The sequence below is a fragment of the Miscanthus floridulus genome, chromosome 5 (assembly GCF_019320115.1).
Source record: "Miscanthus floridulus cultivar M001 chromosome 5, ASM1932011v1, whole genome shotgun sequence".
NCBI lineage: Eukaryota > Viridiplantae > Streptophyta > Magnoliopsida > Poales > Poaceae > Miscanthus > Miscanthus floridulus.
The window spans coordinates 121,851,033-121,921,254 of NC_089584.1; the positions used below are offsets into that span (position 1 = coordinate 121,851,033).

Genomic DNA, 70,222 nt, shown 5'->3' on the forward strand with positions numbered 1-70,222 from the left:
TCGTTGGTCTTCCTACCAACACAGGTCAACTCCCAGCTCCCTGCATGCCGGGCTAAACCCATACAGCTTTCTGCGGCCGCACAGGTGAGTCCATTGTTTAGTTTTTTTTTTCTTTTGTTTTTTTTAATGCAAATATCTTGAGTTTCTGATACATATCATTATTTCTTTTATAGGGCAAAGCCAGTTTGCCCCCGGCGATCGACACCATCAACGACCTGCTGGAGATTGACTTTGATGACACAACTCCCCTTGTTGGTTTTGGGCGATGATAGCGTAAGCATGCTTCATCAAGCTCCTCACGTACTTCCTTTGACATCATAATAATCTCTTTTTAATAATTTTGTCAAGTCCTTCCCGTGCGAAGACCTGAGCGGTACCCCACCATGGGAGGGTGTCTCGTTTGAAGAGACACTTAGCTTTTTGACGGACTGCGTACAGGATCTTCCTCCCGCTGCCGAGGTTGTAGATGGCGAGCCTGCGAATACAGAACAGCCCCAAGCCGTTACACCGTCCCCTGCGTTAGATCCAGTACAGGGACTATCAGCCGCCAACCCTGCACCGATCTTACAAGACAGCGTTCAACAAGCGCCAGCCCAAGGTGCCACGGTAGCTGAGCCAGAGAATGGCCTCGCTCTTTTGGCCAATGGTGGGGCTACAGAAGGTAATCAAGCTTGCCTCCTTTATATATCGCATAGCACCCAAGTACATGAGATTTATCTACTGATTATTCCTTTCTTTCTTTTTCTTTTTTTTTTTTGCAGCTGACGAAGAGATGGAGGATCAGGTACCTCTCTCTAAGCTGGTGGTTATGAAAAAGGAGGATGCCGCACATCTTCAGCTAGTAGCTCGAGCCAGCGAAATCAATCGCACGCTGGGCATGCTTATTGAAGCCTACGGTTTCCTAGACGACGACGCCTCTTTTGGTCTTGACCTCACTGAAGACCCGCATGATGTACGTGCGACTTTGATGGACCTCCGAAAGCTGTTGGAAGAGGTCCCCTTTGACCGGCGCAAGTCCCTTCGCAACGTCAACCAAGCGCTGGTTTATTGGGCCACCGTATATGAAGAGCCACGACCCGATGACTTGGAGCGGCTCATGACCCATTTGAGGAAGCTAAAAGAGGGTCTTGAGGGCAAGACGCCTTTTCCAACCGACACCAACTCTTCTGCGGAGGCAGGTCGCCGACACCTTGACGAACTAGGCGTTGCTCATTCCAAGAGCACAGCCGCAGTGGAGCGTGGAACCGAGGATGGCAACGGCGCTCGAACCAAAGAGGCGGCTTCCAAGGCAAAGTGGCAAGCCGCACGCGGGAAGGTCAACGACCTCAAAGCAACTTTGCAGGCGGCTCAAGCGCTCGAGAAGGAGTCCCTCAACTCATTGGCCAAAGACAGGAAGTACAGGGAGCAGTGTGAGCTAGACGTCAAGTTACACACGACCAGACTTGAGCAGTTGGAGGAGTGCCAACATACCATGGAGTCTAGGCTGGAGAGCCTCCGCCGACTAGAGGACCCTGTGGCCCTGAGCATCAAGGCTATCATGACGTACTCCCTGCCTGAGATGGATTGAAGCTTCTCCCTAGTTAGGCCGCATCCGTAGCAGCTCCATATAGGAGATTATTATTTCGTATTATCATGGCGTACTCCAATGTTCGAGTCCCCTTTTTTTAATTTAGAATTTTATATTGCATGAACTTTAGTTAAATAGGGCATGGCCTGACGCATGCACCTTCCTTATATCATATATTATATATACAATATATCGAGTGAACAGATTATATTCACCCAGCTAGCACAAGGCTCGTGTTCATTGCTCTTTATTATTCCTGGCCGGTATGCGACGATAGCCCGACTTAGACACGTACGTAGGCCTTCGTTTGTGCTTGTTATGCTCGCCGACGGTATAGTATATACCTAATTTCGCCGTTGTTGACGCTATTGCGGGTAGTAGCGTCGACCCACCGGAGGTAATCTCGTCGTTACCGCCGCCAGTGTTGTTGCAGCAGATGTGTCATGGCCGTCACACGCGCACCCAAGTACATCGGCATCATGCGGCGACATTGAGTTTATTATTATCTCTGTCTTTCTCAACGGTGCTAAGACAAACCATCGAATCGGGAAGGTAGCGCTTAACTTCGGCTCGTATGCTGCCCAATCGATGATGCCTGATCAATCGTACGTGCATACAAGACACGTGCGCATGCGTGTCTTTTCATTCATCAGGTGAGCCAACGTACGTATACTCAGCTGCCCTAAACCAGGCTCAAGATTGCCAGTTTAGACACACGAAGGTATAGCTCGTCCTTCCGCGTGGCGACAACTTAGCATCGATCGCGCGCTGATCCGCACTATGTTCTCACGCTCGCACGCAGACGTCGCGTACTTCGGTAATTTCCACTGCGAGCGAAAGCAACTTTGCCGCGCTCATGGACGCGCAAGGCTTGCCCATCAACTATATGTACATCGCTCGGGCTCAACCACCGACACTCATCGCGTTACTTGATAAAGCACGGACACCTGTATCGTGGTCCATGAAGTTGTTCATGTGTGGACACACATCGCAACACACAGGGCGTTAACTTTCTTCCCCTTGACGATGCCATGGTTAGGCTATCAAGCCAAGCAGGCAGCAGCTTACCACGGTTCACGACTTTAGCGATGCTGGATTATTTGCGTGTGCGTATAAGTTTACACACTTCTCGCACAAGACATGCATCTACATACTGCAATCAACTGGTCAACACAAAAGTGCACAACTGAACACTGGCATCTTGCCAATTTTTTTTTATCACTTCAGAACAGTACACATGATACATCCGAGTACATGTTGTGAGACTCTTTCAACAGAGTCTCATGGAACTCAGCTTATAGTAATTAATAGATAAGCATACAAGAGGTGGCCCGAGCGTAGTCGTGTGCGTGCGCCCCAGCTCCAGTGTGATTTTCACCATAGCTTGGCCGATTGGCAAGTCTTGTTCCGCGGCGCCCCCGGCTCTAGCGTGATTTTCACCGTCGCTTGGCCGATCGGCAAGTCTTGTTCCACGGCGATACGCCCTGGCGCCGTTGTTGTTGGCCATTGGCATGCGCATACAACAATGGACCAAGTCGCTCACATGAGGCCGCCCATGTCTTGGTTGCTTGACATTGTCAACGTCTCTGAGAAACATTGTGTCTATGCTCGGCATGACAACCGCACTACTTATAAAAGGGTACCCCATCGTGGGTGCTCCTCTTATTATATTATATATTATTTTATTTTACACAGGTGAAGTAGCAAATGGGAAGTAACAAGACAAACAAAATAGAACCAAGAGGCAGCAAGAAAGCAAAGCCGAAAAAAAAAAACGAGAAAAAGCAAAGAATAATACAGAAAATAAAATAATATAAATAAATAAATACCTTGGTGACGTTGTGCCGACTCCAAGGGATGATATAGAGACTTATGTTGGCGCCAGATCATGGCGTTGGCCAACAGTAAGTCGTGGGGTTCCCTTGGAGCCATGTTGAGGAGGCGTTGACCAGTCAGGGAGTTGTGGCGTTTTGTCGGGGCCGTGCCGTGGCGCTGACCGACAAGCTTGTCGCCGCATTTCGTCGGGCCGTGCTGTGGCGTCGTCCGACAAGCGTGTTGTCGCATTTCGTCGGGCCGTGTCATGGCGCCTTCCGACGAGCATGTAGGGCTTCAATGGGGCCATGTTGCGGCATTGGCCAATGATGTGTCCATCAGGTCCTTATGGTGGCGTTAGCCCACCGGACGCCCTTGAATTATCTTCGCCTTGAGGTATAAATGCCGTGTAACTTGGCGAAGACGTTTATCAACCTGACAACCACTTTGAAGTTGTATCGTGGTATGAACAAGTCAGGTTGAAGGGTTTCACAGCTTGACACTGGCCGCACTGGCGCATCGCACTGCTCCCGAATTGTGATTTATCAATCCGACCCCCACTTGTAATGGTGTATCGGGGTGTAATCAGCCGGGTTGAAGGGTTTCACCGCTTGATGCTGGCCGCACTGGCGCGTCTTACGGCTCCCTATTGTAGCGAAACGATGGACCTGCAACACTACAAGAGAAACAACTAGTTTGTCTGAAGCTGACTGACATGGCTAGGGTAATGTGAGTATAATATGAAATCCTTGAAGCAGGAGGATTGTTCGTGGTGTATTTTTTTTAAATGTTGGCTCTCCCATTGGCATTAGCTATATGAGCAGTTTGAGATAGGATAGCCGGGGGACATAACCATCAGGCACCGTTGCATAACCATAGCAACACGGCTCTCGTGATTTGCCCCGTTGTGTGCTTGAATGTGTGGACCTCTGCTTCGGTGTCTCCACCAGGGGTGTTGGGAATTCTTGTTCGAGACTCCCTTGCATTGAGTTAAGCCACAGCCTACTCGCACTCTCTAACATGGAGGCGTAGGTACGGCTGCGTGGTGTTGTGTTTTGTTGGGTAATGGCTAAGAAATTCGCCATCCTTTTGCCGAGGACGGTGAATGACTACCTCCGCCTTCCATTTAGTGTTGAGCTTGATGTTTGAGCTATTCGGCCACTTCTTTGGCGACCATTTTTCTTTGCTTCTTTTTTTTTTTTTTTGCTTCAATCCGAGGAACTTGGAGTGTAGCCATTCACCTTTGTGTAACTAGGTGAATCCTCGCTGGCGTTGTGTGTTTTTCTTGTGGTCCCTTGTTGTCACCTTCCAGGGTGGCAAGAGGCTGCACACTTGGCGAAACTTGTGTTGTACCAGGTAGCCCTTTCTTGCTCTTCTCCTATAGTCTTCCCTGGAGGGTGTGTCGCTTCATGTAAGGAAGCATGAGCGGCTGTGGTCGCCTCGCTGCTTAGGAGTGGCCCGAACTATCTTCCCACTGCCCCAGTGAAGACGCGTTCAGCGTCCGTCGTGTGTTGCGTGATGTGGCGGCTTGTCACGAGCTCCATGCGCCTGGTTGTTGCGCCCGGGCTCCCTGGTAAAGCCCCGAGGCCATCGAATCCTCCACTGCAGCTATAGCCGGGTAGGGAGAGCCTTTGTGTGTTTTTTTTTGTTTGCTCTCCATGGAGAAACGACCATCCGTGCAATAGATAGTGCACGCTGACCATCTCAAGGAGAGGAGAAAGAAAGAAAAAAAACGTTTTTTTTGTGTGTTTTTTTTTATGCAAAATATTTTTTTAAGAACCTCCCGTTGATCGGTGGCATTGGTTCGAGCTCCCTGTTGGTCGACTAGCTGGTAAGCGCCTCCGTCGTAGACTTGTTCGATGACGTACGGACCTTCCCACTTGGGCTCGAATTTTCCCTTCGTCTTGTGTGTGACGACAATGGGACGTCGAAGCACGAGCACCAGCTCGCCCTTCCGGAAGACGCGCCGCTTGACGAGCTTGTCGTAGGCCCGCGCCATGTTTTGGCGATAAAGCTCCAGCTCTTGTACAGCGTCAAGACGTCTCTCCTCCAGGGTGTCGAGCTCTTGGAAGCGGAGTCGGACCTGTTCATCTTGAGTTAGTCCATCATGAATAGCCACCCGTAGTGATGGTAGCTGGATTTCCAAAGGCAAAACTGCCTCACACCCATACACAAGAGAGTACGGGGTAGCTTGTGTTGGGGTACGAACCGTGACGCGGTACGCCCATAATGCTTCAAAGAGACGATCATGCCAGTCCCTTCTATACTTGTTCACCGTCTTCTTTAGTATCTTGTCCGAGCGTCTTGTTGAACAGCCTCTATCATCCCGTTTGCCTAGGGATAATAGCCAGTGGAGTAGTTCCACTTTATCTTGTACTTGTCCATGAACCTGTGCATTTTGTCCGACCTGAAAGCTTTAGCATTGTCGGATGTAATACGGTGTGGAATTCCGAAGCGGTATATAATGTGCCGCTCCAGAAAGTTGATGGCGTTAGCGCTTTTCACCTCACGCAGTGGTACTGCCTCTGCCCACTTGGAGAAGTAGTCCAGTTGCAGCTGAGGATGAAACGATGACCTCCAGAAGAAGGAGGGTCAACGGGGCCGATGACGTCTATGCCCCAAGCGTCGAACGGCCACGAAGGGACCTGTTGGTCGTAGAGGGACATGGAGGTAGATGCTTGAAGTCACCATGGATTTGGCAACCATGACATGTCTTCGCCACCTTCAGGCAATCTACCATGATGCCCGACCAGTAGTACCCAGCCAAGCGGATGCTATGGTACATCTTTGGCCCGCTTTGGTGTCCGCCACAGATTCCGTGATGCACCTCCTTCAAAATCTCATCAGCTTCGTGATGGCTGACGCATCGGAGGAGCATTTCTTGCCCATAGGCACGCCTATAGAGCACGCCTCCCTTGTAGATATAGGAAGGGAGTCAGTCGTTGTAGTTGGCGCCTCTTCACAGGCATCGTCGGGGAGAGTGCCATGCTTGAAGTAGTCGATGAAGGGTTTGCGCCAATCGTCGTCTTCGACGGCGCATGCGGTGACGGTGTTAACCTCGTGCTCCTCCGGGATGAGCTCCAGCACCGCGGGAAGCAGCCACCTCTCCTCGACGGTAACTTGCGCGGACTTACCCTCAGGAAGGGCGAGTGCCGCTGCAAGTTTGGCCAACTGCATCAGCTGGAGCGTTCCTGCTTCGCGGGACATGAAGAATTTCAATATGTTTGAATTCATTCATGAGCTTTCCGGGCTGCCTCACAGTACGGCATAAGCTCCGGTTTGCGAACCTCATATACCCCATTGACCTGTCGAACAATCAGTTGAGAGTCCCCATGAACCCATAGGGAACATACCTCCATGGAAAGTGCTAGGAGAAGGCCGAAGATGAGCGCTTCATACTCCGCTTCATTGTTGGAGCACTCCTTGAGAAGGGAGAATGAATGGTACATCACTCCTCCTCGGGGGTTCTTGAACACCAATCCAGCTCCCGCTCTCCGTCTTGGGGCACCGTTTAGGGTGTCTTCTACTCGCGAAGCGCCATCGAAGTAGAGCTCCCATGGAGCTTCGATCTCGGTGGTGAATACCTCTTGATCGGGCAACTCGGCGATGAGCGGAGAGTCATCGGGTACAGGATGTGCCGCAAGGAACTCGGCTAGAGCTTGTCCCTTGATGGCTTTTTGAGGCACGAAGGTGATGTCGAACTCTGTCATGAGTAGCACCCATTTTGCTAGTCGCCCGGTGAGCGTGGGCTGACTAAGCAGGTATTTTATTGGGTCCGCTCTTGCCACCAATTGGATCCCATGCGCCAACATGTAATGCCTTAACTTCTTCAAGGCAAAGATCAGTGCCAAGGCACAACTTCTCAATGGGAGAGTAGTTGCATTCGGCACCCACCATGGTGCGGCTTAGGTAGTAGCACGCCACTTCTTTGCCTTCGTCGTTGTATTGTGCAAGTAAGGCGCCTAGCGAAGAAGGCTGAGCAGCAATATAAAGAATGAGAGGGCGCCCTTTTACAGGAGCTGCCAACACAGGAGGATAAGGAGGTACCTTTTGATGCTGTCGAAGCAATTTTGGCACTCCTCGTCCCATACGAATGGTGCCCCTTTCTTCATTAGCTTGGAGAAGGGTTGTACACGCCCGGATAGGTTGGAGATGAAGCATCGAATGTAGGCTAGATGTCCTTGGAGCGTCCTCAACTCCTTCAACTTTTGGGGCGGCGGCATCTCGAGGATGGCGGTGATCTTCTTTGGCTCGATCTCGATGCCACGATGTCGGACGACGAAGCCGAGGAAGACGCCTGACCGAACAGCGAATGCGCACTTGAGGGGGTTCATCTTGAGCTGGTGTCGACATAAACGCTCGAACACCACCCGCAAGTCATCTTGATGGTCTTTGCGGTCTTTTGTCTTCACCACCATGTCATCGACGTAGCACTCGATGGAGTGGTGGATCAAGTCACCGAGTATGTGCGTCATAGCTCGTTGATAGGTGGCACCAGCGTTCTTCAACCCGAAGGGCATCACCGTGTAATGGAAGTTGCCCTTAGGTGTTCTAAATGCGGTGTCAAGTGCATCGACAGGGTCCATTTTGATTTGGTTGTATCCAGACGACCCATCCATGAAGGACAAGGCATCGAACCCGGTAGTAGCGTCGACCACCATTTCTGTGATCGGAAGAGGGAAGTCATCTTTAGGGCAAGCTCGATTCAAGTCGCGGAAGTCAACGCAGACTCGCACTTTCCCATTCTTCTTCTCCACGGGGACGATGGTGGAGAGCCAGCGTGGGTATTGTATCTCCTTGACGAACCCTGCCGCGATCATGTTGTCCACCTCCGCTATAACCTGGTCTTGGAACTCGGGTCGGAGGCGTCGAGGTGCTTGCTTCACAGGACGAACTTGTGGGTCAATTGCCAGCTTGTGAGTGGCGACACTAGGATCTAATCCTGGCATTTCTTTATAGCTCCATGCGAAGCAATCTTTGTACTCCATTAAGAACCTTCGATAATCTTCTCGCTCCTCCTCCGTGAGTGTACCACTCACAAAGGTCGGACGCGGATCATCTTCAGTTCCGAGATTGATTTGTACAAGCTCATCGATGGTGGGCTGCCCTCCATCTTCGAGCTGTTGGGGTGCCGATGTGATATCCGGCTTTCCATCTTCTTCCACCGCTTCTACCTCCAGGGGGTGTTGTTGGCGTCGAGGCTGGTAGGAGCAGCCAACTTCATCTCCCGTGGTAGTCGACATGGTGAAGCAGTGGGCGATGTTGGCGTTGACCGAATCTTCTCCTTCGTCGGAGGGTGTCGATGTTGTGGTAACCTAACCCGAACTTGGGCTGAGCTTTGTTCTTCCTCTTGATGAGAATGTCTGCCTGGCTCCACCATTGCTCGCATATGGATGGTGGTCGTGGGACCCTATTGTTTGGACCGAGCGTGATCCCGGCCTTCTCTAGCAGGCGAACCATTCTAGGCTCGGCCTTCATGGTCATAAGTGCCTCATCTGCATCATGATCAGGGTTAGGGGATTCAAGTACAAAATCACAATGTTGTACTTGTGGCACTTTATAGAAGATGGTGCTAGGTGTAGAGGAGTGCCCGGGAATTGTCCATACTTCCAACTCGGTGGTTGTCGATATGTACAATGATGGAGGTTGCATGCATTCAGCACTCTCCGCTACTCCTTCTATTTCAGCGACCCTCTTCTTTACGATTCCTTCTGACGTTAGTGAGGGTTGGCTTGTAGACACTTGAGGTGTTGGCGTTGATGACGCATCTTCAATTCTTATTGGTAGTTTGGTGCCACCTCCGAGGGTCAGAGCATGAGGCTTTGTATCCTCCTTAGTTGACAGAACCTCCTTAACTTGGGAGACAACCGTCAATAAGGGTCTCCGTGTAGGCCTTAATGTTAGGGGTGTCGATGTGGACACTCCTACTTTCAACGATAGAGGAGTGGCCGTGGATGTCGAGGGAATGCTACCCGCCCCCTGCCTTGTCCTTCTAGACCTTGGGGACGTCCTCCTCTTGGAGGGGGAGCATGGCATGATGAGAGCCTTCACCTCAGGTGTCGACAAAGCGCCAGGCTTCAGCATGATGTCAGCTGCAGGAGCGACTCGACCAAGCTGATACTTGTACTCCTCCACCGGAAAGTAATACTTGGCGTCTGCGTGGTACGCCTCTTGCACGGTGTACGGGGACATGTTGCCGATGATGCGTTGTTGTGTCTTGCTTCCATCAAGGAACTTTAAGCATTGATGCAGCGTAGACGGCACCACCCGATACTTGTGAATCCACGGCCTCCCTAGAAGCGCGGAGTACGACGTGTTGGCGTCGATGACGTAGAACCGCACTTTGAAACTGAACGTGGACATCTGGATCTTAATGGTAAGAGCTCCTAAAGTCGCCTTCCCGGAGTTGTCGAAGCCACAGATGATGACGTCCGTAGGCTCCAAGTCAGCCACCGTGTAGCCAGCTCGTGTCAAGCTCCGTAGGGGAAGGATGTTCACAGCGGACCCCGGGTCAATGAGGATTCGACGAAGGTGCGCGGCTCCTACGTTCCCTTCAACGTAGAGTGGGCGGTTGTGATCGCCGTCTTCTACCACCTCATCTTCTTCATCGAACGTGATCTCATTTACAAACAACGGGTTGTTGACAAGGCGGTGTTTGGCCATGATGACTTCATAGAGCTCCGGTTCTTGCAGCGCCTTCACTAGGGCTTCTCGGAGCTCGGGCACAAGCATGAGAGCATCATAGACGCTCAGCAATGCGGGGACCCGCTTTAGGTGAGAGACAACATTATAGTCGATGTCGTCAACTCTGTTCTTTTTCTTTGATGTTTCGGGCACTCCCGCTAACGGGGTACCTTCATTTGTAGGCTTGTTCCCTTTTGGTTGCTTAACTTGGGGCAGCTCTTGTAAAGCCTTCCCACTTCGTAGGTTCATGTTGACTTCCAGCGGGGCATCTCCTTGCTCAGCACCATTATGGAGCATTTCCTGCTCTCTAGTCGTGAGCAGCTCATTGGAGTTTGCGCTACCGTCGTTGCTGCTAGCGGAAGTGGCATTACATGTTGCCGCATTTGAGGTTGGCGAAGAGCTTGATTCTTCACTTACCTCTTCAGTCGAAATCTGCCCCCAATCCTTGGGCCAGTATTCTGCCAAGGTAGCTAGAACGCGACCCGTACGAGGGAAGGGTGCATTTCCTTGCTCCCTGGGGACAAACCGAGGTTGCAGGCGCCGCCGGCTTGGGTCTGGCCGCCTTGGTGCTGGTGTCGATGTTGATGTTGCATGTGGAGACATGACCGTGCGAGGATGTCGCGGGGGACGTCCATTTGGTTGTCGTCGACGCTGTACTTCGGTCCACGTCTCCCCTTGAGGGACCCTGGTCGGCTCTGTTGATGTAGTTTGGGGCTGCTTGAGCGTCACAGAGGCAAGTTGCTCCTCGACTTGCGCTAGCGGCACCCATGATCCCTGGTCTCTTTCTCCTTCTTGACTCATCGAAGAACGTGCCCCCATCGTCACCATGTTAACAGCATGGTAATCAGGATTAACAGCATCGGGATCCAGGTTGATTCTCCCCTCGATGACGGCTTTTTGGAGCCACTCCTTGAAGGCGATGCAATCCTCGATCAAGTGACCGACGTACCTGTGGTATGGGCAGTACAAAGGATTGTTAGCCATGCTTACCTGGTGTGGCCGACGTGGTTCAGGAAGGCGGAGCGCTTGATTGTCCATCAGCTGCTCGAACATAGCTTTCACCAACTCCCGCCTGAAGATGTATTGCTTCTTGAGGAGGTCTGAGAGACGCGTCCTCCTTCCTTCTTGATCGTTCCTTGTGCCTAGGAAAGGCGCCTGGGCTGGAGGGACGTTGGAGAAAACCCTCGCCGTATTCGCCTCTGCTTGAGCCTTCATCTTGCCCCCAGCGTTGTTGGGCTTCGCTGTCGAGCTGAAGCGCTTAGCAGGGTCGAAGACACTCGCATTCTTGTAGAGCTCCATGATTTGAGGCGACTTTTCGAACTCGATCTTGGTGGCAGCCACCGCGGAGCTCAGTTCGCTGAACGTCCTAGGCTCACGACGAGAGACTTCGAGCGACCAGTGTTGTAGCATCCCATGAATGCACATTCCGATCGCATCCTCGAGGTGCATGTCTCTAGCCAGACACACGTAGCTATCCCGAAACCGGATAATGTAGTCGTCGATGGCTTCATCGCGTCGTTGCTTAACTTGCGACAGCTCGACGATGGAGATGTCCCTCTTCATAGCAACAAAGTGCTTTTTGAAGGCGTTCTTCATGTCAGTCCAGCTAGTAATTTTTCCTACCGGCAGCCGGCTGTACCAATGGAACGCCGCGCCGGTTAGAGATCCTGAGAATTGGCGCAATAGCAGCGACGAGTTGTTGGCTGTGTCGCCGCATGCTGCCTCAAAGTAGGCCAGATGCTCTCTCGCATCCCCAGTCCCATCGAATTAACGGAATTTAGGTGGGCGCCATCCCGCAGGGAAGGGGACAAGATCGTGCCATGCTTCATATGGCTTCTCCAAGTCACCCTCTAGTGAGTGCGGCGCCTTCTCGTTTGTGATCTGCCTCAACTTCTTGGTCACCATGTCTTCGACTATGTCATGATAGTCTTTTAGCGCTGATGGTTGTGGTCCTGCACTTGCCGACGCAGAGGGATTTCGCAATGGAGGGGGACGAGCACTTGCAATGCCTTCTACCTCCTCAAGCTGCGGATCCTCGGGAGGTTGATGGGCACCACCAGGTTGCACGTTTTGTGTTAGGGTCGTCATTAGTTCAACTAGATTGTCAAACTTTGTTGACAATGCCCTGATCACCTCGCCTTGTGCTTGTACTTGATCTTCTAGGCTTCTTGGGGCGCTGTTCTCTCCCGCCATGCGTGCTGACGCTGTGTTAAGGTCGCCGATATACTCCTCCCCTTCCGAAGGGATGGAGCGAGCGAGGTTGTGGTAGAGTGGCAATGTGGAGTGCACCTCCAATGACGCAGAGGAGTCGGAGTCAGAGTCGGAGTTAGAATCACAGGTGTAAGGGCCCGAAAACTCCTTCTCTTCATCGACCATGGCTTGGTTCACCTTTTGCTCCGCGATGGACTTAAGCCGAGTACTAGCCCCAGCCCGATCAATGAGGTGTTGCAATTCCTGTTGGTCTTGTGGAAGCCGAGATGAGATGTCGGCGTATCGTTTTGGAGATATGTCCGACGTCAATATATTATCACCATCGGACAATGCATTCCTTCTCTCGCTAATGGGGAAGCAAGGAGCTGATGTCCCTGCTTTTGGATTCACCGGGATCTCTTCGTCAGAAGGATAAGTGAAGTCATGGGTCACCGGCAGAGGGACCCATGTCTCTTCGGACATGTGCTCTGGATGCGCCGTCAATGCAACGCACATGGCTACGTCCTTCTTGGGTGCTTCAGTCGTTGGAGAGGCTTCCTCATCCATCGCAACCGTATCGTCAACTTGAGCTTGTGGAAGAACCTCACCATCTTGCATGGATGGCGCTTTCTCGACCCCGTCCATTGGTGAAGCCGAGGTCGAGGTGGACTCTCCTAGGCTGTCCGAAGAGGCTATGCTTGGTGTAGCTTCTCGCGATCCTTTTCTTTTCAAGATAATTGGAGGGCGCTCTTGAGTAGGGGCGACCCCTTTCCCTGCTGCCTCGCCACCTCGCACCTTGCGAGGTTTTGGAGTTAATCTTTTGAGGAGGTACTTGTACCTCTCGTTGCTTTCCAGAGTGGGGGAGATACGGAATATGATTCTCCCATCTTCTTGGCGGATGTCCCCATCAGCACGAACACGCACTTGAGTGTTCGTAAGAACCAACTCCTCAAGCTCACGGTAGAGTGTATGGCGGTTCCTTCGTCGCCTCTCACGCTTGCGCTGGTTCTCCGTTGGCACATGTCGAGCCTGTGACGGCCCTTGTGGTGCAGGAGGAACCACCGGCCCAACTGGTCGGGGAGTTGTGCTTGGGACATTCTCTTCCCACCGCCTTGATCCCGAGGCTCCGCGCCTTGGAGAAGGTGGAGGTGGAGCAAACCTTCCAATGGATGGAAAGGCAGCGCGTCGTTCTTGCGTTTCACGAGGAGGTGCGGCATGGTCAGTACGCCTCGCCCACGTGTTTCGCCGTGGAGGCGGAGCCATGTATCCTCGATGCATGGGTGGTGGAGTTCGGCGACGTGGTGCCAAGGTTTGGCGCTCATGTTGGGGACGGTGGCTCGGCGCACGCCTTTCCGGGCCAGTCCTGAATCGAGCCGAGGAAGATCCCGGCGTAGCCTGAAGCCTTCTCCCAAGCTCGGCCACTTGGTCTCGTAATTGACGGATCTCCTCCTGCACATTCCCATTGCGAGGTGTAGGTTGTTCAGTTTGCAGAGGCGCAAACCTGTTGGCGTTATGAGAGGAGGCGCCGTTAGTCGCCGACGCGTGAAGGCAAGACACCCATCCAGTCGGTTGGATCGGGATGCTATTGTCGACGATGGTGGTTGGTCCGGCGATGTAGGGCTGCCTGTTTGCGCGGCGCATCTTCCAATACTCCCGCATGATCGTGCGCCTCACAAGCTCCTTGATCTTGGCAGGTTCATATGCCCACCCATCAGGGAACAAGTTGTATGGAGGCTCCACCGTGCTGGGGTAGATGAACACCTTGCGACTTAGGTCTCTCACGTCTAGAGACCAGTCCTCCTCTGGAACAGCGCTTCGCGCAATGCGAGCACTGACTTGTTGGTGGAGTTGTTGTACCTTGCGGTACTTCCTCCTGTAGTTGCGTAGCGGGTGTGGGCTCGACGCGTGGCGAGCATGCATCATTTGTCGATGCAGGTCACACGAGACAGCCTCCAAGGCTTCGAGCAACTCCACCTCCGCATATTCCACAGGTGGAACGGGTGCGTCTTTGGCTGGAGTCGATGCGGGAGGTTGGAGAGCCGCACTACTCGCACGCCTGTTGTTTGCCTTGATGCGTAGTTGTTGTGCAGCATGGACGTCTCCTTTGACCTCCTCGATGGTGGACTCCTTCAGGAGGGCGCGAGCTTCCAGCATGAGGTTGCGACGCTCCTTCTTAACCTTAGCAAAGGCTCGCTTCTGCGCCTTTTTGGACTCGACCTTTTGGAACAGGGCCGGGTCTTGTGTTTGGTGGAAGTAGGTCTTCTCGCGATGCTCGAAGACCTCTACCGGGGGGTGCGTGCCGAAGGAGACCAAGAACGGAGTCTCAACGTTGGCGGTGTCGTGGACTCCTCCCGCTCCTTCTTGGATCGCCGTAGGGCGGACCTTCTCGACCTTCATGGGGAATGCCAGCTTGACGTCAGCAGCTTCCAGTTGTGCTCCCATCGGTCCAGAGATCGGCACTAGGAATTGCCCGATCTGAATCATGGCAGACTCCTGGGTGGTTGCAGCGTCGGATGGTCCTCCTGCAAGAAGGGGACCATTCATTAGGACAGCTCCACCTTGGGTACCGTCATGCAGCATGTTGTGCTTGTTGGAGGAGAGGCGAAGACGAATCCGACGGCACACTGCAGCAGAGATGGGAGGAGAACCAGGTCCCACTGGGCGTGCCAATTTGTTTGGACACCAGAAAACCCGCCTACAGCGGCTTCTCGTGTGGGAAGTGTGCGGGCGTGCCAGTGTACAATAGTACACAAAATAAAAGACAGGAACATAGTATCTTATTAATCATCACGAGTAACAAGTACAAATTCCTAAGAAAAGAATGCGTGCCATGGCCTGCTGATGGCTATCTAACTTGGGCGATGTGGTCTCCATGGTTCCTGGGGCCTCGGAAGGCTCCCAGTTAATTACCCCTGTGAGCTGAATCACAGAGTACCTCCGATTCTGCTGCTGTGGTCGTCGTCTTCAATCTTCGCTTCACTTCTCCATGCAGAGTGTTGGTGTAGATGTGGGTGGCGTCGGCGTAAGGGCCTCGTCGGTCCATGAGCCGGTACAACATGGCTGGAACATCAGCCATGCCCGCCCGTGTAGTCCGCCTTGTCAGTGTCGAACAGCACGTGGTGTTATCTTGATCGCACTTGCATGGTTGGTGTAGATCGGATTGGATCGGACTTCCTTGGCCGCGTCGTCGTGGTATGCCGTGGAACTTGTTCACTTGGAGTCGTTGATGTAGTGGAAGGAGACTTGCATCGCAGCGCCGCACTCCTGGAGGCCGGCGTGACGTCCTAGCTTGAGCACATCTGGAGCCTGTACGGTAGATGCATCCATGCATGGTTCTGTACACGCATACATGCACATAGGCTTGCCTTGCTTGCATCTTGGCATTGCTTGTACGTGGGTGCAGGACTTGAATCTTCAAGTTCATGTCGTGGTGGCCTGAGTCCTTGTCTCGGCGGCCTCCAAACGGGCATGTCTGACGGCGACGGGCTGAGGCCAGCCGTCGATGCTCCGTCTTTCCATGACGCGGAGACCTCGCAGTCCGGCGCCGTCTTGATCATTTGGCTACCATGTCGTCCTCCTGCTGGCCTGGATCATGGCATAGGGCCAACGTGCACATGGACATGCAAGATTGAAAGAAATAATACTAGATTAATCCTCACCCATGGAGAAGGACGTGCACGCCATCCCTTCCTGCTTGTGATCTTCGGCTTCAGCAACTCCCTGGACGAGGACGCACGCTTGACCGCCGACTAGCTGCTGGCCTGAGGCTAAGACGTCGGAGTGGTGGATGATGAAGGCTCTTCTCGCAGGAACAGCCTGACGGCGTGGTATGGTGAAGTATGATCTCCTCTTTTCATAGAGTCCTGGGGGCTCTTTATATAGGCAACAGCTAGGGTAATGCCGAGCCCGTTGGGCTGCATGCACGCGCCGCCTTTGTTGGTTGCCACCGAGCGAGATATTTGGAGATTTATATTCCGTATACCAAACAAACGTCTCCTTTCTTGGGGGCCAGCACTTGATATGGATTAGCTTCTCACATGCAGTCACTGAGGCATGGGCCCAGCTGACTATAGAGCCTACTATACGTACGTATATTCGGTCCAGAGAGGCTTGCGGCTGATAAACGTGCATGTACGCTAGCTGGCGATCAGTACACGGATCTGCCGGTTGTATATCCCCGAACGTTCTAGAATATTCTGGACCTCGCACCGAGCAGCGCCGCGTCGCATCGGCCCGGCTGGTGTACAATTATGTGGAAAATACATGGTATAGACCAGCGTATATACGAGCTCTACAGCCGATTCCGGACGTATATATACAAGCGCACATGCGTATCATGACTGCACCTGTTTAGCTCTCTCCCATTGCCTATCGCGAGCATACCTACACTACATGCATGGACCTGTAGCACGCAGGAGCTCACACGGTGGTTATTAGCTTCCCTGCCTGAATGCACGTGACACAAGCATATATATGTATATGTATGTATTTTCCCTTTTTTTTATATGCTCGGTGGTATACACATATAAAAGTGTACATATGGATTTTACCTTGACAAAAATCCATCGAACAGTGAGCACATTTAATACTCTTTGTTCCTTTATTTTCCTGTTTCTCTCTTGAACTGAGTAGTTTTTATCCTCTTTTCAGCAGGTGCTCTGGTTTCCTTAGCTGAGGGAGAAGAGGATGATGAAGTACCCCTCGTCATGCGGCGGTGAGTTATTTTTCATATTCCTGTTGTATTGAATTTCTCTTCTTTGTCTTGACTTTCATTCTTGAACTTTTTGAAGTAATCGGAGGTCAGGTGTGAGTTCTTCCGAGGCTCCCGCGCCGACTTCTTTTGAAGCTCTGGTGTCGAGTTCTTTGGTTGCCTCTGTCCTGAGCTCTACCGCTCCTCCAGTGCGGAGTTCTTTCACGGTTCTAGCCCTGGCTTCTTCTGCGGCTCCATTATCGGCTATCCCGCTCCCATCGCCGGGTGGCGGGGACGTTTTCGCCGTCGTGGTTCCCCTGCGAGGCCTTCTTTTGGCTTCGCGAAGAAGAAAGTAGTCGGGTGAGTAAATTTTGGCTTTTATCCTTTTGGCTTCTTTCTTCCTTCTTCTGGTTCTTATCAGTGCTTCCTTTTGTCACTTTTTAGTGTTTCGTCTTCTCTCATTTCTTCATCGACTTCTTCTCTGCCTCCCGCCGTGCCAACGAGTTCCGAGCCTCAGGACTCACAACATTCTGTTGATGAAGTTGCCGCGGGAGCTTCGGAGCTACCTGGCGAAGTTGCGGATTTGGCCACTCCGGAGGTGACTATGGCTGTCGTGCCGGGTCCTTGTGAGGGTTTGGCTCTAGCTTCTCTGGAGGTTGCTTTGGTCGCTCCTTCTTTGCCCCAGCCGGCCTCTCCTTCCCCTTCTCTTGCTTCCGGCGGTCGCTCTTTTTCCGGTGGTGTGGTGCAATACTTCGATGCCACTCATCGGTTATCGGAGATGACCACAGCCTGGGGGAGCTTGTCGACCCTCGTGACTTCTTTTGGTGAAAAGCTCCAGGTAGGTTTTACTACCGCTCTTTTTTGTGTGCCTGTTTTTCTTCTGTTCTCACGCCTTGTTTCTCTTTGCCTCTTTTCACTCAGTCTTTCTCTCGTGATCATTCTGGCTTCTTTTTCTCATCTGAAAATGAGAGAAAGTTGTCTTCTAAGGTGGACGCTTTGAAAGTCGATCTCGACCTTCTCCGGGCTGAGTTGGAGACAGAGCGTCAAATGCATCGAAAGGAGGAGAAGACCCTTCGTGCCCGGGTAGTGGAGACGGAGAAGCAGAGAGATGCCGCGGTGGAGTCTACGAAGGATGAATGCAAAGGTGCCGTGGGTTCTGCCTGTTTCTTCTTGTATTTTGACTTCTTTTTCCGCTGACTTGTTCTTGGATGTCTTGTCTAGTTCTCTGAGTTGAGAAGCAGAAGCTCTCAGAGAGTATCGATAAAATGAAGGCTCTTGTCCGCTCCAGTCATAATAAAGCTGAGGAGGTAATTACTTATGCTAAGGAAGAACTCACCCTTGCTAAGCTGATAAGGCACGGAGCTGACAGAGATCTTGTGCAGGCCCAAAAAACTATTGAAGTTTTATCTGGGAAACTGGCGACAGCTACTGAAAATTGAAACGTTTTGTGGAAATCTTTTCACTCAGTCACCGATGTTCTCCGGACTCCAGCGGATGATGGGCAATCTTGGGCACAGTTCATTCCCCAGATTCCGACTCGTTTCCAAGAGTTCGTGAAGAAGTGTGCTCAAGTATGTACCAAGAATGTGCTGGCCCAGGTCCGGGTCCTTGCTCCAGAGGTGCCTCTATCCAAGATAGCAGAAGAAGCTGAAAGCCAAGAATACCTTGACGCCGTTGAGAGGATGGAGTCTGAGGTCAAAGGTTTAGCCAGTAGGATTGTAGACAGTCTAAATATTGACATTTCTCTTTCTGATGACAATGCCTGATTTGACTGAGCATCCCCTTGTAATATTACACTCCTCTTTAAATGAAGATTCTTTATTTTTGTTGATGTATTCTTTGCCCGGGTGCGGTTGAAGTTACTTGACTTGCTGAGTACTTTGTCCTATTTTCGTCTCTGCTCCACAAAACAACTCTATGCGTTATTCTGACGAGACCCCTCGATTTGTCGAGTACTTTTCTTTTCTTCCCCTTTTGTGATCCGTCGAGTGCTTTGTCCACGCTATGACTTGTTAGATGTAAATCTTTGTGTTGATAACCATTCATCTGCGCTATGTAAAAACAACTCGGCATAGAATGTTGCCTTGACAAACTTGGCACTTGTGCTTTTCTGAGGAAAAAGTATTCCTATCTAGATGTAGCCCCCGAGCCTCTTGCTTTTCGGAATGAAGAGCTGGAGGGTCTTTTGAAGTTCAATTTCGGTTGACTAGTTTTTAGCTTTTAGCTACCCTCATCGGCGGGCTCAAGCGTATTTTCAGCTATTTTGCTCTCAGCCGGGATGCTCAGGCATGTTTTCAGCCATTTTGCTTTTTGTTTTGGGTGTTAGCTTTTAGCTACCCTCATCGGCGGGCTCAAGCGTGTTTTCAGCTATTTTGCTCTCGGCCAGGATGCTCAGGCATGTTTTCAGCCATTTTACTTTTTGTTTTGGGTGTTAGCTTTTAGCTACCCTCATCGGCAGGCTCAAGCGTGTTTTCAGCTATTTTGCTCTCGGCCGGGATGCTTAGGCATGTTTTCAGCCGTTTTGCTTTTTGTTTTGGGTGTTAGCTTTTAGCTACCCTCATCGGCGTGCTCAAGCGTCTTTTCAGCTATTTTGCTCTCGGCCGGGATGCTCAGGCATGTTTTCAGCCATTTTGCTTTTTGTTTCATGAAAACAACTCATTGGAAGTCATGACAAGACGTGCTGTGGATGAATATCATCTTTATTGATCATGAATATAAATTAATACATATGTTGTTGAAGAGTATTGTCTTTCATCGATTGTGAACGTTGGTCCCTTATGGCTTGCATATCTGTTTTTTGTTGAGTTGTTTTTACACGTAGAATCTTCTTAGCTGGCTGATGTGCCATGTATTGCTGACTTCTTTTCCATCTTTGGTTATTAACTTGTATGTGCCTGGTCTGGTGACTTTTGTGACGATGAACGGACCTTCCTATGGACTGAGTAGCTTATGTCGTCCGTCAGTCTTTTGTATCCTTCTTAGCACTAAGTCTCCGACTTGTAGCGATCGAGGTTGGGTACTCTTGTTGTAGTGTCGTCTTAAACCTTGTAGGTATCTAGATGATTGGAGGGTAGCGTTTACTCTGACTTCTTCTGAGCTATCGAGTTCTAATCTTCTTGTGTGTTCTGCTTTTCCTTCATCGTATTGTTCTATCTTTGGTGATATCCAGATTAAGTCGGCGGGCAGTACGACCTCTGACCCGTAAACTAGGAAGAAAGGTGAGTAGCCTGTTGCTCTGCTTATTTGAGTTCGTAGCCCCCATACTACTTTTGGTAATTCTTCGATCCATTTGGACCCATAGTCCACTAGTTCTTCGTATAACCTTGGTTTTAATCTGGCTAGTATGAGTCCATTAGCCCTTTCTACTTGTCCGTTGGCTTCTGGATGTGCAACAGATGCATAGTCTATACTGAAACCACAGTCTTGTGCCTAGCTCTTGAATTCTGTAGCTGTGAAGGGGGAGCCTAGATATGTGATAATTCGATTGGGCATGCCGAAGCGGTGCATAATGTCTTGGATGAACTCAACTGCTTTGGTTGCGCTGTATTTCATGAGTGGTTTGTATTCAATCCATTTGGTGAACTTGTCGATTGCTACAAAGATGTACTCGAAACCGCCTTTTGCTTTCTTCAGGGGTCCTACTTGATCCAGCCCCCAGCAGGAAAAAGGCCAAGCGGGTGGGATACAAATAAGATTGTGAGCTAGCACATGGGCTTGTCTTGCAAACATTTGGCAACCTTTGCATTTTCTAACAAGTTCTTCTGCGTCTTTCAAAGCGGTCGGCTAGTAGAATCCGGTGCGAAATGCTTTGCCAACTAGTGTTCTTGAAGCGGCATGATTTCCATAGCAACCTGAGTGTATTTTATCTAGGATCTCTTTTCCTTCTTCAAATGAGACATATTTTAGGAGTACTCCTGATGATGCTGCTCTTCTGTAAAGTCTATCTCCTACTAGAACGTAGTTTTTGCTTCTGCGAACCACTTGGGTGGCTTCTGCTTTATCTGCTGGCAATTTATTTTCTTTGATGTAGTCGATGAAAACTTGGCTCCATGAAGTATTGATTGCCAAGATCTGAACGCCTTTAGCCTGAATTTCATGGGTTGTTTCACTGAATTGTTTGATAGAGGGAACTGATAGCTCTTCTATGAATACGCTGGGTGGAACCTTCGCTCTATCTGATCCGAGCTTGGCGAGGACGTCTACTGCAATGTTGGAATCGCGTAGGACGTGTAGAATTTCTAATCCTTGAAAATGTTTTTCGAGTTTCCGTATTTCAGCGCAGTAAGCACTCATGTTTTCTTTGGTGTAATCCCAATCTTTGTTGACTTGGTTGATGACTACTACTGAATCGCCGTATATGAGTAATCTCTTTATTTCGAGAGTAATTGCCACTCGTAACCCGTGGATGAGGGCTTCATATTCTGCTTCGTTATTTGTAGCTTGCCATAATATCTGAAGGACGTACTTGAGTTGTTTTCCTTCTAGAGAAATGAGGAGAACGCCTGCACCGGCCCTGCCTAGTTTGAGTGATCCATCAAAGTACATCTTCCAGTGGTCAAGGATTGTATCTGATGAAGGCTGTTGAATCTCTGTCCATTTGGCCATAAAATCGGCGAGGGCTTGAGATTTGATTGCTTTCCGTGGGGTGAAATTGATGTCAAGAGCTCCGATTTCAACTGCCCACTTGGATATGCGCGTCGTGGCATCTTTATTGTGTAGGATGTCTCCGAGTGGAAAATCTGTCACCACAGTAATCTTGTGGCTTTCGAAATAGTGGCGAAGCTTGCGTGAGGTGATAAGTAGAGCGTAGAGTAGTTTTTGTACATGCGGGTACCGGATTTTGGATTCTGACAGTACTTCGCTGATGTAGTATATGGGACGTTGCACTTTATACACGCGCCCTTGTTCTTCTCTTTCTATGACTATTGCCGTGCTGATTACGGTAGGAGTCACCGTAATATATAGCATCATATCTTCATCTTTCTTTGGAGGGGTCAGGACAGGCGACGAGGTGAGGTATTCTTTAAGTTTTTTGAAAGCTTCGTCGGCCTCTATTGTCCACTCGAACTTGTCTGTCTTCTTTAGTAGTTTAAAGAAAGGTAACCCCTTTTTGCCGAGTCTTGATATGAAGCGGTTGAGGGCCGCCATGCATCCTGTTAGTTTCTACACATCTTTGACACTTCTAGGTGGGCCCATTTCTGTTATAGCTCGAATTTGCTTGGTACTGGCTTTGATCCCGCGCCGACTGACCAAAAATCTAAGTAGTTGTCCTGAGGGAACTCCAAATACACATTTGTTTGGGTTCAATTTCCATCTCCATCTCTTCAAGTTTTTAAAGGTTTGCTTTAAATCTTCAATCAGGGTGTCTGGGTTCTTTGTTTTTACCACTACATCGTCCACGTATGCCTCCACATTTTCACCAATTTATTCCCAAGGCAAGTTTGGATAGCTCTTTGGTACGTGGCGCCAGCGTTCTTTAGTCCAAACAACATGGTCTTGTAGCAGTAGGCACCAAACGGGGTGATGAAAGATGTCTTACTCTGGTCTTGTTCTTTTAGTGCGATCTGGTGATACCCTGAATAGCAATCGAGAAAAGATAATAGTGCAGATCCCGCTATTGAGTCAACTATCTGGTCAATGCGTGGTAGCCCGAACGGATCTTTTGAGCAATGTTTGTTGAGATCTGTGTAGTCGACGCATATGCACCACTTGTCCGTATTTTTCTTCTGCACAAGGACCGGGTTTGCTAGCCAGTCTGGATGAAGGATTTCCCTGATAAATCCAGCTACCATCAGTTTTGTTATTTCCTTTTTAATTGCTGCCTTTTTGTCAGGTGAGAATCGTCGTAGCCGTTGCTTTACAGGCTTGGAGTTTTCATTAACATCAATACTGTGCTCAGCCAACTCCCTTGGGACTCCTGGCATGTCGGCCGGCTTCTAGGCAAAGATATCTTTGTTGTCCCAAAGAAAGTTGGTGAGCGCGAGTTCCTATTTTGTCGAGAGGTGAGCACTGATGGTTGCTGTCTTGGTGGTATCGCCTGTGCCTAAGTCGATTTGCTTGACGTCGGATTCTTTTGGTGGTGCGATGATGCTGGACTTTTTAGCCGGTATTTCTAATTCTTCTTGGCTTATATCTGCAGCGATTGCGGCTATTTCTTTTCTTCCCTTATCAGCTTGTGCCTTAGCTGCAATTTGGATCGCCTCAACATCGCAGTCAAAAGCACGCTTCAAATCGCTTCGAAGAGAAAGGATACCGTTGGGTCCTGGCATCTTAAGCAGTAAGTACGGATAATTTGGTATTGCCATGAATTTGGCCAGTGCCGGACGTCCGAGGATTGCATGATATGACGAATCGAAGTCAACGACCTCAAATTTGATAAACTCTATTCGGTAATTTGAAGGAGTTCTAAAAGTAACGGGTAAAGTAATTTGTCTGAGTGGCATGGCTGCTTTGCTGGATACTATTCCATAAAAAGGTGTGCTTGTTGGCGTGATCATCCCGGCGAGTTGTAGTCCCATTTTCCTTAGAGTTTCTGAAAAGATGATGTTGAGTCCAGCTCCTCCATCGATTAGTACTTTGGTGATGGTCATACCAGCAATAGTTGGATCTAAAACTAGTGAATAATGGCATGCGTTTCCCACGCTAGTCCATTGGTCTTCTCTGGTAAATTGGATAGGATATTGTGACCAATTGAGGTATCTTGGTGTAGCCGGTTCTACTGTCATAATGGTCCATAGTGTTAGTTTTTCTTGATGTTTGCTTCTGCAATCCGGAGCCCCTAAGAAGATCACTGCTACCGTTCCCTTGGGTTTTTAGAATCCTTTGTCCTCATGGTTGTCTTCATCTCTTTTCTAATTGTCCTCTTTGGTGTTTTCCTTACTATCTTTTCTTGTGTATCGATCATTGAAAGTGTAGCAATTTCCGATGGTGTACCTCCCATTAGGGTGCAATGGGCAACGTATGTTTTCAATATCATCATATCTTCTAGGTTTGGAAAACTTCTTTAATTTGTCGGCCATTGCTACAGTATTGTCTGGTCTACGTTTTCTTTCTTGATGTCTGCTATTTCGGTGATTTTGCCTGTCCGAGTTGTCCTGGTTGCTTCTGTCCGGGAACCTCTCTCGTGTTTTTTCTTCTGCGGTAATCATCTTTTCTACTGTTCGTCTGAATTCTTCGTTGTTTCTTAGATTTTCTTTGTAGAAGTCTTGAAATTGCCACCTAGCCATGATTCCATGAGAGAAAGCTTCAATTACTTCTCGTTTGATTATGTCATGCACTTGAGCTCGTAGTTCGCCGAATCGTCGATAGTAATTTCTGAGGCTTTCACCTCCCTTTTGCTTGAGTCCTTTCAGTTCTGCATGAGTGATTGGATATGTAATGATTCCTGCGAAATTCTCACAAAAAGCTCTTTGCAAATCCTCCCAATTTCTAATGGATCCTGAATTCAGTTTGTCGAACCATTGGAGGGGCATGGCTTCCATTGCCATGGGAAAGAACAGGGTTTTGATATCGTCGTCTCCTCCGGCTAGTTCAATTGATTGTGAATATATTCTGAGCCATTGCCTTGGTTCAGTTTTGCCATCATACTTGGAGTGGTTAGACGGTTTGAATTTGTGAGGTAATCATACCAATGCAAGCCTGTTCGTGAAACAGAGGAATCTGTCGTGTGTCCTGTTTTCTTTGAATTCGGATTCGGCACCTTCTTCTGGCCAACTGTCGTTTTGATGGGAATAATCTTGCGAGGTTGTCTGGGTAGGCACCCTACTCTTGGTCTTCCTTGGTTGTTCAAATCGGTGACCTTGGTTATGTTCCTTCCTACTTCCTCTGTCATGGCTTCCACCCGGCCCAAGTCTTTCGAAAGTAGATTTCCTTTGATTTTGATCTTCTTGCCGGTGGGTTGTTGATCTGGCGGGTAGTCTTGATCAAGCTCTTTCTTCATGCATTCTCGGGATCGTCGAACAGATCAAGTTCTGGAGCTGTTCATACTTCTCACCGGGGTGTGAAGTTGCTCCGAGTTCTTCTAATGCTTCTTGAATCTTATCGTAAGGCGTATTTGCCGTGCGTCTTCCTTCGACTTCTCGTTGTGATTTTCTTTTGTCGTACTCAGCCAACTCTGACTCATATCTGATCCAAGCTTCCCTACGCTGCCTAGCACGGTGTTGGCACCCTTGCTTCAACTTGTTTTTTTCTTTCTCTAGCTTATTTCTGACTCTCGGTTTCTCCATCGTAGCCCTGGGCAAAGGGTGATATGTTGGATTCTGATTCATCTGATGACCTGACATCGGGTGCTTCCGGGAGATTTAATGGTGACCGAGGACGTCGAACCATGAGCACTTCTCGTGTGTGAGCCGTTCTGTTATTAGCGTTAGTTTTCATGTTGTCGGAGCCGCTGATAACTTTAGTAGATGCCTCGATGTCGTAGATCGAGTCTCCTTCTTGGTAAGGTAGAATAGCTGTTGTTGTTGTGCCGACTAGTTGGGTTCCACTATCTTCAGGAATAAAACCTGGCCAGTGGATGATACAGTCTTACGATGTTATCGTTAGCACGAGACCCTCCTGGGCTCCTGTCAGTGGTATCCCAAACATTGGGTTAAAGGATCTTTCGAACTGTCCCTGATAGGATTTTGCCATGTTGTCGAGCCCAAATAGAAAAGGACTCGACTTCTTGAAGGAACTCAAAGGGTAATCCGAGTTGTTTTGGGTTGTGCTCTGGAATCTTGCCAAAAAAGAACTCGGTTTCTTGAAAGCACTCGGATGACACTTCGCCTTGGAACTTGAATTCGAATCGGATACGCGCGGCCGTGAAATCTGATTTGAATCGGATACTATGAGCTGTGCGAATCTTCTGGTGAGCTGATCCGTCGTAGTTATTGAAATAGAAAACTCTTTATGATGATCTGGATCTTTGAAAAGATGGCTCTGGAGCTTGCCGTTGTTGTCTGCCTCACAGACCCATGAGCCGAAGATGAAAGTTGATCCCGTTGGGAAGATTATGTTGTCGAGGTCCATCGAGCTCTTGGATGCAAAATCGCCGGAAGCCCCTACCTGGCGCGCCAGCTGTCGATGTTTTACCACCGATAGCCTGCCACGAGAGTACCCGGGGCAGTATGTTCGGGCTTCGGCGTATGCTGAACTCGATGGTTAACGCAAGAGACAGTCGATTTATCCTGGTTCAGGCCCTCGATCGTAGATCGAGTAATAACCTTACGTCCAGTCAGCGCTAGCCTTTGCGTTGGATTGATCGTAATATGTTGTGTTGTACAATTGTTGTCTCTCTCTCAGGAGCCCTGCCCTCCTTTATATAGTCAGGAAGCCAGAGTCCTAGTCGGTTTACAATAAGATTTCCTAGTAGAATTACTTAATAGTTCTACTACTAAGATTACATGGAAAGAATCCTAGTTGAATTAGATCTTCTCTTTCCCTTGCGGGGTATCCTATGGGTCCCGCATCGATAAACATGAGTGACTAAAATTTAGGAGCTAATTTAGGTGACTAAACTTTAGAAGGTGCAAACTAAACACGCCCTTAATAAACTAGAACTAAACAATAGCGGATTAAAAAAATTAACCCTACGCATCAAACAGAACAATGCTAACAAGACTAGAATCTTTTTGTAAGGGCGTCCCAATTGTTAGCTATTTGGCTAGCTATTCTGACGTGGATAGAAAAAAAAGTAGGAGAGAGTAGTCATCAGTGACGAATAAATAGCTAATCTATTTTACGTAATTCAAGAATCTAAGTAAGGAACGAGCGAGTCTAATAATACATAAAATAATAAAAATATATAAATAATCCTTGCTTTTGTCTTTTACCCCTACATCATCTAGGACACGCGCCCGTAGCGATGGGTGACTTCGCCAGCAAATATTATATTTTATTCCATGTTGACGAAAATCCGAACAACTTTCGGTTGGCTAGTTCGTATCGTTGCTAGTTCGTGAAGAAGTATTGCTGGCTGGTTGTGTGAGAGAAAAATACCGTTCTAACTGAAAATTTACGATCATTTACGACAAGCCACAGCCAAACAAACAGGCTGGAAGTCTCTAGCGACTGCCGAAGCAGTAGGCTCGCACGGACTCCAACCATTTTACAGTCTCTGACACTATGCGCTCTCTCTCTCGTCTTGATGTACAACCAATCTGAAGAAATTTGTGTGAGAAAAACACTATTTCGGATGAAAAAAAAGAAACAAATCAGTTTAAGGGCACGTGAACGAGGCAGGTATTTTTCTCTTTTTATACTTTGATACTCTCTTTCACCTCCACATCGCTAGCGATTTCCTAGCTGCCGTTGGACGCCCTAACAAACCACAGTCGCGCCATACCGAGGATTTTTTTAAAGCAGGGCATAGTGGCCACCCGTCAAGCCGTCATCTGGGAACGCGGAGCACAATCATTTGTCATTCGTGCTCACCACGTGTCACCGCTCGGTTGTCGGCCCCCGTCGGCACATGCCGCGGTGGAAGCCGTCCCTCTCCCTCCACGCACGCTGGGGGGACCCCGCGCCGCCCGTCCTCCCCGCGGCGCACCAAACCAGCACAGCATGTGCCCGTGCGCCGCGGCCTTCGTCCCCATTGGCGGCCACGCGATCGCTTGCTTCCGCTGCGGGCATGGCGTGTTTTCCTTGTTCCGTTGCTTGCTTCGAATCGTCTGTGCGCGGGAGTCCGGTAGGGGAAAGAGGGGGGAAGGTGGACCGGAAAGTAGATCCTGCCGCCGCCTGGTGCCTGCTCGCGAGCGACGTCCCACCAGACGGCCCCCTCGGCGCTCGCGGCTTGCCCCCTGCCAAACAAAACCAGAGCGAGGTGGCCTTGCGCAGTTGCGCTTGCATTAACTGTAGCCCTTGTCCAGGGGACGGCAGTGGGCCCAGCCTGATGGGAATTGCTGTGGCGGTGCGCTGTCTTGCAATCGGGATGACGTGCCCGCTTCCCCTCAGCTCGTGCCAACCTTGACCCCCTCTTCGCCGAGACCCAAGAGGAGTACTTCCTCTCTCCCAAATTATGTGTCACTTTTAGTTTCCGGGTTACAAATTTAACTTAATTTATAAAAAATATATGTAATATTTATATCTTTAAATAAATTTATTGAAAACTAGATTTACAGATCTTTTCAATGATACTAATTATGTATCATAAATATTAATATTTTGAATATATATTTTATCAAAGTTGTTTATCAGAAAATAAAAACGACATATATTTTGGTACCGATGGAGGAATCCATTACTGCTGGTCTCCATTTCCCCTGTATCTCGAGTTTGCTCGCAACCGTTGGATTTATTTTGCAGCAACGAAAGGTCCACGGTTGATTTCGTACGCCTGATTCATGTGAGCCTTGCTTTTTTCCCGATTGCGAGAAGGGAATCTTTCTCCTGCTTTTAGCCCCTGCTCCTTCTCGTCGGTACAGAAGAAAAGGGACGGGAGCAAAAGCGGAGCGACGCGTAGGAGAGGCGAGAGGGGGGAGACGACAAGAACTCCACTCCCCACCCACCCACGCCGCTCCACGGCTCCACCCCTCTCGTTTTCACTGCCCCTTGCCCTGCACAAAAACAACCAAAGGCAAAGGGACGCGCTCTCGCCACCTCCCCTGCTCCACAAGACCACTCGGATCCCAATCCGAGTCCTACTCGTCGTCGACGTCGGCGACGACGCGACGGTCCCGCGGGCGAGCCAGCCACCCAACGCCGTGGACTGGGGAGCCCGGAGAGATGGACCCCGAGAAGCGCGGCTACGAGCTCCGTATCCTTTCGCTTCGTCTTCGAGTTGCCGCTCCGTTTCTTGATTCGATTTGGCTCGCAGGAGGAAGAAGCCGCCGCCCTGTGAAGCAACCCGGGCGGGCATTTGCTCGGGTAGTAGAGTGCGAGTATAAATATATGTTCCCCCAGATTCTTGTAGTCGCTTAGTCTTGGGCTGTTTCCTGTAGTAGATTCTTGAAATTTCCCGCCGCCTCTGTACTTCGTTGGCAATCGGCGTCAAGAAAGAATCGTTTTAAGCATCCAAGCTACACCTTAAGCGGTTGGAACTGGTTCAGTGAACAGTTTTCCCCTCTACCCCCAATTTTGGTTATAGTGCCAATTCGAAATCTGCTTTGCTTTAACTGAATGCATATATCTTTTATGATGATTCGGCTATTTCTGGCTCTGTTTTTTCTTTTATTTAAACGAGTAATGTGTAACGGAAGTACATGCGTCCAGTCCTGTTTTACTTAATTCTTCAGCCACTTTTGTTCAATGCAAACAATAGTAACTAGGACCACGACTACTAGTTAACTGTCCGGAATATGCATTGCTCAAACTTGACATCTCCTTAACTCAGCATCCCAAATTAGAGAATTTTGTGGCGCACGATGCTGATGTGAGGTCCCTGTCCATCGGCAAGAAGTCTAGCCGTGTGTTCATCACCGGCGGTAATGATCGCAAGGTCAACTTGTGGGCCATTGGCAAGCAAACTCCACTTCTGGTATGTGCCCCCTATGTCAATAACACTGCAATCGTTTTTGGCTACCTTGAAATTTGATCATGTTGTATTTCTGAATGGGTGTCTAATTGTTTGCACAGACCTTGTCTGGCCACACAAGTGCGGTGGAGGCTGTGCAGTTTGATTCAGCAGAGGTGCTTGTGCTTGCTGGCTCATCAAATGGTTCCATCAAGCTCTGGGACTTGGAGGAAGCTAAAGGTTTGGTTATATAATTATATAAGCCCCCCGCAGTTGGATTATACCCTAACATAGTTTCTTACTTAATTTATTGTCTGTGCATAAAATGAAAATGGCCATTTTATGTCGGCTCATCACAAATTCATTTTAGATTTATTATGATACAGTTATACAGATGGAAAATGCTCTATGAGGATAATGTTCTGTTGCGTTACCTTTTCATTTTTGGTTGCCTGTGGTAGAACCATGATTATATGTTTGTTAAGCCTCCAAGTCATTTCAAAATGTCTTGAATGGCCACTTTTAACGTATGCGCTTTGGTGGTTCCATGAAAAAGGGGTTGGGCTCTACTGAGCTAAGGCTGATAGTATTGCCTGCCAATGTTGTCTTAACAATTTCTGTTAAGCGTTCTCGGATTTATGTAAGTTTGTCCTGCATCAGAAACTCGTCCAACTGCATCAAGTTTAACCATGTATAGTAATGCTTCCTGTGAATGGATAATGACATGCTTTGGGGAAAATAAATATATGATTTATGTTTTTTAATTGAAATGTAGTTGTGCGGTCTCTCGCTGGGCACAGATCGAGTTGCACTGCTGTTGAATTCCATCCATTTGGCGAGTTTTTTGCATCTGGTTCGTCAGATACAGACCTGAAGATATGGGACATAAAGAAAAAAGGATGTATACACACATATAAGGGTCACAGAGGAGCAATTAAAACAATCAGGTTTACTCCTGATGGACGATGGGTTGTCACTGGAGGGGAAGATAACATTGTGAAGGTGTGGGATTTGACAGCTGGAAAGCTTCTACATGATTTCAAGTTTCACAGCGGACAAATCAGCTGTATTGATTTTCACCCTCAAGAATTTTTGCTTGCAACAGGTAACTATCTATACGTAGCATATTTTTTTTCATCACTTTTGTTATCAAAGCATGACCTAATGCAATCGCAAGGAAAAAAAGTGAATTCAATCTTTGTTTTGATTCACATCTTTGTTGTGTAATAGTTAGAAATCTCATTTTTTTAATTAGAAAAGAAATTGTTTTGTTGGATACATCTGAGGTAAGTGAAATTTAAAGAAGTGGAAATGTGTTATGAGTGAATCATTCTGACATTTTTCAGGCTCTGCTGATAGGACGGTGAAATTTTGGGATCTTGAAACTTTTGAATTGATAGGTTCTTCTGGACCTGAGGTATTGCAAGTTGTTTTAATCAAGTTAGATTTGCTTATGATTATGAAACTGATAATTTGAAGACCACAAACTATGGCTTAATTCTTTAGTGTGCATATTCTATAGGCATGGTAACTACAGTACATTATTGCTGACGGCCTTGTATTACTATCTTTGTCTTTCTTATAAATCATAACTGTAGGAGCTTTCTCAGAGTACTTTAGCTCACATCTACCTACGGTTGATTCAGTTTTGTAAGAGATGGTCTGACATCTAGCCTGAGCTTCACTTATGTCTTGTTCCCTGTTTCTTAAACCTTACTCTAAACGCACATGAGGAGAACATCCATCTTCCTCTTTTGTGATAGCTTACATGACTCCTCTCTCCAGGGTACCGGTGTACGTTCTATGGTCTTTCACCCAGATGGTAAAACCCTTTTCTGTGGATTAGACCAAAGCTTAAAGGTAGGTCCTATTTTCATAGGTTCTCGATTGATGTTTATTTGCTTGGTACCTGAGGACATGGATATTTTCAGGTATTCTCTTGGGAACCAGTAAGGTGCCATGATGTTGTTGACATGGGGTGGAGTAACTTAGCTGACCTTAGTATTTATGAAGGGAAACTCTTGGGATGCTCCTACCATGAACGCCGTGTTGGTCTATGGGCTGCTGATATATCAGTGAGTGTCATTTTTTCCATGCCATATGTATTTTCCTGCCTCTTCTAACTTCCATTGTTCGATCCAGCTCATTGGACCCTATGCTCTTGGTGTGTTGCCCAAAGCAAATTTTTTTGCTGAGCTTGTGCAGTCTATGGATGATAACCCTGTGAAACCAGTTGATAGCACTGCAAATTCTCGTCCTGCTTTAGCAATGGCACATTCAAAAAGTTTATACAAAGTCAAGGAATCTGGGATTGGTAGGTTTCAAACTGTTTATATATTTAATATGTATTGAGATTTTTCTTTTTCCTTATTACTGCTTGGCACCCATAGTGACGACCTTTCCCTCCTCTCTTTCTTCTGTGATAGCAGCTGAAAGCAGGGTTCGTGGTTCACATTTGACTCCAGCAAGTACAGATAAGATCAAGAAAGATAGGAGCAGTACTATTCCACGAAGACCTGCTTCGTCTTTAAAATCATCTGTTCAGGGTTCTACCCCGATGAGGCGTATGAAGCTTGTTGATAGTCCTTCCACCAACCCAAAAATTGTGGAACGTAATTTTGGGCAGAGAGACATTTCATTAACATCTCGTGCAGTGATAGCTAATAATTCTGCAACTGCTAAGAAAAGCAATCTTACAGAATCAGCTTTAGTGAAAGATATTTACACTACGTCTCAGGCTGTTTCTGCACCTGTTGTTGTGCCCAGAGACATTTTAGAGGACAAAACAGTAAGCAATGTTCGTAGAGGGACTGGAGACACAGCTGCAGTCCCAGATGATTTTCGACCTGTTCACAAAAGAAAGCCCTCACTTAGTGGCAGTGCTGCTGATAGTGATAGCTCATCAATATTCACTGAACCTGATGTTTGCTCAGAGGGTTTGTCTGGCTTAAAATTCTCCTTTGGGCTAACTCCATATTACAAGAAAGAAGAATTTGGCGATGTGGATAATAAAGGTATTGCACAAATAGCAGAAAAGATGGACAGAACGGTGTCGCTGGACCATTCTCTGCAGTTAAATGATGATAAATGTATAGCCTTTTCTCTTTGTTCTTAAACATGGACCTGCTGTTTTGCTAGTATGGTAATGTAACAGTAGAACTCTGTTTCATGCAGCCTTTGAATCTCCATGCTCAACAACAGAGACTGGCAAGGTCAAATATGTTAGAGGAGGTGCGTATGCATATTAATTGATGTTGTCAAGGATTCTTCATGGCCTAAAAATAGCTTTCTAATGATAGTGTGAACTCCTTTCAGTTGCTGTGCCAGTGGGGAAAACAAAGTCTCTTGTTGAGAGATGGGAAAAGAGAGAGTCTTCTAGCACTGATTATTCACCACAAATTGGTTCTTATGGTGATCGGGCATCAAGAAATGACAACCCTCCGTCCCATCTGGTATGTATCCATACGTTTTGAGTATAGTTATTCATAGTTGATTGTACCTCATCTTGATCCACTTGTATTGTGGTATCTTTAGTCCTATGTGCTCTCCTAGTCTTGGCCATGCCTAAGAATTACAACTGTTTTGCTTAAACTACTGCAGCTACACTGGATCTTATCTATTTTTTCCGTATTTTTACTTGCTATAGTAATTTTGCAGCTACATTGGATCTTATTTCATTTTCATATTTTTATACTAGTTATAATGATGTGAACTCTGAATCTTTTGAGTCCCGACTGCCACATGCATTTAGAGAAGGAAGAAGTCTATTTTTATCTTTGGCATCAAACTATCAAAATCTGACAACTTTTGCAAAAGGCTGGTTTCAAAGGTTGCTAGTGTTTTATTGCTCGTAGTAGCAATCGCTATTTATTTAAATTATCGTTTTGTGCTTTATTAAACCAGGAGCTCAACCAAAAGTATCCAATGGATTCTCTCGAAGGTGACACTAACCTCACAGATGCCATGTTCCACCACATATAGATCCTAATTTAGGCACTGCATGGCTAGTGCTGTACTTTATTTTGATCGCTTGACTAGGTCATAGGTTTCAAATAAGGCAGGTGCTCAAACATCATGTGATCAACATAAATTAAAGCGCAAAACGATAATTAATAAGGCAGGGCGCATACATCATGCAATCAACATAAAGTAAAGCGCAAAATGATAATTTAAATAAATAACGGTTGTGCCCACGAGCAATAAAACAGTAGCAACAGGAACAAGTCAGATCCAAAGAATTCTAAATAGAGTACCAATAGATAGATTGTATTTTTAGAACAAAAATTGGTACCTGTTTTGTATTTTTATTTAAAATGAATTTGTTATGAATTTTTAGAGATTTAACCATATTTTTATTTAGAAAAATACACATATAGGCAAAATCACCTTTGAAAAGCTGTCTGGTTTTGATGGTTTGATGGCCAAAGATGTCTGGTTTTGGACTCGATGGCCAAAATTGGACATGAGCGGTAGTTCGATGGCCAAAAGTGTACTTTCCTTTACAGAAAGAAGTAATGACAGAAAGTATTTTCACAAACTAGATACAGAATGCTGGGACAGATTGTGCTTTAATAGTTTAATGTTTAGGGAATTTATCCCGTATTCCCATTGGAGATTAAAGTTTTTTTTTGAACTGGATAGGAGATTAAAGTGATCCTGAAACATTCATAAGCTACTAGTACAGAATACAACTCGAACATTGTTCAACTTGGTCAACTTTTATTTGTTCATGCTATGTAACATTCTCAAAAAATCTTTGGCTGTTCAAATTTGGTGATGATTGCAATTAACAGGCAGAACCAAGTACAACATATGAAAAGGATCTGTCAACAGTGGATGAGATGATGGCTCCTGTCAATTTAGTGCGGAACCATGATGAATTCATAAATGCTGTAAAACTTCGGTTGACAAAGCTAGAGGTGACTCCTGTTATTTACTTGCTGACTGCTGTTTACCAGTTCATGTGCTTCTGTTATGGAGAGCAGACCGGTAGAGGACCGGTCCACTTGCCATAACAGCTTCATTGAATTCTCTGTGAACTTACATCCAACAAATAGAGAAGATGTCATGAAGGAAAAATCATGCTGGTTAGTTTTTCAATATAATTAGAATGTCGAAGGGGGTGTTTGGTTGCTAGCCACACTTTACCTTAGGCAAGTTTGACATGTTAGTGTGACATTAGTGGCAAATTGTGAACATGTAAACTTATTCTGTGGTATAGTCTAGTATCTTTCACATCCTTTAGGCTCATGTACAGAATACACATGCTCCTTTTGAAGTAATGCTGATCAGCCTCCTACATTTATTCTGTGATGAACCGATATAATTTGTGTTCTATGTACTCAGATGATGCGGCATGTCTTTGAACAAAGTGGTATCAAAGGAGCAATCGCTGCAGTGGCAAAGGTACCTGACAATGCTGTAAGTTTCTTTAAGATGTATGATGATTTTGCATGGCTGTACCTTAATCTTTTTTTTTCCTTTTTAGCTACTGATTGTTGAGATTATGACAGGTTCAAGCTGATGTTGTTAGTGCTCTCAAAGGGAAGCTTGATCTTTTCAACCTGGAAATTTTCTCAAGCTTTCTGCCTGTTCTTTCTGGGTTACTGTGTAGCAAGACTGAAAGGTAATGTGTTGGATGTTTTATTTGATTGTAAGTCTATCCTTATTTGAAAGAGAGAACATCCCATGCCAATATTCTTCATTATCTCTGACTCATGCAAATATTGGCATCCTACATTAGGGGGAAAAAACAATTGATTGAGCAGTAACCGTGTCTCACAAAATGCCATTACTTTGCCTCAAATTTGCAGGCATGCTACGGTTTCTTTGGAAATGTTATTGGATCTTATAAAGATTTTTGGACCAGTAATTCATTCAACATTATCAGCAAATTTAGGTGTTGGAGTTAACATTCAGGCTGAGCAGAGGTATTGTCAGCTCATTAGCTGCAAAACTTAGGACCTGCTTGTTTACCCCCATCTTGTATAATCCTGCTTATACAAGCTCAAGTGATCAACAAACATTCTAATTAGCTTATATAATCCAGGCACCCCATCTTATATAATCCTATAAGCTGCCCTGGACCCAGCTTATTTCTTCCACACCTATAAGCTGGATTATACTAGATGTCATGAGAGACTGTTGTACTAAATCAAACCATAGAAGACAGAAGTCACTAAACCTTGCTTTTCTAATGCAGGTTGCAACGTTGCACACGGTGCTTTAACCATTTGCAAAAGATTCAACAAACTTTGAATCCATTGATTATGTAACTCTCTCCCTTTCACTTTACACACCATCTTTCGCTCCATTTCTCAATTCTGTATCAGTTGCTGCAATGGGACATTGTTTTTCCCCCCTGATGTTGTTCTTTTCCTTTTTGGTACAGGCGGGGTGGTCAAGCTGCACAACTTGCTCAAGAACTAAGTCTTTCATTGCAAAATTTGGTGGTGATCTAGGTCGGATGAAGTTCATGTATACGACAGAGTAGATACCATTCTTTTTGGCGAAAAGTGCCCACAGTTGTGTAGCTTGTATTTTGTCATAGCTTTGCAAGTGGGTCATGTAATTGTGTTTTGACTTGGGCTGGCATTCAGCCCGGTCCCCTGTTGGATATGTGAGCCTGGCCGTGCGTCAGTCTGTAATTAGCCGCATCTGCTGTATGGGCAGCCCTGAACAAATCCTAGTTGAAAGGAAACAATCACAAAGGGGATCATTTTGGTTACGCCGCAGGTGATAGGATGGTTCATGTAGCATGTAGTGATTGATCATTCCAGTGTAGTCGTAACCCAGTACAGTTTGAACGGATGAGGAATGGCCAATGCTCGGTTTGACTTGGATTTGATATACCAAACTGGCTGTTACATGGCCTAGCACGCGAATATGTCCAGGCCTAGCATTGTCTTCAGCATTATTTTAAGGATACAAGAAACAACCTTAGCACATTCTCTCCTTTATTTATATTACATTTTTATGACTTTTCTGGGTAGTTGCAAACCGTTCTGCCGTGTATCAAGAAATGATACGTTTCCCCCCCCCACGGTTTCAGTCCAGTGGCATATTTGTTTAGTTTGTGGGTGACATGCCAGGACAAAGTAACGTTCCGTCTGGGATTCCATTTGTTTAGCCTGGAAATTCAGTTTGCTTGTTGCTTAGCGAGAAACATTACCAGTTGTAAATATACTCCAATATAATCAGGGCCCAGCGTACGTAAACTTGAAAGCTTCTTTCGTTAATGAACAATTAAACCTGCCAGTACCCGTTGATAATCGCTAACAGCTATCTTGTCCTGCAGAGTTGAAAGAGACGCCATTGCGGTCGTACCGCCATTTTGTTCCACCTTGCCGGGCCACCCGGCTGCCAACCCGTCCCCACCTGTCGGCCACACACCGGCACGCGTAAAATCGCACCAGTCAACTCGGCAGCACGGGGACGCAAACGCAACGCACACAAGGAGCAGGAACAAATCCGAAATTCCAAACCCACTTCGTCAAGTAAACAACACCTGCTAAATTAAAAGCGGCAGGGCGTAGCAGTTGGTCGCCACCGTCACGTTCAGGTTGGACTCCGCCCCCGTGCTGGTGCTGCTCTTCGCCTTGCCTTCCTCCGCCGGAGACCCCGCCGCTTCAGCTGCCGCAGCAGGAGGAGGAGGCAACCATGGCGGGGAGGTACGACCGCAACCCGTTCGAGGAGGACGACGTCAACCCCTTTGCGGTGAGTAATCGTTGTACTTGTTGTAGCTGGGTAGCAATCGCTCCCCTTAGTAGCCTTGTGGAAGCTTGTTCCCGCGCTTGCTTGTATGCAGAGAATCAGAGCTGGGTTTGGGTCCGGGTTTGAGGTCGTTGGCGCTGGTTTCTGGCCTTGACCCTTCGTTGGGACCCGTGGAAGGTGCTGGATGCTCGGATCTGCCGAATAGTTGGCGCTAGGATTGGTGGTTCAGGATCGGGTTCGGTTATGGGGTACCGTTTTGTGCTTATGCTTGCGTGGTGCTCGCTGATTTCGAGTTGTTGCAAGGATAGGGCTTGGCTGTGCTTGTATCTGTTCTGGGGTTTTCAAGGGAGAAAAGATGCTTAAACATGGAAATTGATGCTTGGGTTGGAGGGTGTGGGGTTGGCAGCCGTGGATTTCTGGGGTTATATTAGGGACCTACTCTACTCATTGTAGTGGATGAGTGAAAACTTATTTTATGGGGGAATTTACACATAGGGCTATTGGCATCAATATTATACAATATGCTAATGGCACAAGGGAATTGAGGGCTGACTGCATTTTTTTTGGGGGTGAGAATTATTAATGGCACAAGGGAATTGAGGGCTGTTTGTAGCATCAGGTCTTTGCCAAAGTTCTTTCTCCTTGGGAAATTGGCATGTGGCTACTTGTGCTCTTGCATCATGAGTTTGCGACTCTGTATGCCTGCTTGATGTGCTCCATCTAACACTTACAGTACTGTCAATTCAGAGCTTTAGGGCCATAGTTTTCTGATATCTTCTAGATAATGCAAGCCAAGCTTCCAGCTGGTTCTAATCTTCCCCCTGTTTTCTTTAACTTTTATTTGATCGATCTTCCAATCGCATCCTATTCTGCAGGGAGGAAGTGTACCTCCCTCTTCTAATTCTCGGATGCCACCTCTTCCTCATGAACCAGCAGGCTTCTACAATGATCGTGATGCGACAGTGGACATACCTCTTGATTCAACTAAGGTAATAGACTTCCATTGTTTCTGTTATTATTGTGGGATTCTGTATTTTACTTCATCTGTTCTGCCTAAGAAAAAAAAAAATCTTACCATGATCTTTCATTCCAACACTCTTAAGTATGTAATTGTTGTGCATATGTGTTCCCTTTTGGATTAATTTTTCCGAAGGTCATGTACAATGTTATTGATCAAGGGTGGAGGTCATGTTATTTACTTTTAAATGTTGGATTCAAAATAAATTCCATATATTCTTTCATTGATGTGTTTATGGTTGTTTGATTATGTAATGCTTGTATATAAATGTAGGACCTAAGTAAAAAGGAGAAAGAACTGCAGGCAAGGGAAGCTGAGCTAAACAAACGGGAAAGGGTATGTGCCTTTGTGATCGAAACTTGAAACCACAATATGCACTTGCATGTTAGCCTATGTACCCTGTTTTTTTTAATCAAAATTCAAACCATGTGTTTACGAATTCTTGAAGTGGTCCTACTGCATTCAATAGTCATTTACTCTCCTGGATAAAAATCATGGCATACGCTGGATGAGGATGATATCTTGCAAGGCTCCTGGATATTGTGATTTTATTGAGCTTAAGTATATAGCAGTACAGAGCCAGCAAAGTATTATGTTTACTTTACTTTTCCAGAGTTACTGAAACAGTAACTAACTAACTAACTAACCATGATGCAATATGGTAGCTACTCAGCTTAAGTTGACATGACACACTTAACAGACTGCTCCTAACCATTAAGTAAATCATCAATAAGTTCACCTTTGGGCTGAAACTTTTAAAGAATGAGGAACATGGAGAACATGGCATTTCCATGCAGCCACTTATAGTGCTTTTAGGTGAAGGATAGCAATGTATTTGCCAATTGCACATTGTTACTAACAGTTCTTCTACTCATTCGTTCTTGTTTTTTGTAGAAGATTTGTTGTGTTGTTCACATGAGAGACTTTGTGACATGTTGTTCCAATATACTGAACCTAATAGTGCCCTGTGTCGACCAGTTTTACCCAGAATCAACAGTTTCTTCTGTGATGTTTTATATATTTGGAACAATCCAGTTCCGTTCACACCTAAATTTTCAATTCTTTAGATGCTGACCTGATTTTCTTCCCTTTGTTTCCTTGATCCTCAGGAACTGAAAAGAAAGGAGGAAGCTGCAGCCAGAGGTAGATTATTACTTATATCTGGGGTTGACTTGTCTAACAGAACATATTTGAAGACATAAATCATGTGATGGTATAAAACTGTTAGTTTGTGAATGAGGGATTTATAGGAAGTTTCTTCGAGTGGTCTAGTCATTTATGTGATGCTCTATGGCTTTAGAGGTTAGGACTTTAGTTTACTCTTTTTTGTTAGTACTCCCACTTATTGGTGGTTTATAAAGGCTCCTTTGTTTGAAATGTTACTTTGTGTGCTCCATTCTTGCAAAAGTCACTTCATTTATCTCACTTCTCACCAAGAATAACTAGTTAAGCTAATGTGTTGCTTATTGCTCATGCTGTAGTAATTTTACATGTTAGAACTACTTTTAGTAATATGTCCCTTTTCCTTTCTTTTGGCAGCTGGTATTGTCATTGAAGATAAGAATTGGCCACCCTTTATGCCCATTATTCATCATGACATTGCAAACGAGATACCAATTCACCTACAAAGGATGCAGTACCTGGCGTTTTCTTCACTGTTGGGTAAGTGTCAGTTACTTGTTGCTCTCCTATCGTGGAAATAACTTGATGAAAGAAGTAAATTACTTGGTAAGCCTCATTTTTTGACATCCACTATGTCGAAATAAATGGCATCACAGCATTATCTTGTTGTATTTGAAACTGTTATTGTCACATGGGAAATGGCATTGTAATACCGAGAAATTTCATCTGAATTTTGACTTCAATTTTCTCTCTGTGCTGACTGCATATACCTTTTGAGGTAGAGAATTTCAAACAAATCCAAGCCTGGGCCTTATTTCCAAAATGCTGTTCTTGATAGTGAATCCTGTGCGTTCCTTGATCAACATGTAATCAATATTACTCCTTTTCGGCATGGCTTAAATTTCTCATCATCACGATCAATGTCCAAAGCAATTCTCACAAGTTGTAGTTTGGAATCAGGATAGTGGTAGCCCCAGATGACAAGCATGCTAGCAGACATTAAAGATGGGAGACGAGATCTAGACACCATTGTGCATTTCCTTAGCATTGCTCGACCAAGGTCCTTATTGTGCAAAGTTTGATGTTATGCAGGATTGACAGCCTGCCTTTTTTGGAACATCATTGCAACTACAGCAGCATGGATTAAATCAGAAGGTGTGGGCATATGGCAGAGTACTTCATTTCTACATCTTGTGAACCAATTGCTACCAACTTGGAACTAATCCAGTGGCTCGCTTGAATAGGTGTCATGATCTGGTTGCTAGCAATCATCTACTTCATCTCTGGTGTCCCTGGGGCCTATGTGCTTTGGTATCGCCCGCTTTACAACGCGATGAGGTTGCGTATATGTTTCTGCCTTGGCTATTCACGCTCATTGCCACTTTGTACGTTGCTCCATTTCACATTATGTTTATTTAAATTTGTATTACAGGACTGAAAGTGCTTTGAAGTTTGGGTGGTTTTTCTTGTTTTACCTGGTAAGATTATCATCATGTCATATATTAGACTAAAAAGGCTTTTCACTCCTTGCTAATGATCTTTACCCCTTCCAGATCCATATACTATTCTGTGTCTGGTCAGCTGTGGCTCCTCCATTTCCATTCAAAGGAAAATCTTTGGCGTAAGTGTTATGTGATTTGGAGTACAAATGAAGTTACTATTTATTAGGCCATGCACAAATCTGATAGTTACTTGAGGATAAGAGGGCACTGCTTGGAGCCTTGGATCCTGAAAGAATTTTGAGTCTACTAGTGCCATTTTGCACTAGGACAAAATTTACTGCTGCATGGCTTTTTCGTATGTTTCACAAGCCTTAGTGGATTTTAATGTACCACTCTGGTGATGTGTCAAACTAGTTTTGTGTTACTTTTAACGGTCACCTGGTACTGGCAGTGCTGCTAAAATTTAGGCTGTATACCTAGACCAATTCTATTGCTGCAGTAAAATGCTAAGAACTTTGTAGCAACTATATTTCTGACTATTATCTTTGTTTAAGGTTACAGCTCACTCATATTATTTAATGTCTAAAGACATTTCCAATTTTTGTCTGTACAGTGGGATTTTGCCGGCTATTGATATCATAGGCAGGAGTGCTATTGTGGGGGTAAGTCTAAGCTTAACTTACTGGGGGTTTGATTCAAGTTAATTTGGATCATCATATGAAGTTATACAATACCAGCAAACCATTGATATATGGGGGATCCCTCGCTAAACATGATCCAACATTCCAACCTTCAAATCTGTGATGGACCTCTTGCATCTTGCACCAGTCCTAGGCCTGGCAGTACCTGACGCTTTGCCTTTTTTCTGATTGGTTGATCGAATATATTCAATTATTCTTGAGTAAGCAAATTCACATCTGGTCCGGTAACTGCTCACTCATTTTATACTGTCACATTTGTGTTTGCCAGATATTTTACTTCATTGGATTTGGAATGTTCTGCCTTGAATCACTGCTCAGCATCACTGTTATTCAGGTGGGTTTCATGTTTTTACCTTTTGCTGTCCCTAGAACTGATGTGTAGGGACATTCATTAGGAATATGCTGTCTATGCCTCATGCATCATAATCTCTCTTCAAGTTTCGATTATTCTAGAAGATAACTGTTCCGAGATATTATTATTCTGAACTTGTGGAAATACAGCAAGTATACATGTACTTCCGTGGAAGTGGAAAAGCTGCAGAGATGAAGCGAGAGGCGGCCCGTGGCGCTATGAGGAATGCCTTTTGATAGAGCGGCCTAGGTGACTGGAAGAGAGCCAGACAGGGCGTGACAATGGGTAACTGCGTTATGTACATATGCTGTTCGTCTCAGAGATTACTTACATATACTAGCTTATAGCCTTCTCGCGTTCATGCAATATATACCGCCTACCCACCGGAGCTTGATCTCTTACCTAGGTTCAGATGTGCTTATAGGTAACTGGTTTTTTTTTAATACATTTCCTACCTGATTTGTACTCTTCACTCGCGAGACAATTGTTGTTCTTTGGATCTCAAGTGATTCTTTGCACGGCCTGAAACCACTTGGTTCTGAACTTTGTCAAGTTCTTTCTGAAGTGCATACTCAGGTCATCTTCTTTTCTTTGTTTTTGTTTTTCTTTGTCTTTGCTTACTGTATCTTTCTATCAAGGTTTGGTTCAGATATATTGTATTAGGCAACAGAAGTTCCAGTAATAACAGAAACATGAGAAGATATTGCTGGCTGTGCTGAAGCTAAAGTTTATTATCACCCCGTACAAATCATCCGCACGTAATTATTGCATAACACTAGGGCTAGCTAGATCAGAACTGTTACTGTAGCAGCGGATTATAAGACTTAGGGAATGAAATCGAGGCTCCTGCCTATTATATAAACAAATGAAGTGGGAAAATAATCTATTTGCCGCTCATGGCGGTCTGAGCTTGTTGCACCTTGGCCCCAAAACCGCACTTCTTTGGGAGGAGGCTCCAGGACCTCCGGGGCTTCCCGAGCCGGCGAATCTCCTGCTTCATGCTCTTGCACTCCTTCTCCAGCTCCGACACCCGCGCTTTCACGTCGGTGATGCTCTCCTTCCCCCCGGGTGCGTCGCCCTCTACGTCACTGTCGACCTCTGCTTGCGCGCTGCCTGCAATGGCCGCGGCGCCCTTGGGGACGATGGCGCCGCCGGAGTGGGGGCGCGCGCCGTCGCCCCTCGCCGCGTTGTCGGACACGAAGAACCACCCGGTGATGGACGTGCGCAGGCGGAGCTGCTCGAAGAAGAGCACCTGCACCACCACCCGAAGCGGCAGCCGCTCGTTCTGCGCCGCGTGCGTGCACGCCTCCAGCGACAGCTTCTGGCAGTTCAGCAGCCGGCACAACTGCTCCCTCTCCGATTCTGACAGCCACGGGTGCGACTGCAATACGTACAGGTGCATGCCGATAAGATCACGAAAGGAACCGTGAATGCCCACAGCTCAGCGATGTTACCTTGAGGTATATGTCGATGGCGCGGTAGATGCCGTCGTCGACGGGGCGCGCGTAGTCGGGCACCACGGTCGCGAGCGCCTGGAACTTGGGCAGCTTCAGGTTGGTGTCCGGCGCCACCTCCGCGAGGAAACCGTCCATGAGCTTGGCCACCATGGTGATCGGCGACAGCGACGACGACGGCGTCCCGCCTTGGGGTATCCCGAGGCTGCCGCCACCCTCCTCTGCCAGCGCCGGCGACGTGTACCCCGTCCCGATCCCGTCCGTGGACGACATGAAGTAGTCCAGGATCCTCTGCACGCAGTCGATGTCATAGAGCGTCTCGACGTGGTAGCCGAGGTTGGGCACGAGCAGGTCGTCCAGCGACGCGTCCTCCAGCTGCGCGCCGATCCGGCGCTCCAGGTTCTCCCGGCACAGCGGGCTGGCGTGGAGGAGCATCGCCTTGCGCAGCATCCCCAGCAGGAACTTGGTGGAGGCCACGCCCTTCTTGGTCGGCAGGAGCGCCACGATCTCCTCCAGGAAGTACCTCTGGTCGCCCTCCGACGGCGCGGACACGCTGGCGGCGCGCGGGGTGATGTTGCGGCTGCTCATGCCGCCGCCGCCGCCGCTGCCGTCGGCTCCGTAGCTGGCCAGCGCGTTGCTGAAGCTGGTGTCGCGCTTCAGCCCCGGGAGGAACCGCCCGGCGTAGAACATGATGGCGCCGGCGATGCTCTCGGCGCGCATGCCCTTGGCCTCCATCGCCTGGATGAGGCGCTTGAACATGGGCAGGCTGAGGAACGACACGTCCTCGTACCACCAGTCCATCCCGGACGCCGCCGCCGCCGCGGCGGCGGACGCCGTGTCGCCCGACCGGATGCCGTTCCAGAGCGCGTCCTTGTCGACGACGCTGGCGTTCCTGACCAGCGGCGCGGCGGCGTCGGAGGCGCAGGCCCTGGAGGCCAGCGCCGTGATGCAGCGCGAGACGAGGTGCAGGTCCTCGGCGGTGGGGAGGACGCCCTCGCAGGTCTCGAGCGCCTTGATGGAGTCCTTCCAGTTGGCGAGCACGTCGGCGAGGAAGGACTCGGCCTGCGTGATGAGGTTGCCCTCGGCGTAGTCGTCCGTCATGCGCAGGTACTCGGCGGCGCAGCGGAGGCACACCACGTTGAGCGCGTTGAGCTCGATCTTGACGTCGTAGCAGAACTTGGCCGCCAGCTCGAACGCCTTGGCGCCTCCGGGGATGTCGTCCAGCTGCAGCGTACACATGCCGCCGCCGCCGCCGTCCGCCGGAGGCTGGTACTCGCTGATCATCCGCTGCAGCACGCCGCTCCGGCTCAGCAGCGGGAACTGCATGCATGCATACCCAAGAGGCGCGGTGGTTCAGAACAAGCCGAGATCGAGATTCAAGAATAATGTGGCACTAACCTTGTGGAGGTAAAAGGACATCTCTCCTACTTCCACAACAACATCACTCTCAAGCTCGGTCGTGCATCTCCTGGGAATATATGAGATCAAGGTGAAAATGTGATTTTTTTTTTTGAATTCTAAAGATAGAATGCTCGATCCGAGGAAGATGCATGGGTGAGTAGCTGATCCGGTAGAAATGGGCCACTTTTGCACATGCAGTTACTTGACAGTATAAAAAATTCATTGAAACGCCGCATACTGTGACATCAGGAGTTTACTGTGCAAGAAGGATAGAGATGCTACAATAAAAAAAAGAGGACATAATTTAGGGTTTACTGTGCCAAAAGTGATTGGCATATTTCTCGTAGAAATCCGGCCTACATATCCCAGTATTTTGAAAGGAGGCACAACTCAAAGAAAACGAGAAAATCGAGATAACCATGTGAGGTCTTCGAGGACGAAAATCTCCGGCTTGGAACCCAGCTTCATGGTCGCCATTCGCCTCCTGCGCCAGTTCGTTATTCCAGTCGACTACTCCGGGATGATCTACCAGCCGGCCGGCCGAGGCAAAGCAGGCTGATGGAGTGGTAATATCCACTACTTTGTGCTTGTGTTTTTTTTGGAAATGGAAAGCCAGGAAAGACGGTGGCCAAGTATTTATGGGAGAGATCAGAGATGGAAGGAAGTCGATGCGCTCATGCAGACAATGGCGAGAGGATTTTTTTTTTTTTGAAAAATATGGCGCGGCCAGTCAAAGCTAGGCCCGGGTCCAAGGGATGGGGCCATGCATGCATCTCGTAAGAGTCGTAGGAGCACTGCCTGGTAGTGGTTACTGTCGGGCCTTGCACCACCTGGCCAGCAAGATCCACTTCTCAGGGGTTGTCTGTTCGACCGGTCGCATACAAGTGAAACTATAGACTGAAGGAAACCGTGATCTTTGATGGCTCGCTGATGTAAGAGCTTACTGAACTAATGATATTATTAGTGCATACAATTTAGTACATATTAGATGATACTAATATATTTTAAAGAATTCTAAGGCACAATAAAATAAAAATAAGTACTTTAAGAGTATAGGTGCAAAAAATAAAAATTATGGTCATAACCTTGTATTATTTTTATGTCACGCAACATATCTTGATACATGCAATCAATACAAACAATGTATTTTCTCAGCTAGACTAATAAGATACAATCAACCAAACAGTGAAATCAATTAGGCCCTATATGTATTGGAACAATGAAACCGTAGGCACAAGGTGTCTGTCCAATACATTGAGTTGTGTTGCAATCCACGGGTGTGTTTGGTTGTCGGGGGTTGCATCGTATTTCAATCCTGCACGAGCGAATGCAAGCTATGACACTTTAAGTAGCAGACTAAATGCGCATCTTTCTGCAATCTGCATTATACGGCCCGGCAGATGCAAGCAGCCAAGCATCAAGCATGCAAGTGGGTCACAATTTATCGACCTAGAAACTGACCCTAACTACCCAATATATTTGGATTGGTTTTTGGGTCGACCCAAACCCACGGAGCCTATTACATTTTAATATTTTTAAACGCATATTTTGCTAGGAAAAAAACTGAATAATTTGTTGAAAAATTATTCTATAATTTTTTGGAGAAATTATAATTGTTCCTAAACTATTGCAAGAGTCTAATTTATCTCTATCGATGTTGATGTGACAATCAAGTAGGATGGCTAATATGGCAGCATGTCATTACCTGCTAAACTGATTTTAAAACTGCTTATAGAGATAAACCGGATCATTTCAAAAGCTGAAAAATCTAAAAATCTGATTTTACAATTAAAAAAGGCAAATAGAATTTCGTAACCGAGAAACATCAAAAGTTTCTTCTCTATCTTTTTCTAGTGACTGCAGACCTACTACCGCTAATAGGACAACACTTAACAGTGAGTGGTTCCAGCTACCTCGTTGACGTTTGACAAGAGTTCATACTCCACGGCCCACGGACGGCGGCGTGCAGGTTTGCAGGAGGGAGTAGCCTTTTTCCACGTTCCCAGCTACTCGCAAGAGGCGAGTACCAAAGAGGCCTGCAGTCATGCGGGCCATTGTTTTGCGGGGCGGGCTAAGTGGGCCTACGGGCAGGCCCGCACCAAGCATATTTATTTATTTTTTACTATCTAGACAAAAATTTTGATACAACATACCAGAACATTGAGATATTTTTGTTCTGGAAAATTCTACGGATAGCAACATCAAGGGCAAGCTCTTTATAAATAGAGCGCTGCACTTTTTTTTTGTTTGCTGCACTTTCTTTTCTCCTGTTAATAAAATTAGGACGGATTTTTGATATAACATACCAGAACATTGAGATATTTTTGTTCTAGAAAATTCTACAGATAGCAACAACAAGGGTGAGCTCTTTATAAATACAGCGTTGCACCTTTTTTTTGTTTGCTGTGCTTTCTTTTCTCCTGTTAATAAAATTGAAGCATTCCCGGTGCGTTACTACGGGAATTGCGATTAGTGAATTACGTGACACGATGACGAGGGTCTAGCTGATGTAGATATTACAATTGCATGTGCTTGTGGATTTCAATTGTATATGATAGTTGCATACCTTTTTGTTTGTTTGTTGTGCTTTCTTTTCTCCTGTCAATAAAATTAGAAGCATTCCTGGTAGAAGCAATCCCCGCGCGTTGTTACGGGAATTGCGGATTACTGAATTGCGTGACACAATGACGTGGGCCTTGCTGATGTGGACATTACAATTGCATGTACTTGTGAATTTTAATTGTATATGATAGGGCATTGCCTAGTGGGACAACTTGCATGTTGAGATAAATAGCTAGTGAGATTTAGAATTATAAAAGATATATATTTGTTAACAAAAAAATTTAGTAGAGAATCACATCCTTCCTTTCGCTCGCGGCCATAGTTTAAAATAGGGGGCTATTGAAAATAGTGATAATTTTTTTCAGCGGCTATGAAGCTATAGCGGCGTTTTTATAAAATAAGCATGAAAAACATCAGTAATTGATGAAAAAACATGTCAAATATAAAATTCGATGTATATAAATATGTTTATAAGATTCCACAAGTCTAGGTAACATTATTAATACGACATTACAACATGGTTCATGAAACTCTAGTGTTAAGTCTCTCTTGCTCGTATATTACCTAGCTCGCTCCCAAAGCCGGTCACTGCTCGCCTCTGAAGCCAGCCGGTAATCATGGACCCCAACAACGACTCTTCTCTCACCAACACCTTCATCGCCTACTCCAACCTGCAGACGATGTAGTAGGGCGAGGGCGGCCATACGCTGTTGAGTATGCGGGTCAACACTGTTGGCTCGGACTGAGCATATACTGTTCAAGGGTTTGACGCCATCGCCACCATAGCCAACCACCTTGGCATGAACGCCACCATTGGGGACTGCGCCAAGGACGTGTACAAGAAGATGGTAGAGGCAGACCGCACGAGGCCGAAGAAGCCGAACGTCGTGTATTATGTCGCCTGCCTCTACGTTGTGTGCAACAATAATACGCTTAAAAAGAAGGTGTTCAAGGTGACCACCACGATGGATGTCAAAGAGAGGCCAATCATATCAAACACGGTTAGACTGAACTCTAAATAATATAACAATCTCAGACAAATAAAAAGAATTTAGTCCACAACTGAATAACTTATGGCTACCAAATGGTACAATTATCTGCATAAAGTTTAATAACTTATGGCTACCAAATGATACAGTTATCTGCATAAAGTTCAAGTTATTGAACTACTGATTACTGAACCACTGCACAACACCCTTGCCTGTTGTCTCTGTTGTCTCCACACAAAAACTAATATGCATCCACAAAGAAAAACACTTAGGGTTGAGAATGATCAACAACTTAAACAAAGCTTCCTCTTCTGAATGATCTTCCTTATGATCAACACTCCCAAGGTCCATAGTTATTGAAGATATGTAAACCTGCAACAAATAATCTCACTAAGAATGCAAAAAGATGGAACTTGATATAGATTTTGCACACACTTGTGAAATGCAAGCATACAACAAAGACAATAGAGATGTGCGAGTCTAAGGCAGGTTCTAACTCTATTGCTGGTTTTGTAGACTGTAAGTGCATCTAGCCCTTTAGTGGGTTTTGGTAAATTGAATGACAACACAATTAAAGGTCTAATAAGTTTGCTAAGTGTTGAACAGGAAGTTGAGTCTATTGCATATACTTGTGGGTTGTGTATTAACAAGTATATACAAGGTTCAACTAGTAGACAAACTTGATGATATGCCACATTATGTTAAAGTGAATGTCAAACTGTGTATTGTTGTATTGGAAGTTTATGAAAGTAGTCTAGTTCAAGCAAAAGACAACAATGCAAATGGAATCAATGAAATGGCTTCTATGTTGTGGGATATCATAGCATCATGCGAAAGCAAACATACTTGGTAAATGACAATGTATAGTGGATATAAGTCGGTCTCTACATTGGTTTGCTTACATGGATGAATATATGAAAGATCAATTGGAATGTCAAGCCAAAATAAGAAGGGAATAAGGAATCGTGAATTAGCTTGACCATATTAATGTTGATCCATGTATGTCTCTATGTGAGACAAACTAAAGCTTGATTGATCTCAACATTCATATCTAGAAAATATTCAAGCAAGGATCAAAATATTGAAGAAATGTTTTTCAATGGATGCTTAATATAATATGACTTGAGTATGGCTTGATAGGGTGAAGATAGCAAGGAAAGGGCTTCAAGGTACTAAGCGAAGGTGAAGGGCAAGCGATGACTTGGTGACCGAGGTACCATGGCTAAGGTGAAGAAGAGAGTACTTACATTGAGTTGAGGTACTAATCAAGCTATGAGGAGTCATATTGTGTTGAGGATCAAATCATTAGTGGAAGTGACTTGAAGCCATGAAGGTGAACTCATATGTATGGAAATGGTTCAAGTCATATAATCAAGGTATAATAAGAATGAGGAAAACATATTTGATAATAGAAGTTTTTAATTGCCAAATGAAGTGGCAACTAGCTCAAAGGCATTTACATTCTTTTATGCTTTGAATTTGAGTTTAGGAAAAGCTGTACTATAAAGAGGGATTCTAGTATAGTTGGTCAACTGTGCAACCAGATGCTTAAAACTATAGATCTATATCCTCTTACCCAGCCAAAGCAGCTAGCCAAAAATCTTCAGATTCTACCTGTTTTGGCTAGGGCGGCAGTGTCGCCCATAAATGATCGTTGGGACCCAAGAGGTATAAATACCATTTGGGCCGGCCCACAACAGAGAGCCATCTTCTCCAATGGTTCAGTTTGAAACTGAATAGACCAAAAGCTCACCTCTCTCTTCTCCATTGTTGCTCCTTCATCCCTCAAGCAAATCCTTGATTCCAACCATCAAAACTTGAGAGAAAAGGCAGCAAAACTCGATTGGAGAGAAGATCCATTTATTCCCAAAGTCTAAGAGCATTTGGTTTATATTTGGCTAGCAGTTCTAGGGTTTGTTACTCTTGGAGCTTGCTCCTAGCCGGCTAGGCGTCGCCCTTATGCTTGCCAACTCATGTGGCAGCCTTGGGAGGTTTGTAACCTCATCCTGCAGCTAAGAAATTACCCCTCACTTCAAGAGTTTATTCTCTTGATTTGAGAACGAGGGCAAGGCAAGCCTTGGTGGTGAGCCAATCCTTTTATGGATGCCTCAACAATGTGGACTTATGCAAGCCTTGGTGGCGAGCTAAACCACGGGATAAATTTTGTGTCTCGCGTGCTTCACTTTGTATTCTTGCTGGTTCAACTCTTTGCTAGCTGTTGTTAGGGTTTCATAGCTTGATCCTCTCTTGTGTGAGATTTCTGTGGTATCCAGTCTTTGAATTGGATTTTGTCTTTCTGTTGCAGGATTGAGCAGTTGAGAGGGTCAGGTTACTATCTGTGAAATCTCAATACTATTTGCTGTATATTTGAAGGGCAGCAGTGCCACCCTATAAGGTCGGCAGTGCTGCCCTCTGTTCTAATAGAGTTTCGAGTTAAATTTTTATAGCCCTATTCACCCTCCTCTAGGCCTTCTAGGCGATATCAAGGTCCTTTCAATTGGTATCAGAGCCAGGCTCTCAATTTTGGGCTTAACCACCTTGAGAGAATGATGTCGACAAGTGAGGAGGTATCTCTAGAACTTTTACTTTTAGACGGCTCAAATTATACATCTTGGTCTACTAGTGTGCTTGATGTTTTTAGGACCATGGGTCCTCAAATAGAGTAGATTATAGATGTGAGCATTTCATCTCCTCATGATGATTTGATCTACTTATCTAGAGAGGAAGTAAAATGCTTACAACTCAATGCTCAAGCTGCTAATGTCTTATTTAGTGCTTTGAGTGAAGATGTACTTGATGTTGTCATATTTGGAGACAGTAAACCACTTGGTGATGCTCATATCATTTGGACCACGCTCAAGGAAATGTATGGCAACTCCAAATGTGAAGAGAGCAACCTCTCATTGGAAAAACCACTTGAGGAATGCTCAACTTCATCGACAAATGATGAGCCTCAAGTGATTCTCTCAAAAGGCCTATTTGATCATGCCACATCCACTTCCTCACCAACATATGACTTATTGGATGGTAATGAAATAGTTGGTGAGAACAATATTTTTACATGTGGTACTTCTACTTTCTTTAGTTCTTGTGAGACTAATATTTTGAAGGAAGAAGAAGCTTATGATCGGTGGAAGCCAAATGATGAATCCACCTTACCAAGAAGCTTAACTCTCTATACCACTTCACATATCGGTCTCATGGCAAAGAAAGAGAAGAAAGTGGTAAGTGAGAGTGAGAGTGAGAGTGAGAGTGACAGTGACAGTGGTAGTGATGATGATGAGATCAATCAACACCTTGCACATCTAAGCAAGAAAGACAAGTTGATAGTGATCAAGTTCATAGAGAAGATTCAAGAGCAAGAAGAAGATTTCTATAAGCAAGAAGAGCTTCTCATTGAAAAGATCAAATGCTTGGAGAAGTTGACCAAAAAGCATGAAAAGTTTAAGTGCTCTCATGCTAGCTTGGTCTAAAGGTATGAAAACTTGTCAATTGAGCAAACTCATACTATTAACTCTCTATCTTGTGTTGCTCAATTAGAAGATCAGAATTATATGCTCAAAGACAAGTTGGAAAGGCTTACTAGCAAAAATGAGACTTTGCAAGAAAGTCATGATGGGCTTTTGTGCTCTCATGAGAAGCTTATGGAGTCTCATCTCATGCTAGAAGTTGCTCATGAGGTTGTGGTAACAACGGTAAAATCATACCAACCTCACACTCACAAATGCACATATACATAAGTTTCATCTATTTTATCATGTGCTAACAAGTGTTGCTCTCAAGCAAGCCAACCTTCTGTTGAGCATGTAATTGTAGAAACTTGTGATGATTCCATTGCAAAAGAAAATGAACAGCTCAAGGAAGAAGTTGAAATGCTAAAAAGGGACTTGATTCAATGGAAGGGCAAGTGCAATGCTCAATCTTCTCAAGATAACCATGAAGACATGGTGAAGAAGCTTGAGAAGGGATCAACCGATGCATGCATCAAGCCTTATCAAAAGGGTTACAAGTCCAACAATGGCAAAGTGAAGGGGATACTTAAAGAAGTGCAATCTGTCTAGAATGCAGTAGTTCAGCCAGCTACATAGACTACGGCAGTGCCACACCCCAAGGGCGGCAGTGCCGCACCTGGACAGAACAGAAAAGTTTCCAAGGCCATCAAGGTGCAACGTCAATCAAAGAAGACTCTCATCACTTGCTTCAAGTGCAAGAAAGACGGTCACCATGTCAGAGATTGCCCCTTGAAGAAAGAAGAGAAGGGCGTGAGCAAGATCCAAGAGAAGAAGATGATGGCTCATGTCAAGTTCTCCAACATGGGACACAATGCTTTTATGTGTTTCAACAAGGTCGATGATCAAGCCACACTTCCAAAGAACAAGACAAAAAGAAGCAAGAGGAAGTGTTATGGTTATCATGAGAAGGGACATGAAATTGGCTCATGTCCTAATAAAAAAAGTGAAGGCTTGTCATCATCAACAAAGAGGTTCATTAGCAAGGTAGCAAGCAAAGTGCAAGAAGAGAAGGCTAGAAAGAACAAGAACCACCTATGCTACACTTGCAAAATAAAGGAACATTTAAGTAAGGATTGTCCCATGGGTAACACTTCTAAGCTCAACTTGTCAATTAATTTAAATATGCTTAGGAGACCCAAAAATGACACTTGTGCTAGAAAGGTGATTGGTTCACCATGTGCTAGCACAAAGGCCATTTGGGTGCCTAAGTCTCTTATGACTAACCATAATGGACCCAACATAGTTTGGGTACCAAACTGTACTTAGTAAGTGTTGTAGGTATTTGAAGGTGATATGAAGCTTTGGGGTGCTTGAGCAAGTTGATTAAAAATATTCACTCAAGCTATCAATCAATTCACATTGCATATTCTTATATGGTTGACCCAAAGATGAATCAATGGAAATACTTCAAACTTCATATTTACCTCGGTAACTAGTACCTAACCCTTGCTAGATAGCCACTTGACGTGTGTAGTCTCTAATAGTTCACAAATATATGTGTGTTTGTGAATTATTAAGAGTGGCTAGAGTACTTCAAGTCTAAATGAATCATTTGCCATATGATGCTTTTAATGGCTCTCTAGTAGAGCAAGATCTTATTCATGTTGTAGGTGATGAGGAACCACCTTGTGGGGCAATCAAGAAAATGGCCATTGATGATATAAGACCACAAGAATTACATGCTACAAAAGTGGAAGCTCCTCAAGTTGCTGCTATACCAAATTCTGCTGATAACTCTAATGTAGAGGTGCAGCACACCCCTGCTGCAAATCAGCAGGGCGGTAGTGCCATCCCTCCTACATGGTAGCAACTGACTCCACTCTAGTTCGTGGACAAATCTACAACCTTCATATGTGCAAGATGAAGATGAAAAGACCACCTCATCCATTACAATCAAGAAGGGTGGTAACATCTAAATCTCAAGTGTAATTTATTTGAAACTAAACTCCTTTGTGTCTTGTGTAGCCACTTAGGATAATAGAAGCACTTGAGGATATTCATTGGTTGCTGGTCATAGAATAGAAATGTGATCAAAATTGAATTGATCATCCATATCAAGCAACATAGATGACTTGACTTTCCTTTGTGGACTTCAAACCAAGAAAAAACAAGATGAAGCAAGTTTATGTTCGTGCACATTATGAATTGGTTTGATGGATTTGGAATCTTGGTACACATTGGAGGATACAAGTAGATTTCAAAATGGCCAAGAATAAAGAATCAAGCTCAAGTCAAGTAAAGGGACTTATTACTCACAAGTCAAGAACTTCTTACTTGATGGAATCTTGTCATATATTAGATTGCCAATTCTCATTCTCATCTTATGGGCATCTACATGCTATAATGGTTGTGAGTATCTCTTGGCATAGTTCAAATTGATTACACTATTGTTGCCATGACCTAGACATAGAGTGAAAATCTCAAGTTCTTAAATGAATAAAGTGCTATGTGAGAAATTCAAATACTTAGAACACTTATAAAAGGAGACTTTAATCTATGGCTAGAGTTGTGAGACGAATCTTTCTCTCTAAGTGATTTATGTAGTCTCACTAAATGAGAATATGTTTCTCAAATAGAGTGTGCTATTATATGAAGGCTATCAATCCAAAACCATGTGATGTATTTTCTCTCTAGCTAATTTGGATTAGATTTGTCTATGTTAGCCACTCACCATAATATGGGTTAAATCTGCCCTTTGGACTTAAATGACCAACCATGCATATTTACATTTCTATTCCACTCAAAAGAATGTGCATGAGACATCAAGGGAGATTTAGTCCATGTTATGAGGTTTCTCCATTTTGGTAACCCACTTGTCATCCACATATAAATGGTTACTAAATGAAAAACTAGTGCTTGTGTTACTAATGTCTTCTTGTGATTGAGCTTATTCATAGAAAATCAATAAGAAAATGTTGTGCTAATTTAATTCACAAGCTTAAAGGTTATTCTTCACCTAAAGAAAGATGTTGCTGCTAAAGACCATTTAGATCAAAAGTTTCAGTTTTGCTTGAATCAAGTTTGAGGTTGATTTGAATAAGCTATACAAGAAGAATTCACAAGATTACGAGTGTTGATGAGAGGACTGAATGGATATAATATCTTGTATGTATTCTCAACTGAAATCACCTCAAAGATTGGACAGGAAAAGAAGAAGAATCATCGATCATCAAATCTGTCCAGAAAATTGCAAATCTAAGTTGACTGCCTTCAAGCATGGATTTGGAGATTCAAATACTGATAAATTAACTTGAAACTTTGTGAGCATGCTATACACATTTAGTACTTGTTGATGTACAATTGGTATGAAGATTGGTTTTGAAGAAAATCAGTTTTGAGTTGGTTTCTGTCAGCTTCAACAGTGTAGTTTCAGATTTGAGCAGTTCTGGTAGAAAATTATTTTCACTGACCAAATGGAGTTCAAATGAGCTAAATTTTTGAGAGAAGTTAGAGGACTCATAGATGAAGATCTCTACCAATTTTCATGCATATTGGGCTAGTGGTCTGAGAGATATGGATTTCTTTTTTTTCTTTCTAGGGATGATAGAATATGAAAACTGACTGAATGGAATTGGATTGCATTGTAGCAACAAGATTGAGTTAGCTCTTAAGTTGGTCATGAAGAATTAGTAAATATGAGAAATATAAATTTGGTCTAAAGGAGTTTCAATGAAAGAAATGAACTCACACAAGGGTCCAAATAAGTTGCAATCAGAGTACAAGCAGCAGCAAGTGATTACAACTAGTTGGAACAAGTAATCAGCTGAGACTATTGAATTGCAAGCAGTTTCAAGGAGTTCAAATGAGTTGAAGTATAGTGCAAGTCACTCCCTTGACCTCATATTGTTAATGTGCTTAAGTGAACTTTGTGTACTCTTATATGCACAAATTTAGGGGGAGCTTAGCCTATATCTTGTGGGATTATTGGTTTCTTTCAAGTGTTTGATATGCAGTCACACACATGGAAAAAGGAGGATGGGTAGTTCCTTTGGATTCTCTAGGTGTTTCATAATTATTCTAAGAGGTCTCGGTCTTTATAAATCAAGTGTTCCTGGTTTAAATGTTGAATGTCCTAATCCTTTAAATGGACCTAGATTTGGATGAGATGGAGAAAATAATTGAAGAGTGGGCTTTCATTGCTATTTCTCTTCTCTAAGTGCTCATCAAGTACCTATAATCCATCCCATTGATCTCCTAGGATCTTATCAACAAAGAGTGGTAACTCCTAGTTCATAACTTGCAAATTTCATGAATTTTACCTTTGCTCTCTGTGTGAGTTGCTCTAGGTAAAGAAAAGAACTAGAAAACTAATATGGATCTTGGATGATCACAAGAGCTCAGTTTTACCACATTTCATCAAGTGAGAACTATAGCCATCCAAATCATTGAAGTCTCACCTATGATGGTCATATAAATGAAAATTTATGTGGTGATCTATCTACCTTGGTGGTGGTATGTTTCCTTGGCATAATTTCAATTGTTGCAAATTTATCATGCCTTGACCAAGATATAGGATGAACTTCCCTCGACTCTTAAATCGATTCTAGTGCATTTCACAAGTAATTCAAGCACTTGATGCACATATTAAGGGGGAGCCCATTCTATGCCTTGTGTCTTTTAAGACTAACCTTTTCTTCTAGTGAATTTGTGTAGTCTCTTGCTGAGAATGAGTCTCTCATGAGTATGCTACATTGACTCAATCCAAATTGGTTATCTCTCATATTCATTTGGATTGTATTTTTATCTTTTAAGTAGCTACTCTCTATAATATAGCTTAAATTCCCTTGTTTGGACTTAATTGACCAAAAGTGCCTCTGTTCTTGCCTTCCACATGTATATGTATGCACTATCAAAAAAGGGGAATTTAGTCTATGTTATAAGGTTTTGCAATTAGTGATCTACATGCATTCCACATCCAAAATGATCACTAGTTGTGAAATTCTCTTGTGCAATTTAATGCTATCTCTTGTCTTTATAAGCATTTCCTAGGTGACATTATGAGATACGGGCATTCATTCCAATTGGCATCAACTAGTGAAGATCCTTTCAATAGAACAACACTTGAAGTTGTTGATCTTGAGATTTCTCTTTGTTGGACTAGATAGCTCTCGAAACAAGCTTTCCAGAAAGTCCAAGATCACCAAAAACGGAGTTCGGAGTAAAGAGATATGACGTTTTCTGTGAGGTGACCTGTGCTATTTCTGAGAACTGCGGCAGTGCCGCGCATAAGGGCGGTAGTGCCACACCTGTACAGGTCTTGATGGCTAGTTTTTGAACTCTAATGGCTAATTTTGGTTTTGGGTGTATATATACTCATCCCATGGCCCCTGGGCTAGCTGCTGATGACCAAAATATTACAAAGCCTAGTGAAGACTCTCTCAATTGGTGTCAAAATTATGAAGATCATATTTCAATTGGTATTGATTAATAATCTTTAACTTGGTATATCAAGAAATATGTCTTCAGCTGATATTTCAATATAACAATAAGAGCTAGCAATGGACTTTTAATTGATATCAAGCACAAGTTTATGATATCTTCTTGAAAATGATGATGGTGAGAGATGGGCACAAATAAAATTATCTTGCATATAGAAGTACTAGTCCCATCAAAGCACTAAATCCAAGTATTGAAATCATCTTCATGGTGGAGATTATGAGGCTTAGAACAAAGGTATATCGCTCCATGAACTCATGTGTTACCTTTGTGCATCTAGGCCTTTACATGCTAGTGTGTGCATGTGTATGCAATTTTTAAGTCACACCATAAGTTTGTTCTTGTGGTGGCGATTAGAGAATTCTTTAGATATTTGGTTGATAACTCTTGTGGTGATGGCATGAGTTTGTCTCATGTTATACTGTCATCTAAGTGAGGTATGAGCCAAATATGCTAACCTCTCAAGAATCTTGACCTAAAAGTTGCATACTTTATTTGGTAGAAAATAGGTGAGAAATCCCATATGCTAAACTTTTACCTACTCTTGCCCTCACTTATCGACCAACATTTCTTCCTTTTGGTGGAGAAATCCTTTTTGGAGATTAATGTCAAAGGGGGAGAAATATCAGGGGAGAGAGATTGATATGAGGATGGAAAGGGGTAAAGGAGAGGCATACATATAAGGTTTTTAAAAAATATTGTGGTGTGTGTAAGGATAGTTTAAATTGATGCTCTTTGTTGATGCAAAAGTGGATCTGCAAACACAAAGGGCTAATACCCGAATCGATATCCAAAGCGTGCCAGTCGATTTGACCTGTTAATCGACAAGGATGAAGATACGAGCACTTTAGTCCTGACAACAGCGATACGCCCGGAAGTCATGGCCAAGAGGTACTCACACGGAACTCGAGAATCACCGAAGGTCGCACTGAAGCTATGCAACTCACCGAATCAATGAGAACTCATAAAAAGGAAAAATATGCAAATTGACGAAGTCGCCGAAAAGTAAGTAGATGCAAATAGGAGTAAAAATTGGTTTTGATATTGATTGATTATTTATTACATTGCCCCTCAATCTATATTTATACCTTGATCTAAAGAGACATAACCAAATACAACTAGGACACCAAGTCCATATCTAAGGAAACACGTGACTCTTACATGAATCATACTCTAACAAATATAGAAAAGGAAATCAACTCCTATCTATTTTCTTATCCGTCTCAATTACGATGGAAATCTCACCGACCTCCTTTCCATCGGCATACTTCCTGTTTCATCGGCAGTAGTCTTCAAGCCTTCCTTCATCGGCATCGACAATAACATCTCCAACCTTATCGGCAACGCCCGAGTCTAAATCAACCTTTCCATCGACCACCACCATTCATCGGCAACCATCTTTACAAGCTGATTTTCATCGGCTGTCAGCGTATACAGTAACTTTCCTCCTGCCGATTAGCCCACTCTGATCATTTTGACACATGCAAAAAACGGTGTCAACACATGCCCCCCAATTTCGGAGTATAAAACCATTAATGCTCCGAAATTTACTCCAGATAACGTTTGCCTTCGCCCAATTATCGTAACTCATCCTTCAAGCCAAAACTTGATCTATTATCAAATCTAATCAAATCTAATCCTGATTCACGCACCTCAGTAAATATCGCACAATTGCCAACCACTCTTGCCCTAATTATGGTTAAGATACCGAAATAATAATCCATCGGCAAGATCCTAACATAATAGTGCCACCATTTTCAGAATTAAAATATCCTGTACCGAGATCTCTTCCAAGTCATGATTACTTGCCATCAAATCATCTGTACAATCCCTTGATTATCGTGCGAACAATTACCATATCCATCTGAATCACCTCGACCTACATGCGCGCGGCATAGAGATAAGTCCAGAATACCCCTACTCCAAGCGGCTTATAAATAGATTTCTTCGGAACGCTCGTCTTCTACCCTCAGACTCCAATCTTTGACATTCTCTCTTTCCGGCGGCGACTCCGACGAACAACTGCGCGACCTCAACCAACAAGAACTTTTCTCCAGCGTCAACCTCGAGTCTCCGGCTCGTACCCCCATCTACCTCAAGATAATGGCAATCAACTTCGACATCCCTACGGTTCGTTCCACTTCCGTTACCTTTTACCTCGATTCCTCTAGTCTTTGTGAGTTCATACAGTTGGTAATTTTTTCTCTTTTCTTTTGTTCTTCGGATCCTCTAAACTTAGGAACTGCGCAACAAATTAGTTATTCCAACCGATCAGCCGCATGTCCAATGCCTAGGACCAATGGACAACCCAGATCCAACTAATCTGATTAATGCAGAGGTTAACATAATCCCTTTTAGAGCCCAAAATTTCTCTCTGAATTTATGGAAAGATACATTCCGATCTTGGCCCAAAACCACCAAAGGGTGGAAAGATTGGTACTTGAGGGTCAATAGGTCGATGCAAGTACACTGGGTAGAACGGAAGCTAGACCAATGCATTAGGCTATCCAGTGCCGATATGCAAAAGAACGAGTCAATGATGATTGTAGCTGCTTACTTCTGGTCAGACACAACAAACACTTTTATGTTTGGACATAGCCCAGCTACTCCCACACTTGCCGATGTCTACATGCTCACTGGCTTGGATATTTCAACTGCCGATGAAGGCTCCATCTATGGCAAAAAATCTGAATATAGGGTGAATACCCACAACATCGGCGGTTGGACGGGATACATTCAAGAATGCCAGAGAACCAGGATAGTTAACCAGAGGGAACATGCCACATTCTTGAATATGTGGCTAGAAAAATTTATCTTCTATGGTCGATTAGTAGGACCAACCAACACCTTCCTCCCTGCGGCTGAACTCTTGGCTAATGGTGTAAGGTTCCCTCTTGGCCGATACCTTCTGAGCTCCACTTATCATCTTCTTCATCAAGTGTCTCAGAAACTTTTGCTTGGTGAACCCATCGGTAACTTAGGAGGCCCGTGGTGGTTTATCAACATATGGCTGAATGCCCATATGCACAAACGTTTGCAATGGGACTTCTTTGCCCAACAATTCCCACGAGAAATTGCTGAAGACCACGTGCTTGGGGACGAGGAATCGGCAACACGCTCACCCCTCAATTTTGGTGAAGCCATAATTGTCCTCCCTAGAATAGAGGCCAATGAAGACCAGATCGGTAGATTCTTCCAAAGCTTCTACAATGGTCTTTCTCGTGATCATAGGGCCTGGGTACCTTATATTGATGAAGAAAACAGATTCCCCCTTCTTTTCAACTTTGCTGATGACACTCTGAATCAGGATAATGAACTCATGATGGCCATCATTACTCCCAGGGCAATCCCAGTAAACACATTCGGTAGCGGGAAAAACACCAATATCACATATGAATTTTACAACCCATCGGCAGTATCCCATCAATTGGCTTTTGGGCAACTGCCAATCAAACTTTGTTTTGCCGATGTGATCAAACCCATAGAAACAATCACCTACGGAACAGATTGGAGCAGGGTAGTGTGACTCTCCCCGGATGCCGATACTATAGATGTCGATATATCCGTCTAGACGCCGGTATCTTTTATCACCGAATCATATAAGCAATGGTGGCGAGAGTGGAGGGAACAACTGTTTGCAACATCTGCTCACACATATCGGCACATGATCGACCCTGACTACGCTATTCCTAATGACACAGTAAGTTTCTTTTAACTCCCTTCTGCTTTTTCCTTTCATATATCGGTAACTAACTTTCTCGTGATAGGTTAACAACCTAGCACCATCTATGAGCAAAAGTGGAAAACCCTTCGATCTTCGGCCTGTTTCCCCGATATCACCGATCGGCTACAACGCCCCCACCTTAGCTACTTTGACTCACCAGAAGACCCGTGCCAAGACCATCACCTCCAAGTCCAAATTGGCTACAGCTAGGGCCACTCCATTGGCTGCTGCTACAACCCTGATCAAGGCATTCAAGGTAACAACCCTGTTTATTTCTACTCATGTCGATCACAAACTGTGTTAACATTAATCATCAGGGTGTAAGAGCCGCTGCTAGATCGTCATCGGTAATTCCTCCGACATCAAGCACCACTACTTCTAACAAACCTTCAGAGGTATTCATTTGATTTTACATTTTATCTGTTAAATATCATACCTTACACTTGTTTTGTAGCAACAAATGGGTACATCGACAAGCGTACCAGATGTCCAAGCTCCACAACCAACAAGTGCCAATGCCCCCTAGCCAACCGTTGCTGAGGCCCAAGCAAAGCGCAAAGCCTTAACAGATGCCGAGGCACAACTAAAACGACAGAAGTCCATGCTGATCCCCACATCTGCCCCAATGTCTGCAATCCAGCCAGAATCAGTCGATGCAACTGAGCAAGCAGTTAATCCTCATGTACAGGACATACCATCGGTCATCATACCCCAAGAGCCAACCACCGATGAGGCCACAGAGGATATCCCATCGGCAAGCTCAGCCGATCCTCCACACGGCATACTTCAGGCTACTTCCTCCAGCCAAGTATAGGAAATTGCCTTGAAACAGGTAAGCCAATTGACCTAGTCAATTTATAATATTCATACTTATCCTTAACTGACCTCTTTTTCTTTTTCTTAGGAACAAGACTCCCCAAACAGCCTATTTTCCTTTGCCATTGACGTTTCTGACAATGATGGAGAGGAAACAAGTTCTTCCCTTGCACTGGGAACAATATCGGTAGAAATTAAGTCCAAGTTGGAAGCTCTCCTGAACTTGTTACAGCAGGATACCACCCAACTGGTAGATGACTCGGACCCTGCAAAGGCAATTTTCAAAACAATCCGTGGCCAGGTCCCTGCCAATGTTGAAGAAGTACTCTTCCCAGTAGCCCATTTAGAAAGCCATCAACTGCAATATCAACGGGCTGCTCAACGCATTACCGATAGAGCAGCTCAGGCTCAACTCAAAGAAGAGATGCTACAATTGAAACAGATTGCCGATGAGAAGCACAAGGGCATCAGCAACTTGCAAACTTCGAGCGCTGAACTTAAGCAAAAAATCTTAGACTTATCGGTAAAGAAGATGGCTCTATTGGCTGAATTGAAAGAAGTCGAGGCAGCCTTAACTCATGCCCAATAAGAAGAAAGCTGGCTACCCAATGCCATCAAGGCCCTTCAGCAAGAAAGGGACATCTAGGCTCGCAAAGCCTTGGCCATGAAGAAAAAACTTAAGCCTGTGGAGGGTGCTGCCGATGAAGACATCAAAGAAATGAAGGAAGCCGACCAGATTCACCTGCATGCGATATTGGCTATCCAATCCTTGTTAAACTTGTAAATCTTGTCTATTGCATCGACACTTTATGAGACATTGACATCCTTGTATAATTCTAGCCGATATGACTGTTATCGGCACTTATACTTTTATGCATCCATCTAGATACTAGGGTAATATTTCTTTAAATATTTTCCATTTAATGCTCTGGGAAACACAACCCCTTCGAGGGTTTCTAGAATATATGCGCTACTAGGAACAGACTGATTTATCCGATATGGACCTTCCCAATTAGGAGACCACTTTCCAAACTTTGAACTTTTAGTTCCAATCGGTAAAATTAATTTCCAGACCAGATCTCCATCGGCAAACTCCTTTACCTTCACCTTCTTGTCATACCATCTGGCTACTCTTTTCTTATTTTCTTCGATGCTAACTAAAGCCCTTAACCAATGACCCGCCACATCTTCCAACTCATCCTTCATAAGAGTATCATAATCATCGGCTGTCAACTGATTTTGAGAACGTATTCACCTAGAGCCAATTTTAATTTCCCAAGGTAATACTGCGTCGTATCCATATACTAACTGATAAGGCGTTACTTTGGTTGCATCATGACATGACATCTGATATGACCATAAGGCTTCATTTAATACTGTATGCCACCTCTTAGGATTTTCTTTAATTTTGCGCTTAATGAGTTTGATGATCCCTTTGTTAAAAGCCTCAGCCTAACCATTAGCTTGAGCATAATATGGAGAAGAATTTAAAACTTTAATTCCCATACCTACAGCAAACTCATCAAATTCTTCCGATGTAAACATAGTACCCTGATCGGTAGTGATAGTTTGAGGAATACCAAATCGGTAAACAATATGCTCTTTCACAAAATCGATCATATTAGCCGATGTCACCTTTTTTAAAGGAATTGCCTCAACCCATTTTATGAAATAATCGGTAGCAACCAAAATAAATTTATGTCCTTTGCTCGATGGCGGATAAATCTGACCGATGAGATCGATAGCCCATCCCCAAAATGGCCAAGGTTTAATTATAGGGTTCATAGCCGATGCAGGCGCTCTTTGAACATTACCAAACTTTTGACACCCCTGACATCCTTTAAAATACTTAAAACAATCTTCAAGAATAGTCGGCCAATATTATCCATTCCTTCTAATCATCCACTTCATCTTGAAAGCCGATTGATGCGCTCCACACACTCCTTCATGAATTTCACCCATCAAGCTTTTCGATTCATCATTGGTAGCTTGGAACCTTATACGTCTTTCAACCTTTTTATATGGATCCTTTAAATAATCGATAATCTTCTTTCTCTAGTCATCGGTATCGACCGTTGATGTTAGCACTTCCTGAATAAGCTGATACCCTAAAGCATGCTGAGCTAGTCGATTAGCCTCTTCATTATGCAGTCGAGAAATATGTTCAAGATAAAAATCTCTAAACCCTTTCAACAATTGCAAACATCTTTCATAATACGAAATTAAAACTTCACTTCGGCATTCATAAATCCCAGCCAATTGATTTATAACTAACATAGAATCACCAAAGATTTCAACAGCATCGGCACGTATCTCCTTCAGCAATTCTAACCCTTTTATCAAGACTTGGTATTCAGCCTGATTGTTTGTCAATGTAGCAACAATCGGCAATGAAAACTCATACTTCCTTCCTTGAGGTGAAATCAACACAATGCCGATACCCGCTCCTTCACCACATGTGGACCCATCGAAGAAAAGTGTCCAAGGAGCAACCTTCAGAGAGTCCACTGTATTACAATGCTGAGTGACAAAATCAGCCATAACCTGCCCCTTAACTGCCTTAGTCGATTCATAACGTAGTTCAAATTCTGATAATGCTAAAATCCACTTGCCGATTCTACCACTTAATATCGGCATCGATAGCATATACTTGACTACGTCGTCTTTGCATATGACCGTACATTCGGCAGATAACAAATAATGTCTTAATTTGACATAAGAAAAGTATAAACACAGACATAATTTTTTGATGGCCGAATACCTTGTCTCAGCATCCACTAATCTTCTGCTCAAATAATAAATAACACGTTCTTTTCCTTCAAATTCTTGAATAAGAGCTGAATCGATAACGGTATCATCAGTTGACAAATACAACCTGAAAGGTTTCCCGTGTTAAAGTGAAACTAGCACTAGAGGATTTGTTAAATATTTCTTAATTTCATCTAGTGCTAACTGCTGCTCAGCTCCCCATACAAATTCCTGATCGGCTTTCAATTTAAGTAATGGACTAAAAGCCTTGATCTTACCCGACAGATTAGATATGAATCTTCTAATGAAATTAATCTTACCGATCAAAGATTGCAATTCGGTTTTATTGGCAGGAGCAACCACCTTGTTAATTGCATCAATAGACTTCCTACTGATTTCGATGCCCCACTGATGCACCATAAAACCCAAGAATTGACCTGCTGATACACCAAATGCACATTTATTAGGATTCATCTTCTATCCATGCTTCCTTGTGCACTCCAGTATCTTTCGTAGATCGGCTAGACGTTTTGTGATATCTCTAGACTTAATCACTACATCATCAATGTAGATCTCCACTAATGTGCTGATGTATTCATGAAAAATAAAGTTTATAGCTCTTTGATAAGTAGCGCCGACATTTTTCAGACCAAACGTCATGACTATCCACTCAAACAACCCTACATGACCTGGACATCTGAAAGCAGTCTTGGGAATATCTTCTTCAGCCATGAATATTTTATTGTAACCTGCATTACCATCCATAAAGCTAATAATTTTATGTCCGGCTGTAGCATCAATTAACAAATCAACAATCGGCATTGGATAGCCATCCATCGGTGTGGCTTTGTTAAGATTCCTGAAATCAATACAAACATGAAGTTTTCCATTTTTCTTATAAACAGGAACCACATTAGAGATCCACTCTGCATATCGACACTGCCGAATAAACTTCGCCTCAATTAATTTAGTTATTTCGGCCTTAATGTCAGGAAGTATATTAGGGTTGCATCGGCACGCTGGCTGCTGATGTGGCCAAAATCCAGATTTGATAGGTAACCGATGTTCAACTATCGATCGGTCTAATCCAGGCATCTCAGTATAATCCCAAGCAAAACAATCTTTATACTCTTTTAACAAATCAGTTATTTGCTGCTTAGACTTGGAATCTAACTTAGCACTAATAAAAGTAGGTCTTGGCCTATCACCATCACCAATATCTACTTCTACTAAATCATCTACCAATGTGAACCCTTGACCTAATTTTCCATCATTGGCAAACCTATCTATTAAAACTCTTCTTCAGAACTGACTGCTTGGATCGGTGGAATTTCATAATCAGCCACTCTAAGGAATTCTTTTTCCCAAACTTCTCCTAATATGCATTTAGTTCGCTCATAAGTATCTGATTCTGCCGATGCGATGATATAAGAAGAATCACCAGGGACAAACTCAATCTTATCCCCAATCCACTGTACGAGGCATTGATGCATTGTAGAAGGAACACAACAATTAGCATGAATCCAATCCCTCCCTAGAAGAAGATTATATACACCCTTGCCATTAATAACAAAGAACATCGTCGGCAAGGTTTTGCTACTGATAGTCAATTCAACGCATACTGCCCCTTTAGCCGGTAACACATTGCCTTCAAAATCCTTTAGCATCATATCGGTTTTGGCCAAGTCTTGATCTCCCTTACCAAGTTTCCGATACATCACATAAGGTATAATATTAATCGCAGCCCCTCTATCGATAAGTATCTTAGATACATGATGCCCATCAACTCTGCCTTTCACAAACAAAGCCTTAAGATGCTGTCTCTCGTCATTAGTAGGTTTCTCAAAAACAGCCATCATTGGATCTAGTGTCAACTGAGCTACTTGATCAGAGAGAACAACTTCTTCCTCATTATCAGATAGTGCCAAAAACTCCATCGGCAACATGAATACCATATTAACATCTACTGATGGACCCTTATTTTTGTGTTTTACCTGCCACTGCTGATGACCGGACCTCTCATTGGAGGAATTTTCCTCTCGGTATAAATCCTCTTGATGCTCACGTTGCATCCTTCTTTTCTGTGTCTTTGTCAGACCCTCCGGGCACCATCGAGGAAACTTGGTCTTCCAAATCGGCTGATAACAGGTCCTAGTTGATTCTACACGGCGTATATAAGGGTCCCTGTAGAATATTTCTTCATCGAGAACTCTTGCGTTTGCCATCTCCTCAAGCTCCTCTTGATTCCTTGGAAAATATCCAGCGCGTTTACCAAGCCTTTCATGTACACTAAGTTTGCCCCCCAGCCGATCATGCACTGATGCTCTGCCTCTGATCGGCTCATTGATAAATAAACCCTGATTGCCAGGTTGCAACCTCCTTTCTGACCGATTGACCCCATAATAACCATTGCACTCAGGGCAATTTTTAACAGTTGGCAATTTAATACCTTCTTCCCAGCAATGGATGAAAAACGGGCACCTCCAATGATTTTTATGCCGATACCATTCTTCCCGACGTCTCTCTTCTTGCTGTTGTCGATATCGGTCCTTACGCTGACGCCAACCCTCCTGGTGCCTTCGATGGGTAATCACAATGCCAGGTCGAGGAGGGTTTTTGGAATTACTGCTTTCTCCTAGCAAACCCTTACTTTTTGCATCATCGGTAGTTATCCGATGTTGGGGATCCACTGATGCGTTTTTCTCAGCAGCCTCTGACGTCAATACCTTGGTCTTCCCTTTGGCCTCCAACATATTTGCTGGAAAAGGGTGTTGATCAATTTTCATCGGCTTCTGGGCCTTGGAAGTACCAAACTTAATTCTCCCAGATTCAATAGCCGATTGTAACTATTGCCTGAACACCTTGCACTCATTTATACTGTGTGAAGTTGCATTGTGCCATTTGCAGTACAAGATCTTCTTCAACTCTTCTGCCGATGGGATCACATGATTAGGTGATAGCTTAATTTGGCCCTCTTGAAGCAGAAGATCGAATATCTTGTCGGCCTTGGTGATATCAAAGGTAAACTTTTCTGGTTCTTTCTGACCAAAGGGACAAGATATCGGCTTTTTATTCTTAATCCACTCAGCGAAGCCGATAACTGGTTCTTCATCAGAATCAGAATCTCCTACTTCTTCAACAAATGATATTTTTTTACTCCAATTCTTTTTAGGTTCAAAAACCCTAGTATCTTGATCAGAGATCCTTTGCACAAGATGACTGAGGCTTTCAAACTCCTGAGAAGCATATCTGTCTTTAAGATGTGGCAATAACCCTTGGAAAGCCAGATCGGCAAGCTGCCGATCATCCAGCACCAGACTATAGCACTTATTTTTTACATCTCGTAGCCTTTGCACAAAGCTTTCTACCGATTCATCATTACACTATCTCAATTTTACTAAATTTGTAAGCTTCTTTTCATGGATTCCAGCAAAGAAATACTTATGAAATTGTTTTTCTAGATCAACCCAAGTAATAATAGAATTTGGTGGTAATGAAATGAACCATGTAAATGCCGATCCAGACAAAGATGATGAAAATAATCGAACTCTTAATTCATCTCTGCTAGCTGCCTCTCCACATTGAATAATGAAGCGATTGATGTGTTCCATTGTTGATGTATTATCTTGCCCAGAGAATTTAGTGAAATCTAGTACCTTGTACGATTTGGGAGAGGAATTAAATCATATGCAGGAGGATATGGAGTCTGATAAGAATAAGTATTGACCTTGGGCTTTATCCCAAACTGATCCTTCATAATTTCTGCTATCTTATCGGCCCAAAAAGCATCAGCCTCCTGCTGACGAATTGGCTGAATTTCTACGGAAGGTGCCTGCTGATATCCCTCCACATATCTTTGTGGTCCACGATCTCCAACAATTGGCATATTTGCCGTTACTTGTGGTCCATTAACCTGTTGGACAGGATTCATCGGCTGAGCTGCCGATGCTTGATTCTAGAAACTAGCTTGCATATGACCTTGTTGAATCCTTGCAACCTACTGATTTTGCTGAACTGTATGTTGAACAGGTAACTGTCCTGACCAACCATTATTAGAACTTATTGGTACAAAACTTACCGATGGCTGGTAATTTGCTGACATTGTTGGATAATTATAACCAGCTTGAGGCATGAACTGAACCCCAGTTTGACTCATAGCAGGGGCTTTCTGCTGCATCGGCAGTAAGCTTGCCGATGGACTTGAATTGGGTGTTTGAACCAAAGGCATCTAGAAACCTCTTGGAGTTGGTTGCACAGTAGTTGCTGTGGCATATTGAGGCACTTGAGCCATCGGCGAAACAGCCGATGGTATAGGAGCTTTTCCTACTACATCAAACACTTGAGGTAACCTAGGATTGAATGCAGATGACTCCAGAGGCATACCATATCCCCACCAATTAGCAGGAATCTGGCTATTCTGAGACATAGGGCCTGACATAGCTGATGCCGATAGATCTGTATTAAGCTGAACTCGTCCTCCTGGTAGTACCGAATCTGATCGTATTGGTGTAGATTGAATATTAGGTAAGCCTGTCGATACTGGAGGAGAAGTAACTTCTGTACCCACAACGGCCGAGGGAGCCGATGGAGTTTTGACAGATGCCGGCTCTGGTTGGTGATAGGCAGGCCCAACATAATGCGGTGACGCTTGTCCTTCTTTGAGAGTTCGAACCACAGCATTATGAATAGTATTGGACAGCACATTGGAATGATTAATCAAAGCATGATTTACTGCAGAATTAACCATCTCTTGAAGTTTACTAGGATTGGAATCAAAGGTAACCTGCTGAGGCAATGGCAAATCTTGCTTCTGGATGACTTATCCACTCTTGTTCAGGCTAAATGATTTCAGACAAAGCTGCCTATATTCTTCTACAGCCTTTTCCATAGCCTGCCTCTGCTCTTCCTTAAGATCTTCTTCTGATACCGTGATAATGTTCCCTGAATCGATCTCGGAATTGAACATATTGATCGGATTGATTGGTCCCACCAGGCGTGCCAAAAGATGTGTTGATGTAAAAGTAGATCTGCAAACACAAAGGGCTAATACCCGAATCGATATCCAAAGCGTGCCAGTCGATTTGACCTGTTAATCAACAAGGATGAAGATACGAGCACTTTGGTCCTGACAACAGCGATACGCCCGGAAGTCACGGCCAAGAGGTACTCACACGGAACTCGAGAATCGCCGAAGGTCGCACTAAAGCTATGCAACTCGCTGAATCAATGAGAACTCGTAAAAAGGAAAAATATGCAAATTGACGAAGTCGCCGAAAAGTAAGTAGATGCAAATAGGAGTAAAAATTGGTTTTGATATTGATTGATTATTTATTACATTGCCCCTTAATCTATATTTATATCCTGATCTAAAGAGACATAACCAAATATAACTAGGACACCAAGTCCATATCTAAGGAAACACGTGACTCTTACATGAATCATACTCTAACAAATATAGAAAAGGAAATCAACTCCTATCTATTTCCCTGTCCACCTTAATTATGATGGAAATCTTTGAGTGTATGAACTATCATAAGCATCATGGTTATCATGTTACACCTTGCAACCCATGGATGCTAAGATATAGGGGAGTTCCCACACTTCATCTTAAATATGTGCATTTGGCATTTGAGGCTTAAATTTGAATTCCTTCAATGCACACATTTAGGGGGAGCTCACTATATAATAGGATTCAAAATCTTAATGTTTATCAATCTCTTATAAGCTTTAGTTGTGTTGTCATCAATCACCAAAAAGGAGGAGATTGTAAGTGCATCTAGCCCTTTAGTGGGTTTTGGTAAATTGAATGACAACACAATTAAGGTCCAATAAGTTTGCTAAGTATTGAACAGGAAGTTG

At 44.8% G+C, this 70,222-nt stretch overlaps 4 protein-coding genes across 8 annotated transcripts; 2 read left to right on the forward strand and 2 right to left on the reverse strand.

The window, feature by feature from the left end:
• Positions 1-4,015: 4,015 nt before the first annotated feature.
• LOC136455253 (uncharacterized) lies at positions 4,016-6,045 on the reverse strand. The gene is made up of 4 exons (XM_066455363.1): positions 5,890-6,045; positions 5,589-5,786; positions 5,252-5,513; positions 4,016-4,047 (listed from the first exon to the last, which is right to left on the reverse strand). The coding sequence occupies exons 1-4, from the start codon at positions 6,043-6,045 to the stop codon at positions 4,016-4,018; spliced, it is 648 nt and encodes a 215-aa protein (XP_066311460.1).
• A 22,384-nt stretch (positions 6,046-28,429) lies between these two features.
• LOC136450624 (katanin p80 WD40 repeat-containing subunit B1 homolog KTN80.4-like) lies at positions 28,430-36,310 on the forward strand. 5 transcript variants are annotated; one of them, XM_066451161.1, is made up of 17 exons: positions 28,432-28,677; positions 29,267-29,397; positions 29,496-29,613; positions 30,149-30,478; positions 30,720-30,790; positions 31,159-31,233; positions 31,305-31,448; positions 31,516-31,687; positions 31,800-32,462; positions 32,548-32,604; positions 32,689-32,825; positions 34,167-34,292; positions 34,720-34,794; positions 34,887-34,999; positions 35,187-35,303; positions 35,576-35,644; positions 35,765-36,307. In XM_066451161.1, exons 1-17 carry the CDS (start codon positions 28,647-28,649, stop codon positions 35,832-35,834), a joined length of 2,499 nt encoding a protein of 832 aa, XP_066307258.1. In that variant the 5' UTR covers positions 28,432-28,646; the 3' UTR covers positions 35,835-36,307. The 5 variants fall into 5 exon arrangements, with proteins under 5 accessions (XP_066307263.1, XP_066307262.1, XP_066307258.1 ...); XM_066451164.1 differs by having other exon boundaries at positions 34,720-34,779; XM_066451162.1 differs by having other exon boundaries at positions 28,433-28,677; positions 31,803-32,462; positions 35,765-36,304.
• A 459-nt stretch (positions 36,311-36,769) lies between these two features.
• Positions 36,770-42,273, forward strand: LOC136450626 (secretory carrier-associated membrane protein 2-like). The gene is made up of 12 exons (XM_066451168.1): positions 36,770-37,089; positions 37,962-38,075; positions 38,378-38,440; positions 39,214-39,247; positions 39,644-39,766; positions 40,319-40,381; positions 40,471-40,564; positions 40,659-40,704; positions 40,780-40,847; positions 41,282-41,330; positions 41,638-41,703; positions 41,871-42,273. The coding sequence occupies exons 1-12, from the start codon at positions 37,033-37,035 to the stop codon at positions 41,955-41,957; spliced, it is 864 nt and encodes a 287-aa protein (XP_066307265.1). The 5' UTR covers positions 36,770-37,032; the 3' UTR covers positions 41,958-42,273.
• Positions 42,274-42,428: 155 nt separating this feature from the next.
• LOC136450625 (BTB/POZ domain-containing protein At5g03250-like) lies at positions 42,429-45,180 on the reverse strand. The gene is made up of 4 exons (XM_066451167.1): positions 44,995-45,180; positions 44,574-44,643; positions 43,176-44,495; positions 42,429-43,102 (listed from the first exon to the last, which is right to left on the reverse strand). Exons 1-4 carry the CDS (start codon positions 45,051-45,053, stop codon positions 42,605-42,607), a joined length of 1,947 nt encoding a protein of 648 aa, XP_066307264.1. The 5' UTR covers positions 45,054-45,180; the 3' UTR covers positions 42,429-42,604.
• Positions 45,181-70,222: the final 25,042 nt, after the last annotated feature.

What these genes read in the sequence shown, in the direction of transcription:
- LOC136455253 (XM_066455363.1), bottom strand. Translation starts at nt 6,045, where the DNA reads ATGTCCCTCTACGACCAACAGGTCCCTTCGTGGCCGTTCGACGCTTGG. An exon ending in GGCAGAGGCAGTACCACTGC is followed by an intron (nt 5,787 to 5,889) that starts GTGAGGTGAAAA and finishes TAAAGCTTTCAG; the next exon opens with GTCGGACAAAATGCACAGGT. An exon ending in TATGGGCGTACCGCGTCACG is followed by an intron (nt 5,514 to 5,588) that starts GTTCGTACCCCA and finishes TTGGAAATCCAG; the next exon opens with CTACCATCACTACGGGTGGC.
- LOC136450624 (XM_066451161.1), top strand. Translation starts at nt 28,647, where the DNA reads ATGGACCCCGAGAAGCGCGGCTACGAGCTCC. An exon ending in GCAAGCAAACTCCACTTCTG is followed by an intron (nt 29,398 to 29,495) that starts GTATGTGCCCCC and finishes TTGTTTGCACAG; the next exon opens with ACCTTGTCTGGCCACACAAG. An exon ending in TTCGGTTGACAAAGCTAGAG is followed by an intron (nt 34,293 to 34,719) that starts GTGACTCCTGTT and finishes CTATGTACTCAG; the next exon opens with ATGATGCGGCATGTCTTTGA.
- LOC136450626 (XM_066451168.1), top strand. Translation starts at nt 37,033, where the DNA reads ATGGCGGGGAGGTACGACCGCAACCCGTTCGAGGAGGACGACGTCAAC. An exon ending in TACCTCTTGATTCAACTAAG is followed by an intron (nt 38,076 to 38,377) that starts GTAATAGACTTC and finishes ATATAAATGTAG; the next exon opens with GACCTAAGTAAAAAGGAGAA. An exon ending in GGTTTTTCTTGTTTTACCTG is followed by an intron (nt 40,705 to 40,779) that starts GTAAGATTATCA and finishes TACCCCTTCCAG; the next exon opens with ATCCATATACTATTCTGTGT.
- LOC136450625 (XM_066451167.1), bottom strand. Translation starts at nt 45,053, where the DNA reads ATGGCGACCATGAAGCTGGGTTCCAAGCCGGAGATTTTCGTCCTCGAA. An exon ending in TGTCCTTTTACCTCCACAAG is followed by an intron (nt 44,496 to 44,573) that starts GTTAGTGCCACA and finishes GCATGCATGCAG; the next exon opens with TTCCCGCTGCTGAGCCGGAG. An exon ending in CCATCGACATATACCTCAAG is followed by an intron (nt 43,103 to 43,175) that starts GTAACATCGCTG and finishes TACGTATTGCAG; the next exon opens with TCGCACCCGTGGCTGTCAGA.